The sequence below is a fragment of the Bos mutus genome, chromosome 23 (genome assembly GCF_027580195.1).
Source record: "Bos mutus isolate GX-2022 chromosome 23, NWIPB_WYAK_1.1, whole genome shotgun sequence".
Lineage (NCBI taxonomy): Eukaryota > Metazoa > Chordata > Mammalia > Artiodactyla > Bovidae > Bos > Bos mutus.
The window spans coordinates 39668364-39740217 of record NC_091639.1 but is presented as its reverse complement, the minus strand read 5'-3'; the positions used below and the strand labels follow the sequence as shown (position 1 = coordinate 39740217).

The following is a 71854-nucleotide window of genomic DNA, read 5'->3' as shown; positions in this document are numbered from 1 at the left end:
TTTTATCTCAGGTTCCTAACAGTCCAGGCAGGCTGCTCCTGTTCTGAGCTCATGTGGTCTGAATACAGGGGCTTAATTTGGAGATACAGTTAATGAGCTAGAAAGCAATCAGTTTCCTCATCTTTTCTAGAAACAAAACTCCAATGTTTCATCAAACAGCTGAACAAAGCAACAATTAGATAGCCAATAATCCAACGTGATGATTTAAAAAATAAACTCTTAGGTTTAAGTGATAATTAGGTTTCTTAAGAAATACATGTTCCTGCTCTTTTCTCACTTATCCTGAATTATTTTTAAGCATAGCCTAATCTCCTCCTAGGCTTGGTCCTCCGAGTAGAATGGACCATTCTTCTTTTTAAAAAAATTAATTTACTTTTGGTTGCACTGGGTCTTTGTTACTGTGCTCAGGCTTTTTTCTAGCTGCGTGGAGCGGGGGCTGCTCTTCGTGGCGGTGCACAGGCTTCTCGTTGCAGTGGCTTCTCCTGTGCAGCACACAGGCTCCAGGCTTCCTCAGTTGCAGCACACGGGCTCAGTAGTTGTGGCTCTCGGGCTCTGGCATGCAGGCCCAGTACTTGCGGCACGCAGGCTTTAGTTGCTCTGCATCACGTGGAACCCTCCCGGACCAGGGATCGAACCTGCGTCCCTCGCATTGACAGGTGGATTCTTATCTGCTGCACCACCAGGGAAGTCCAGAATAGGCCATTTTAATTGGAATCCAAATTCAAAAGTCCTCACAGGGCTGATGTAAGGACCTATCTGGCTTCCTAGACCATCAACCTGTTATACTGGCTGTGGAGGCTACTTAACTTTCAGCCTTGGTCTCAGACTCCCTTACCTACCTCTCCCAGCCCCCACAGGTAGAGACCAGGTAGAGACCAGGTTGAGACCACTCTGGGCCCCCAGATAAGCAGCAAGAGGGGCCGGACAGACTATCATCTGTCTCCTCCTGAGGGAAGGACAGTCCTGGGCGTTGAGAAAGGAACACAATACTAGCAGAGACGGGAAAAGGATGTTCAAAGGGATGTGAGGGGCTTACCTCCCAATTTGGCTAGACATCAGATGTCTGCATCATCGAAAAACCACAGGAGTACCTGAGCAATGAATTAGCAAACCTTTGCCCAATTAAAGGGCTAATCACAACTCAATGTAGTAAATTTCACTTTAATTCTTTGAATCTTGTTTCCCATTCTGTACATCAGGATTTAAAAACTCTCTTAGTACTTTGCTATAAAAACCAAATGAGGTGCTAATGTAAGGATCTCTGAAAACAGATTAAGAAATTATTATTGACTTTGTTTTTATTAATGACGTACATCTGACATCTTTATTGCCCTTGATAGCTTACAGCAGGTCTTCTCAAACACTAATGTGCATCTGAATCACTTGGGAGTCTTGTTAAAAGCAGACCTTAGATTCAGTAGGTCTGCAGTATGAACCGCTGCTGCTTGTTCACACACCACACTTTGAGTAACAAGAGCTGGTAGCAATTTGCAAACATGAAATTTTCTAACTGGCAATTCCTGTCAGACTTCAAATCATCAGTTGGACAGTTGTTAGTGTATCCCACATGTCATACAATCAAAACTCGAGGTCTGAACTGATTGTTGGAATAGACACCCACAGTGGCCAAGTAAGTGTTATCTCAGGTTTGACAAACTATCCCTGGAAGATGGAAATCTCAGGAAAAGTCCAAGGATAATGGGTCTTTCCTTGTAACCACAGGTAGAGTTAGGGCCCAGAGCTTTGTCTGATAATTATTTAAACTAAGCTAGGCTGAGGAAGTGGTGATTATTGTAGGTTTATAAAAAGGACAGAAATGGTAGGGACCTAACAGAAGCAGAAGATATTAAGAAGATGTGGCAAGAATACACAGACGAACTGTACAAAAAAGATCTTCACGACCCAGATAATCACGATGGTGTGATCACTCACCCATAGCCACACATCCTGGAATGTGAAGTCAAGTGGGCCTTAGGAAGCATCACTAAAAACAAAGTTAGTGGAGGTGATGGAATTCCAGTGGAGCTATTTCAAATCCTGAAAGATGATGCTGTGAAAGTGTTGCACTCAATATGTCAGCAAATTTGGAAAACTCAGCAGTGGCCACAGGACTGGAAAAGGTCAATTTTCATTCCAATCCCAAAGAAAGGCAATGCCAAAGAATGCTCAAACTACCACACAATTGTACTCATCTCACACGCTAGTAAAGTGATGCTTAAAATTCTGCAAGCCAGGCTTCAGCAATACATGAACCCTGAACTTCCTGATGTTCAAGCTGGTTTTAGAAAAGGCAGAGAAACCAGAGATCAAATTGCCAACATCCACTGGATTATTGAAAAAGCAGGAGAGTTCCAGAAAAGCATCTATTTCTGCTTTATTGATTCTGCCAAAGCCTTTGACTGTGTGGATCACAATAAACTGTGGAAAATTCTGAAAGAGATGGGAATACCAGACCACCTGACCTGCCTCTGTATGCAGGTCAGGAAGCAACAGTTAGAACTGGACATGGAACAACAGACTGGTTCCAAATAGGAAAAGGAGTACATCAAGGCTGTATATTGTCACCCTGCTTATTTAACTTATATGCAGAGTACATCATGAGAAATGCTGGGCTGGAGGAAGCACAAGCTCGAATCAAGATTGCTGGGAAAAGTATCTAACCTCAGATATGCAGATGACACCACCCTTATGGCAGAAAGTGAAGAAGAACTAAAGAGCCTCTTGATGAAAGTGAAAGAGGAGAGTGAAAAAGTTGGCTTAAAGCTCAACATTCAGAAAACTAAGATCATGGCATCTGGTCCCATCACTTCGTGGCAAATGGATGGGGAAACAGCAGAAACAGTGGCTGACCTTATTTTTCTGGGCTCCAAAACCACTGCAGATGGTGATTGCAGCCATGAAATTAAAAGATGCTTACTCCTTGGAAGGAAAGTTATGACCAACCTAGACAGCATATTAAAAAGCAGAGACATTACTTTGTCAACAAAGGTCCATCTAGTCAAGGCTATGGTTTTTCCAGTGGTCATGTATGGATGTTAGAGTTGGACTATAAAGAAAGCTAAGCACAGAAGAATTGATGCTTTTGAACTGTGGTGCTGGAGAAGACTCTTGAGAGTCCCTTGGAGTGCAAGGAGATCCAACCAGTTCATCCTAAAGGAGATCAGTCCTGGGTGTTCATTGGAAGGACTGATGTGAAGCTGAAACTGCAATACTTGGGCCACCTTATGCGAAGAGCTGACTCATTTGAAAAGACCCTGATGCTGGGAAAGATTGAGGACAGGAGGAGAAGGGGACGACAGAGGATGAGATGGCTGGATGGCATCACTGACTCAATGGACGTGAGTCTGAGTGAACTCCAGGAGTTGGTGATGGACAGGGAGGCCTGGCGTGCTGCGGTTCATGGAGTCGCAAAGAGTCGAACATGACTGAGCGACTGAACTGAACTGAACAGCTTAGTGGGTTATCTATACCCTGGTGCTGGGGGATCCCTCCCTCTAAAACCATTGTCTCCTGAAAAATGTTAAAAAGTATATTTTTAAAAAACTTTTGAAAAGATGATGTAAAATATCAGTCAGGACTATTTTGAGAAAGGAAGATCCCCACAATACCATCGCACAATGGTTTATACTGTTACAGTTTCGTTCCAGATGACATGTTTTTATATACTGTGTTTCCTTGATCCTAAAATATCATTGATTTTAAAAGTCAGTATTAATTTAGTAAATGCTTTTTAGGGGCAGGAAATCCCATCCCAAGAATCTGTTAGGAATGCCCACTGATTGAGATGTATTCCAATATCAGAAACTTTAAAATGTGAGTTAGAGTTGTGCCTTAGGACTTCCTTGGTGGTACAGTGGATAAGAATCTGCCTGCTAATGCAGGGAACACACATTCGATCCTTGATCCGGGAAGATTCCACATGCCGTGGAGCAACGAAGCCTGTGCTCCACAACTACTGAGCCCTCACACCCTAGAGCCTGTGCTCCACAACAAGAGAATCCACTTGTGATTCTCTCACAGCAGTCTCAAGAGGCTGCAGTGGGAAGCCTGCCCCCCACCACTAGAGAGTAGCCCCCCACTTGCTGCAACTAGAGAAAGCCCATGTGCGGGAATGACGACCCAGCGCAGACAAAAATAAATAAATGAAACAGTTTAAAAAAGCTTTGTGCCTTAGCGTTGAGGAATATAGGAGAAAAAAAAAATGTATTGATCTGTTTTACTTTGCTATGTACCAGAAAGTGGTTTTTTCGTTTGTTTGGCTGCCTCAGGTCCTGGTTGTATAATAGCAGGTGGGATCTTTATTGAATCAGGCAGGATTTTTCGTAGCAGCGCTTGCATTCTCTGTAGTTGGGGCATGTGGGCTCCAGAGCACATGGGCTCAGTAGTTGCTGTGTGCGGGCATGTGGAACGTTAGTTCCCCGGCCAGGGATCGAACCCATGTCCCCTGCATTGCAAGGTGGATTTTTTTTTTTTTTTTTTGCAAGGTGGATTCTTAACTACTGGGCCACCAGGCAACTCCCCCAGAAAGTATTTTAAATTAGTTGATTTTTTTGAATCAGAAGCACATTCAGCTTCAGCATTCAGAGGGCACATAATTTGTCAGTGGCTTGTTCCCAGCAGTCCACCTCTCCGTCCCCTTCCTAGAGGCTCAGGTGTTTTCAGTCACTTGGTTTGTTGGTCAGAAGTATTTTGTGCTTACAGTTAGAAGATAAGTCTTACAATCTTTGCCTCCATTTTCACACAAATGGCATATCGTATTCCTTTTCTGGAATCTTGCTTTTTCACTTAACAAAATATCAAGATCACCACATCACTCCCAGACCATTTCGATTTCTTTTGTTTTTCTAAGATTACACCACAAGCATTTCTCTATCTTTCTATACAATCGCTAAAATCATCCTTCTCAATGAATCTTTGGTTTTGTGGGGTGACTGGGTCATGATTTAATAACAACTTGTTGTTGGGCATTCAGGTTGCTTCCAGTGTTTGGTTATGTCAGGGAGCACGTGTTGACCATTTACTCATTCAATAGATATTTATTTGACAACCGTGAATTACCAGCCTCCGAGGTACCAAAGTGCCCTCCCCTACGAGGCAGAGAGTCACGCAGTGGGAGCAGCCAGAGAAATAAATAAGAGCACAGAAGCGTCCCCATTTCCCCAAGGGGCCTCTGAGTAGAGTCTGGGCTCTCCCATGGGGAAAAGAGTAAAGATTAAGGTGATGACGGATCCTCCTACAAGCACTGGCCTGTGTGAATGAATGAGTTGGTTACGGCTTATTCGTCAGGTTTGTGAGCTTGGTTAACACGCATCCACCTCAGATACAGACCCAACCCCCCAACATGCTGACTGTCACTGCCCTGGGTGCCAGCTACAGTGAAATTTACAGAGGTGGTAAATGAGGAATTACAAAGGTTAATACTTCGTAAGCACATAAGCCAGGCACCCTCTAGGAGGTGACTGTTATTTTCCCATTTTATATATAAGAAAACTAAGGCACTGAGATGTTAAGTAACTTGGAATTGACACAGCAGTGATTTGAACCCAGAGAGCCCGGGTCCCTGCCCAGCTACACTGCACTGCCTTGAGGAAGGTCGTTGGACTTGACCCTGGGGTACATTTTATCTTTGTTCTGTGGATGCTGACCCAATCCCTTTCCCTTCTCATATCTCAGCAAGGGTAAACTTGGGGTGCCTTTAATTCCCACTGACTGGGTAAGAATTTTTCTAGGTTGAGCCTAGTTTTTCCTCATCTCCATAGGATTGCCTGCCCGTGCCTTTGAGGTGGGGGCTCTCCTCCTCCTTTGTGGGAGGGATGCAGAGCCTTTTCCTACTCTGCAGCTGGGGAACTCAGAGCCTTCGGTGGCCCAGGCTGCGACTCAGACGGCTTCTCCTAAGGCTGCAGGGACCTGGGCAAGTCCAACTGCCTACAACCTTCGTCCCCTTCCATCTGTATCCCCCCACCTCACGCCCATCCCACAGACAACCTGTCATTGCCTAAGACTCCCAAACACTGCCCCTTGGTTCCCGGACAACTCCCCTTCCCCCAGACAAAGGCAAGCCTGGATCTCATTAACCAGCACGTGTCTGTGAGCACTGCCCTTTATGTCTTCAGACCCAGCTGCAGAAAGAACACATGTAATCAAACTGTCCCAATGATGCCCAGCCTCCTGCCCCATTTCTAATAATTCAATTTCTTCTCAGCTATTGGAACAAAAGGCCCTCTTCACCTCAGAATATTCCAAATGCCAAAACAAATAGCAGCTTACAGCAAATGGCACCACCTACAGCAATTCTTCTTTGTTTACCGTAATGCAAGTAACAATGAAAACAGAAAAGACTGGCAATGAAAAATGGGTTTCCCTCCCACCCTCAAACCCTTGTCCCCCTCCTCAGAAGTAGCCACCCTCAGTAGTTTTGTATCTGAAATTTTCTGTGCGCACACACAGAGAATCTTTTTTTTCCCCCTTTTTGACGTAAATGGTAGCATATTATATTTATTCTTTGGATCCTTTTTCTTTTTTTCTAATGCTCTCTATTTACCAATATGTCTTGGAGAACTTTCCATATGAGTATATCCAGATCTCCCTTATTCTTTTCTATGGCTGCAGATAATTACATTATGTGACATATGAATACTGACTATAATTAATTTAACTAGCTTTCCACTGATAGATACTTAGGTTATTTTCTATATTTTCGCTATTACAATTGGTGCTCTATTTAACTGCCCTGTGCATATACTGAGGAGGTGGAGGGGATCTTATCAGTATTTCTGCAGGATAAATCCCTGCAAGCATTTATTGGTTGGTCAAAATATTCATTCATTTCTCTCCGTAAGTTGGCTGTAGTAGCGCTTAGTTGTCTTTAACTTGATTCAAAGCAGTTTTGTTAGATTGTATTGTGACAGCTATCATTATCAGCGTGCATTTTTAAAAAATTATCAAAATTGGTGAATTTTGTGTAGCCATTTTAATATTGAAGATAGAAGGAAAAAAGCAACATTTTCAGCATAGTTTGCTTTATATGAGAAAAGTAAAAACGCAACTAAAACGCAAGAAAATGTTTGTGCGGTGTATGGAGAAGGTGCTGTGACTGATGAAATGTGTCAAAGCGGTTTGAGAAGTTTTATGCTGGAGATTTCTCACTGGACCATGCTCCACAGACAGGTATACCAGTTGAAGTAGATAGCAAGCAAATTGAAACATTAATTGAGAACAATCAGTGTTATTACCATATGAGAGATAGCTGACATGCTCAAAATATCCAAATCAAGCACTGAAAATCATTTGCACCAGCTTGGTTATGTTCATCACTTTGATGTTTGAGTTTCACATAAGAGATAAAAACCTTCCTGATCTTATTTCCACATGCAATTCTCTACTTAAACATAATGAAAATGTTCCATTTTTAAAACAAATTGTGATGGGCAATGAAAAGTGGATATTGTACAATGATGTGGAACAGAAGAGACTGTGGGACAAGCAAAATGAACCACCACCAACCACACCAAAGGCCAGTCTTCATCCGAAGAAGAGGATGATGTATATGTGGGATAGAAAGGGGGCTCTATTATGAGCTCCTTCTGGAAAACCAAATGATTTCTTCCAACAAGTACTTCTTCCAGTTGGATAAGGAAATGGCAGCCCACTTCAGTATTCTTGCCTGGAGAATCCCATGGACAGAGGAGCCTGGCAGGCTACAGTCCATGGGGTCACAAGAGTCAGACACGACCTAGCAACTCAACCACCACCACCACCACTGCTTCCAATTAGACCAACTAAAGATAGCACTTCATGAAAAGCTTCTGGAATTAGTCAACAGAAAACGCATTATCTCCCACAAGGATAATGCAAGACTGCATGTTTCTCTGATAACTAGTTAAAAACTGTTAATAGCTTGCTGGAAAGTTCTGATTCATCTGCCATATTCAGCAGACATTGCACATTCACATGTCCATTTATTTCAGTCTTTATGCAATTTTCTTAATGGAAAATATTTCAATTTCTGTAAGACTTTAAAAGGTACCTGGAACAATTCTTCGCTTAAAGAAGATAAAACATTTTGGGAAGATGGAATTTTTATGAAGCTGTCTGAAAAATGGCACGAGGTAGTGGAATAAAACAGTGAACACATTGTTCAATAAAGTTCTTGGTGAAAAGGAAAAGTATGTCTTTTATTTTTACTTAAAAAACTGAAGGAACTTTTTGGCCAAGCCAATATTTTAAAACTCGTGGTGACAAACCAGAAGGCAGTTTTTCAAGGGAGATTAAATGAATAGCTTAGGCTTGATACGTAAATCATTTAAAATAACCAAGACCCTATTTAATACGAGAGGGCATCTTTATGACTTAAAGATACAAACACTTAAGCCATAAAGGGAAAGAATGATACATTTTACTACATTAAAATTTTAAAATTTGGTACCATAGAGACATCATAAAAAAGTCAAAAGACAGGTCACAAACTGGGAAAGGATATTTACAATGCATTTAGTGGAGCTAATATTAGCATCCGTGACTACACATTATTAACTGCTCTCACCCCAGTGGGGAAAGGCTAAGAATAAGTAATTCAGAGAAGAGGAATCTGGAAGGACACGAAATATGAGATGATGCCTAGCCTCATAAATAATCAGGAAACTATCAGTGGAACAACAGTGAGTTCACACCCTTCAGACTGTCGTTGCTCAGTCGTTCAGTCGTGTCCGATTCTTTGAGGCCTCATGGACTGAAGCCCGCCAGGCTTCTCTGCCCGTGGAATTTTCCAGGCAAGAATACTGGAGTTGGGTGTCATTTCCTACTCCAGGGACCAAACCCATTTCTCTTGTGTCTCCTGCATTGGCAGATGGATTCTTTACCCCTGAGCCGCCTGGGAGGCCCACCCTTCACATTGGCAACATTTACAAACTCTAGTGATACCAAGAGAAGGGAAGCTATTAGATCTCTTATAAAATAGTACAGCCACTCCAGAGAGCAATTTGGCAACAACTGGTCAAATTGAAGAAGTGCCCTATTTTCCTATTGTGTGTATATATATTAGTATATAAGTTGAGAGTCCTTTGGACTGCAAGGAGATCAAACCAGTCAATCCTAAAGGAAATCAACCCTGAATATTCATTGGAAGGACTGATGCTGAAGCTCCAATACTTTGGAGCTTGCTGTCTCCAATACTTTGGCCACGTGATACAAAGAACCGACTCATCGGAAAAGACCCTGATGCTGGGAAAGATTGAACGCAAAAGGAGAAGGGAGTGGCAGAGGATGAGATGGTTAGATAGCATCACTGACTCAATGGACATGAATTTGGGCAAACTCTGGGAGATGGTGGAGGACAGGGAAGCCTGCAGTCCATGGGGTCACAAAGAGTCGGACACAATTTAGTGACTGAACAACAACATATACGTATGTATGTGTATATATATATATATACACACACACACACACATAATTGGGGGGGGGCATGTGGGATCTTAGTTTCCTGACCAGGGATCAAACCCACGCCCGGCAATAGAAGGGCAGAGTCTTAACCACTAGACTGCCGGGGAGTCCCCTTGTATGTATTCATGATGCTCTGGCATTCGTGACCTTCCTACTGAGGAGAGACCACTCCTCCTAGGGTAGGCCAATTCTTCGTGATAGCAAAGGGCTCAAAGCACACCTTTCATAGCACAGTAACCAATCCAGAGCCCTTACTCTGAACCACCTCCTCCATCTGGCTGTTATACTTCAGGAAGCAATACTCCTCTCCCCCAATCACCTAGGGCTACGTTCCAGACACCTTGAGACCACCTCTATAGGCCAGAGCCTGCTGACACTATTTAAATCAGTCAATCCTAAGTTCTTTCTCTAACCTGCCTTGCCTTTCTTGCAGAAAATACAATCAAGCTTCTGTGTCATGCCTCCCCCTCATCCCATCTGTCTCCTGACCAAACCTGGTGCCTCTCCATGAGGCCATGCATGGCATGGCAAGCCTTCTTGAATCCAGGATGTAAGTAATAAAAATTTTATTTCATTGGCATTAGCTTTTCCATGTCACCACTCAGTCACCTCCATAAATTAAAATCCCACGGGTACTGATAAACCCACATTATGATCTGAGAAATTCCCATATCGTGTAAAGCGAAATGTACAATAAAGAGTTCTCACTGCAGCATAAAACACTGGAAACAACCTGAATGCCCATCAATAAGAGAATAATGAATACACTGCCCATGGTCATAAAATAGGTTACCAAAAGCAGTGACTAGAGCCAGGTATCCCAACGCTGAATGAAAGCAGCAAATCGCAGAATAAGTCAATGTGTTTGCTTATATGAAATTTAAAATATTTGTAAAACAATACTATATATTGTTTACAAAACATATTCATGTAATAAAAATATGCAAACGTGGAAGAGAAAGACTTTCCAATCTGGGACATGGTTTCCCACGGGAGGAAGAGTAGGAGCAAAATCAGGAAAGAGTGGAAAGGAAGTTTCACTTCTATCTGTAATATTTCATTTCTTTAAAACCAAGCAAATATTTGTCCAAGATGTGATAAAATGTTAAGATCAGTTCGATCCGTCTGGTAGGTACATGGTTGTTTGCTGTTCTATTTTCAGCACTTTACTGTATGTTTGAGCTGTTTCATAATGAGAAGAAGGTGTAATTTCGTTTGCATGAATGATCTCAAGGTCATACGAAAGAACAACATGACAGGGTTATGTCATAACCTAGCAAGCTCTGTCCCGTCTCAAGGGTGTCAAGTTTCTCCTCTCACCTTAAGGCTTTTACTATCATTATTACAGACTTTTCATAAAAGGTGTAAACACTTTCACCCCACAGAGGATATACATATATGTTGATCAAGTGTATAAAAACCAAGTCACACAGCTCCAAAGTCAAGTGCTATGTTAGAGGACTATCCAGTTAATTAGTAGGACACCACTTGTGTTTTAGGGGAAATGAGGAAGAAAAAAATATTCTATTTCTTCTAACTAGAGTAATAGTTGATAAACAATTTCCAAAAGGTATAATAAAATTCATCTGAAATTTTCAGATTGAATATTTTAGAATTTTTAGGAATCAGATTTCAGCTATAATAACTATCTATACCTTAAAGTATTTCCTCTGAAAGCACAGGACTAGTTTTTATCTTTTCTTCTCAAGACCATTTCTATGTCTTACTAGAAGTATTGACTAGTCCTTGCATTAGCCCTGAGGTTTTCAGCAGCAAATGTCAAATGCACAGTGGCTTCAACAATAAAGGCATTCAATTATCTGATATAAAAGGAAACGTACAAATGGTTTGGGGGTTGGGACAGTCACTCAACGATCTTCTCAAAGACCCAGGCTCTTTCTGTCTTTCTCTTCTGCTGTCCTCAGTGAAGTAGCCAGCCTCCTTTGTGCCTAAGAATTCCCACCTTCTGGTCTCACAGACCAGCCCTGGTAAAATGTGGGAGGGGTGTGAATATAGCAAAAGGAATGCTATCACTTCTGAGAATCTTGTAGAAAGACGATGGCTCCCATCGGGGGGTTCACACTCTCTGTCTCCTACTCTCTCTCACTCCCCTGCACCTCTCACTCTGGCAGAAGAAAGCTGTCATCTTGTGCAGTGAAGAGGCCCAGGTGGTGAAGCTTCCTCTCAATAGCCAGCCAAGATCTGGTGCCTACTAACAACCATGAGAGTGCATTTGAAAGTGGATTCTTCCATCCTCACGACCCTTGAGATGATTGCAACCCTGGCTATCAGCTTGACTACGACCTCATGAGAGACCATTACCAGGTTCCTAAAGCTTGGAAACTGCGTAAGTTCATAGATGTTATTTGAAGGAATTAAATTTTGAAGTAATTTGTGACAAGGCCATAGATAACTAATACACTAGTATGTCTGCCCGTTTCCCCTGATGGGTACAAGACGGCTGCCATAGCTCCAGTAGATTTCCCCTTACATCTCATTGACCAGAACTGTCTCTTATGTCAGTCTCTAGCTGCAGGGGAGGCTGGGAAATCAAGTATCTGCCCTTTTAACTGCTTACGGGGAGGGAGCAGGGAGCAGCAGGCTGGGAACGGCTGCTGTGTAGCAGTGCTATCTACCAGACCTTCCCCCGCTTTTGTTTTCACATGGTGTCATTTAACTTGTTCCTTCGTACTCTGTAGGCTTCCCCACGTGGTTCAGTGGTAAAGAATCTGCCTGCCAATGCAGGAGACACAGGAGACTTGAGTTTGATCCTGGGGTCGGGACGATCCCCTGGAGAAGGAAATGGCAACCCACTCCAGTATTCTTGCCTGGAGAATCCCACGGACAGAGAAGACTGGCGGGCTATAGTCCATGGGGTTGCAAAGAGTCAGACACGACTGAGCAAGAGGCTTCCCTTCATACTCTGTGTTCACTGTAACTAGAAGCTAGGCCTTCATTCGATTCAGGTTAATTGTCATTGGCAAGGACAATGCTATGATGTTCATATTCTTTCATGTCCAGAAACAACCAGGTTCTTCACTAAATAAACATTTTTATAAGATTTAAGTAAAGGGTGGTATACCATCAACGAGAAGCTAACCCAGAACCTCAATGCCGTCTTTCTCCCCGAGAGCGGTGTCTTGGGTGGTTTCACATATTTTATATTTATGGAAACCCCAGGTTCTTCTATAAATTCCTTTGGGTTGTCTTGTTGGAATCATGTGTGATAAGCAGTCTCAGTTTCTTCCATGTGATTTCCTCAGAAGCTGATGAGTCATAAGAGCAGTTAACTTGGAGTAAAACGCCCGAGAGGATTATGAGCTGACTTTAAAATCAAACACAGGTGTCAGAAGGCGATCCTTTGCCGACAGTGTCCACTTGGAGTTCTCGGGGCTTTGAGCTCAACGCCAGGAACAATGGGAAATGAGATGAGGGGCAGGGTGGGGGAACCCTGTGGCCCCAAAGCCCAAGTCAGGTGTACAGAGCTCTCTGCCGGGGCCAGCGTGCGGGAACATGTTGACAGCTCCCATGGGCCTTCCCAATGAGTTTCTAGTTTGCTTGTTTGCATAGAACCTGGCAGGCTACAGTCCACTGGGTTGCAAAGTGTTGTACAAGACTGAAGCAACTTAGCACACACGCACAGACGCTGTGCTGTACCTGCTGTGGTCTCCACCATCCCCCTGGAACTGAAGAATGTCTTTCTTCAGTGAGGACAGTGGCTTAATCCAACAGCCAGGCCCAAGGAGCAAGGTGCCAGGAACAGAGGCAGGACTCAACACTGTCTTTGCTTTCTTTTTTTTTTTTTTTTATTTTTGGCCACATCGCATGGCACGTGGGATCTTAGTTCCCTGACCAGGGATCGAACCTGCGCCCCCTGCAGTGGAGGTGCAGAGTCTGAACCACTGGACGGCCAGGGAAGTCCCACAGTGCTATCTTTGAAAGGGTGGTGGGGTCCCAGCCTTCTGGAGCCCCGCAGTCCATGTACAACAGGTGGCCCTGCCTCCTCTTTCACTGTGAAGAGCAGATGATCAGGAAGAATACTTGTCCAAGGTTGTCTTCCTTCCACATGACACCATGCCCACCTCCAGCTGCTCAGCCTTCTCTGCTGCTCAACGGCAGGGGTCTTTCTCCCCCTCTCTGAAGCCTTCCCTGCCCCTCCGCCAAAGTTCCAATGTCCTGCTGTCATCTCAGACATGTCCTAAACTCACCCTCCACCCAGTCTCCCCAGCTCTGTCCTAGTTTTCCCAAAGGCAACCCCACCCCTCCCAGCACCCAGGCTGAAAACGGGCATCAGCCATGACTCATTCTGCCTGTCCAACCGGTCCCCAGGTCCTCTGAATCTCTGATGCAGTGGCATCATTAACTTATCTTTCTTCAGCCGCCTCTGTAACCTGGCTGCCAACATCCATAGGAGGATGTAGCTCTATCCTCCTTCCTCATCCTCCAGCCTGTCACTCTGCCTTTCCAAGACTCTCCCCTTCAAGAATTCTTCTAGGTCCTCCTACACGTTGCAAGTGCATCCCACCTTCTTCTGTTGACCCCATCTTTCTATTCCACCTTGGCTCCCAGCTCCACCCGTTCTAGAAGCCTTGGCCCTTATTGCCCTTTGATAATAAGAGACACACCATGTGCCAGGCATTTTATAAACATATCTTATGTTTTAACAGTTCCTGTACAGGATATGCATTATTGTCCCCATTTTACAGATGAGGAAAACCGAGGCCTGGAGAGGTTACCACATGTCACACTGCTTATACATAGTAGAACTGGGCTTCAACCCACTTCTGTCTAATCCTTCATCCTGTGTAACTGCTTGCCATCACACCCCTTCACCCTCTGTAAGGACTGCACACTGCTTCTTGCCATAGTACCCTCCCTCCTCCTGCTAGCTTCTTTAAACCCCCCAACCCACAACTCTATCACATAGCTTCTCTGAAGGTTCCAGCCCATGCTGCCCACTCTCATCTCTGAACTTTTCTGGCAGGAGTCTCAGCCCTGCACAATTTGGTACCTAATTATAGACTGCCTTGTACGGTTCTCTGGTTATTTCTCATTTGTCTGTCTTGTTCCCAAGTGTAGGTGTCAGTGTTAGGGGATGGGGCTTCCACTCCCTACCATCTCCCGGAGGCAGGGTCCCAATGTGCCAAAAGCTGATTGGACTCCACCCAGTCTCACCCTACTCTTCACCCCAGCCTGTCTGTGGCCTCAGATCTGTGTGTGTGTGTGTGTGTGTGAGTCTGCACACATACACACAAGCGCAGACACAGATGCGCACACGTTTTCTCTGTTGCAGACACATTTAGTCAGGAGTTCCCTTCTCAAATAGCTGGAACTACCTATCCAAGACAGAAAACCCCTTCCTGAGCGAACACTGGACACTGCTCCCCAGTGTGAAGTTCCACTAGATCAGTAAGGTAAGCAGAGTTGGCGGGAGGTCCCCTGGTGGGTTTTGGGCTTCCCCGGTGGCTCAAATGGTAAAGAATCCACCTGGGGTGTGGGAGACCTGGGTTCGATCCCTGGGTTGGGAAGATGCCCTGGAGAAGGGAACAGCTACCCACTCCAGGATTCTGGCCTAGAGAATTCCATGGACAGAGGAGCCAGGTAGGCTACAGTCCATGAAGTCGCAAAGAGTCGGACACGACTGAGCGAATTTCACTTCATTTCACTTCACTTCCTTTGGTGGGTTCAGTGTGGCTATCACATCCTAGCAGAGTATGGAGCTGGACTGAGCGTTGGGCAGGAGACTTTGTGTCTCCATTCCAATTCTGACTCAGCTTCTGTGTGCCCTGGGGGGACAGAGAAGGGGGACACCTGCCACTTCGCTGTCTTGCAACATCCTTGGGCAGTGACATTTGCTGGTAGTGAGGAAGACTCTCCTTGCCAGGGCCATGTTGCACTGCTCCAGACTGGCATGACCAGGGCTCCCTGGAGCTACCCTTGGTCCCCCCACCACCTGCCTTTCCCTTTAGGCTCCAAATCATCTCTCTGCTCTGACCCAGATGCCCCCACACCTGGGGTCCCAAGCTGTTCATCCTTGGGATTACTGACATCTCAAACATGTGACTTCATGACATGAGATGTCATGAATACTGACATTTCAAATGTCTCATTTCAAAGTGAGCATACAGTATGATGCCCTAACACAGAATGATGGAGATTTCAGATTGACTTCTTACGGGACACTTAGGATACAGCGCAGAGATTCAGGGTTTGGACAGAGAGTGCTAAGAGTTGGTGTGTTGGTGAAGGGCGGAGGAGAGAAGGTGAGAGCTGGAGAGGCGGTGGGTGGGGGCCCTGGAGCCCAAACTCTTTTCCTTTACAATTTTGGGTGGCCAGTCCTAACATGTGAATAAACAGATGAGTAAGCAAAGGGGCACTTATGCAAGAACAAATAAAAATAATTGTGTCACACCTCACACACGCCACCCGGAGCCTGGAGCAGGATCCCAGGGAGGGGCGTCGCGGTGGGGGCATGGGTGCTGTGAGCCGAGTCTCCCTCAGAAACCAGAGCCAACTTGGCAGCCCTGTCGCTGTGGGAAAGGAATACCCTTTCCTGGAGGGAGGCCAGCGTTTACTCCCTTTACAGCTGCAGCGTGCGGGGAGGGAGGTGCCATCCCATACCCATCCGTGGAGGTTTTGCAACCCGATGAGTGAACCCTTTGGGACTCAGGGCTGAGCAGCACCTCTTCCTGGGCCAGACCCTGCGTGGTGGCCACCTGCGATCCAAGGGGTACCAGGCAAGTGCAGAGGAGGGCACTCACAGGGCCAGGACGCTGCCCGCCGGGGCCTTTACCAGGCTTTGGGGCTGCCTCCTGACCGAGCTCAACAGGCCCAGGCAGCTGCTGTCTGAGCCACCGTGGGTGTCCCAGCCGCCCGGGGAGCGACAGCCACATTCCAGGCTCCGGGCTGGCAGGGAAGTTTGGCCACAAGTTTCGACAGGAGAGTGGCTGACGTTCAGGCACATCGGCGCTGAGAGGTTCCTCCCTTCCCCGGGAGGTCCCAGGTTGAGGAGATGGAAGAACAGGTGTTCAAGGGGGACCCTGACACCCCTCATTCCATCTCCTTCTCGGGCAGTGGGTTCCTCTCCTTCTACCAGGCCGGGGCGGTGGATGCCCTTCGGGACCTGGCCCCCCGGATGCTGGAAACAGCCCATCGCTTCGCTGGGACATCGGCAGGTGCGGTGGTGGCAGCCTTGGTCATCTGTGGGATCGAAATGGGTAAGGCTTTTGTTCTGGGTTCCCTGGGGAGCTTCTGGAGGGGTTCCACAAAGCAGAGTCTGAGGGTGGCTTGAGGATACTTTGGGGAACAAAGCTAAGTCTTCTGGGTGGTGGGAAGGGAAGATGTAGGTTGAGTGGGATAGCATTTGTGGTCAGGGTTTGCTGGGTCCCAGTCTCTGACCCACTGGCTGAGCTTGGCAATCTGTTTCCCTCTCCCTTAGCACCCTGACCTGTGACACTGTCTCCCAGGGTCTGGGAGAGGGAAAGGTGGTATCTCTCTGAAACATCCTGTCTTGGGAGTTACACCATAACAGAGCCATACACTGGGTGAAGAGCTGCTCCATCCTGGCCTCATTTAAAAATACAAATATCCTTGGGAAGGACAAATTGACATCTTCATCATCTTGGTGGGCGTGGATTCGTCAGACCAGCTTCCAAGTGGCTGGAAGTGAAAGCCCTGGGCTTGGAGGGATGGACAGAGGGGTTGGCGGAGGGAAACTGGGAAGGAATATGGGAGGCCTCACTTTGCCTGCTGCCCCACTCGTCCAGGGGGCCCGGAGGGAAGGATGGGGTGACCCACGGAGAGGCAGGAGCGCCATCCCGTGAAAGGGGAGTGGACTGTTTCGAGCAGCCCACACGGCAGGCCCAGGCCCCATCCCGGGGCGGGCAGGGGGAGCATTTATTCATTTGCTGCACTACCATTCTGTGCGAGCCTGTATTCTGGGCACTGGAGACAAAGTCCCTGCCCTCACGGAACAGAAATTCTAGAGAGAGTGGAGACACATGATAAGCCTCCAAACAAGTAGTCTCGTAACGTCAGATCAGGAAGTGATAAGAACTATGAATAAAATCACAGCAGGAAAGGGTCAGAGAATAAAGTGAGGACTGTTTGAGAAAGTGTGGTCAGGAGGCCCTTTTGGAGGAGGTGACATTCAAGCAGAAATCCGAGTGAAGCGAGAGAGCAAGCCATTTGATGATTGGGAAAAAAAGACTGTTCTGGGTGCAGGACCAGCCGGTGAGCCCGTGGCGTTGGGGAGTGAGGAGGGGGGTGGGGGGTGAGGCTGGAGGGGCAGGTAGGGGCCAGGTCACGTGGACCTCGTAGCGGGGAGAACCAATTTCACTCCTGGGGAGTGGGGAGGAAGGAGGGAGGCAAAGTGGACAGGTGGCCGAGAGTGGGGGCTGGAGCCCAGTCCTCAGGGGTTGGGTCCCCGTGCGGGCGCTTCACGGCACTGGCCTGCGGCACGCAGCTGGATGCTCTGTGCCACAGTTTCTACTCTGTCCAGCTGAGATTCCATTCGCGTCTCATTCTCAGGTTACGTTAGAGGGTTAATGGCCTGAGTGAGTGAACTGGTTGGTATGTGTCAACTGCCCGGCTATGCGGAGTGAGACGGAGAGGAGAGGGCAGAAACAAGGAGAGCAACGCTGGGGGAGGTGGGGGGCGGGTGAGATGAAGGGGAGAGTAGCGTGGAGCCATATACACTAATGCATGTAAATAGACAGCCCGGTGGGAATTTGCTGTAGGACTCAGTTCAGTTCAGTTCAGTCGCTCAGTCGTGTCCGACTCTTCGCGACCCCATGGACCACAGCACGCCAGGCCTCCCTGTCCATCACCAACTCCCGGAGTTTACCCAAACTCATCTCCATTGAGTCGGTGTTGCCACCCAACCATCTCATCCTCTGTCGTCCCCTTCTCCTCCAGCCTTCAATCTTTCCCAGCATTAGGGTCTTTTCCAATGAGTCAGCTCTTCACAACAGGTGGCTGAAGTATTGCAGCTTCAGTTTCAGTATCAGTCCTTCCAATGAATATTCAGGACTGATTTCCTTTAGGATGGACTGGTTGGATCTCCTTGCAGTCCAAGGGACTCTGATTCAGGGAACTCAAACTGGGGCTCTGTAACAACCCAAAGGGGTGGGAATGGGTGGGAGAAAGGAGGGAGATTCAAGAGGGAGGGGGCGTATGTACACTGATGGTTAATTCATGTAGATATATGACACAGATCAAACCAATATTGTAAAGCAATCATCAATTAAAAATAGATAAAAATAAAAAATAATAAAGTTGACAATTAAAAATAAATTAATATAAAAATAAAGTTGACAAAAATAAATAAATATAAAAATAGAGTTGAATGAGCAATAAAAAAGCGGGGAGAGGAAAGAAACAGGGAGAGCAGTAGAGACTGTGCTCTGAAGCAAGGGGTGAACAGGGCAGGTGGCCGGGCGGTGAGAGCAGTGAGGGCGTCAGCTTTCGGGTGCACGTTGGAGGAAGGGCCAGGGATGAGGGGCCCACTGCAGAGTGAGGAGGGAAGCCAGCAGGGCCCCTTCCTGCCTGTGGATTTGTGCTGGGTGAGATGTCTTTCTCTCTGTTTTAAATAATAATTGTAATACCCATTCCCTGAGTACCCCTTCCATGCAAGACAAATTTTTTTTTTCTCATAATTCACAAGTAATCACTTCTTTCTCGATTCAAACAATGCAGAAGTATTTAGAGTATAAAGGGCAAAAGAAGCCTTCACTCACGTCCCCCCTTGTCCTCAATCCCACTTCTCCTCCTGGAGCCCGTGGAAGGACTCTGCTGGGATCCTTCTAGATCTTTTTTTTAATGACAAGTCCTCTGTGAATGTAGCAGTTCATCCTTCAGTCACCCAGTGGACCCTAGGACAGGCCTTCAGAAAGGGGCTGGGGTGAGCATCGCCTACTCCCCGGTCTTGGAGTCACAGCCTCCCTCCCCTTGGAGACACCCCCTTTTCTGGGATTTCTCTTTCTTTCCAGGTACTTGAGTCACTCGCCTGCTCCCCTGCCCCCATTTCCTCATGTCTTTAGTTCAACTTCTTAAAACGCACCAGCCAGAAGGGTCAGTGGTGTCTCTGTCTTTGGGCATTTGAGAACTTTCAGAATTAATCCAGTTCAATCAATAAACACTGCCCAGATGGTTGGATGGCGTCACCAACTCAATGGACATGAGTTTGAGTTGGTGATGGACAGGGAGGCCTGGCGTGCTGCAGTCCACGGGGTCGCAGAGTCGAACATGACCCAACTGAACTGAACTGAAAACTGACTTGGCCAGGCTGTGGATGCCAGGGGACAGGGACTCAGACCCACGAGAAGGGCCCCTGACGGCGGTGTGACCGAGGGCTGGTCTGCGTGCCAGCCACATGCCTGTGACTGGGAGGGAAGTTCAGGGAAGGGTGAGGGGTGTGGTCTTTTCATTCAGCAGCATGTTTATGAGATTGAGCCACCATCACTCAAGCGTACTTCATTCATTTTAAGTGCCATGCAATTTACTACTAACCAGCCCTCCCCCGAATCAGGCACTGTTCTCTTTGGTGTATTAACTCATTCAGTCCTCACAGCAACCCTCTGAGGTGAAAACTATTATCTCCATTTTACAGAGGAGGAAACTGAGTCACAGAAAGCTTAAATCAATTACCTAAGGTCATGCAAACAGTAATTGGTAAAGCTGGTGTTTTAACCTAGCCTGACCTTTAAGCCACTTTACTGCTGCTGCTTTTTTTTTTTTTTAATTAAATATCTATTTACTTGACTGCACCAAGGCCTTAGTTGTGGCATTCAGGATCTTCGCTGTGGCATGAGGGATAGTTAGTCGTGGGATCTAGTTCCCTGACCAGGAATCGAACCCGGGCCGCCTGCATTGGGAGCTCAGAGTCTTAGTCACTGGACCCCTAGGGAAATCCCGGCACTCTGCTTCTTGACAAAGCAGTGTCAGGGGGCATGGATGCTGGTTGTATGGACACCAGGGTCAGGGAAACCTCTCTGAGTAAGTGGAATTTGCACAGAGACCTGAAGGAGTGGAGGGAGTGAGCCACGAGAACATCTGGGGACAGCATTCAGCGAAGAGGGACACGTGACTTGTCCCATCCTATCATCAGTTAGAAGCAGAGCAAGAACCAGGACTCGGTCTCCTGATTTTCTTTAATCCTCTTTACCTCTTTTCAGATCTATTCCATTAAAACTGTATTGTGGTTCATTTAGCCATTCTGTTGATGGACATGGCCAAGTTTTTATTGTTATAAACAATGCACATCCCTGTTTGGGTCTCTCAGGTCCACATGGAATGTTTCCCTAGGATACATATCAAATGAACTTTAGCAGACTTCGCTAAATTATTTGCCAAAGTGGTTGTACCAATTTAACCACTCAGTTCAGTTCAGTTCAGTTCAGTTGCTTGGTCATGTCCGACTCTTTGTGACCCCGTGAACCACAGCACGCCAGGCCTCCCTGACCATCACCAACTCCCAGAGTTTACCCAAACTCATGTCCATTGAGTTGGTGATGCCATCCAACCATCTCATCCTCTGTCGTCCCCTTTTCCTCCTGCCCTTAATCTTTCCCAACATCAGGGTCTTTTCAAATGAATCAGCTCTTCACATCAGGTGGCCAAAGTATTGGAGCTTCAGCTTCAACATCAGTCCTTCCAATGAACACCCAGGACTGATTTCCTTTAGGATGGACTGGTTGGATCTTCTTGCAGTCCAAGGGACTCTCAAGGGTCTTCTCCAACACCACAGTTCAAAAGCATCAATTCTGAGCTCAGCTCTCTTTATAGTCCAACTCTCACATCCATATATTTAACCACTAGCAGTTCCCGATTTCCCCACAAAGTCATCATCAACCTTTGGGACTATCAGACTGTAGAGTTTTTTATTTTTTTGGCCATGCCAGGTGGCTGGCAGGATCTCAGTTCCCTGATTAGGGATTAAACCTGGGCCATGGCAGTGGAAGTACAGAATCCTAACCAGTAGGCTACCAGTGAACTCCCAAGACTGAAGAGTTTTAAGTCAATCTGATGAATGTGAAGTTATATCTCATTTTATTTTGCTTATTTAATCTGCACCCCCTGATTACTAGTGCTGTTAAGCATCTCAATGTATTTATCAACCACTTGTGTTTTCTCTTAAAAAAAAACAAACAAAACATTTTACTTGGCTGTGTTGGGTCTTAGTTCACGGGAGATCTTTAGTTGCAGCGTATGGGATCTAGTTGACTGCCCAGGGATCGAACCCAGGACCCCGAATTGGGAGCACAGAATCTTAGCCACTGGACCACCAGGGAAGTCCCCACTTGTGTTTCCTCTTCTGTAACTTACCTGCTCATGACCCTTTCCTGGTAATCTTTTTCTCTTCAACGTGTGGGTGTTCTTTATATAGGCTGTACATGAATCATTTGTCAGTTATGCACATTGTAGCTAACTTATCCCATTCCATAGCTTGCCTTTTTATCTGACAATGTCTTTTGTTACTCAGAAAATTCCAATTTTGATGCAGTCAGGGATATCAAATCTTTTCCTCCTACAATTTGTGTTTTTTAATATCTTTACTTTGTTACAATGATTACTTCTGTATTTTCTTTCGAGAGTTTGGAAATTTTGCTCTTTCATATTTAAGTTCATCCATCTGAAATTTATTTTGTAGCTCTTTTGAGGTAGAAATAGAAGATTTTGATTGTGGTAACCAAATACCCCACACTATTTATAGGCAACTCTTTCCACTCTTTTCATACTGTTCATACTGTTCACGGGGTTCTCAAGGCAAGAATACTGAAGTGGTTTGCCATTCCCTTCTCCAGTGGACCACATTCTGTCAGACCTCTCCACCATGACCCGCCCGTCTTGGTTGGCCCCACGGGCATGGCTTAGTTTCATTGAATTAGACAAGTCTGTGGTCCTAGTGTGATTAGATTGACTAGTTTCCTGTGAGTATGGTTTCAGTGTGTCTGCCCTCTGATGCCCTCTTGCAACACCTACTGTCTTACTTGGGTTTCTCTTACCTTGGGTGTGGGGTATCTCTTCACGTCTGCTCCAGCAAAGCGCAGCCGCTGCTCCTTACCTTGGACAAGGGGTATCTCTTCACTGCCGCCTCCTGACCTTCAATGTGGGATAGCTCCTCTAGGCCCTCCTGTGTCTGCGCAGCCACCGCTCCTTGGACGTGGGGTTGGTCCTCCCAGCCGCTGCCCCTGGCCCCGGGTGTGGGGTAACTCCTCCCGGCGGCCACCCCTGGCCTCGGATGGTGGGTAGCTCCTCTCGGCTGCCGCCCCTGACCTCAGGCTTGAGTAGCTCTTCTTGGCCATTCCTGCACCATCGCAGCCTGGCACTCTCGGCTGCTGCCCCTGACCTCGGACGTGGGGTAACTCCTCTTGGCCGCCGCCCTTCGGGCATGAGGTCCTCCCAGCTTCTGCCCCTGACCTCGGACGTGGGGTAGCTCCTCTCCGCCGCGCTTAAGTGCGCCGGTCGCAGCCGCCCACACTTAAGTATGAACAGTATGAAAGGCAAAATGATAGGATACTGAAAGAGGAACTCCCCAGGTCAGTAGGTGCCCGATATACTACTGGAGATCAGTGGAGAAATAACTCCAGAAAGAATGAAGGGATGGAGCCAAAGCAAAAACAATACCCAGCTGTGGTTGTGACTGGTTATAAAAGCAAAGTCCGATGCTGTAAAGAGCAATATTGCATAGAAACCTGGAATGTCAGGTCCATGAATCAAGGTAAATTGGAAGTGGTCAAACAAGAAATGGCAAGAGTGAATGTCAACATTCTAGGAATCAGCGAACTCAAATGGACTGCAATGGGTGAATTTAACTCAGATGACCATTATATCTACTACTGCGGGCAGGAATCCCTCAGAAGAAATGGAGTAGCCATCATGGTCAACAAAAGAGTTCGAAATGCAGTACTTGGATGCAATCTCAAAAACGACAGAATGATCTCTATTCATTTCCAAGGCAAACCATTCAATATCACAGTAATCCAAGTCTATGCCCCAACCAGTAACGCTGAAGAAGCTGAAGTTGAACGGTTCTATGAAGACCTACAAGACCTTTTAGAACTAACACCCCAAAAAGATGTCCTTTTCATTATAGGGGACTGGAATGCAAAAGTAGGAAGTCAAGAAACACCTGGAGTAACAGGCAAATTTGGCCTTGGAATACGGAATGAAGCAGGGCAAAGACTAATAGAGTTTTGCCAAGAAAATGCACTGGTCATACCAAACACCCTCTTCCAACAATACAAGAGAAGACTCTACACGTGAACATCACCAGATGGTCAACACCAAAATCAGATTAATTATGTTCTTTGCAGCCAAAGATGGAGAAGCTCTATACAGTCAACAAAAACAAGACCAGGAGCTGACTGTGGCTCAGATCATGAACTCCTTATTGCCAAATTCAGACTTAAATTGAAGAAAGGGAAAACCACTAGACCATTCAGGTATGACCTAAATCAAATCCCTTATGATTATACAGTGGAGGTGAGAAATAGATTTAAGGGCCTAGATGTGATCGATAGAGTGCCTGATGAACTATGGACTGTGTTCATGACACTGTACAGGAGACAGGGATCAAGATCATCCCCATGGAAAAGAAATGCAAAAAAGCAAAATGGCTGTCTGGGGAGGCCTTACAAATAGCTGTGAAAAGAAGAGAAGCGAAAAGCAAAGGAGAAAAGGAAAGATAGAAGCATCTGAATGCAGAGTTCCAAAGAATAACAAGAATAGATAAGAAAGCCTTCCTCAGCGATCAATGCAAAGAAATAGAGGAAAACAACAGAATGAGAAAGACTAGAGATCTCTTCAAGAAAATTAGAGATACCAAGGGAACATTTCATGCAAAGATGGGCTCGATAAAGTTCAGAAATGGTATGGACCTAACAGAAGCAGAAGATATTAAGAAGAGGTGGCAAGAATACACAGAAGAACTGTACAAAAAAGATATTCATGACCCAGATAATCACGATGATGTGATCACTGACCTAGAGCCAGACATCCTGGAATGTGAAGTCAAGTGGGCATTAGGAAGCATCACTAAAAACAAAGCTAGTGGAGGGTGATGGAATTCCAGTTGAGCTATTTCAAATCCTGAAAGATGATGCTGTGAAAGTGCTGCCCTCAATATGCCAGCAAATTTGGAAAACTCAGCAGTGGCCACAGGACTGGAAAAGGTCAGTTTCCATTCCAATCCCAAAGAAAGGCAATGCCAAAGAATGCTCAAACTACCGCACAATTGCACTCATCTCACACACTAGTAAAGTAATGCTCAAAATTCTCCAAGCCAGGCTTCAGCAATACGTGAACCATGAACTTCCAGATGTTCAAGCTGGTTTTAGAAAAGGCAGAGGAACCAGAGATCAAATTGCCAACATCCGCTGGATCATGGAAAAAGCAAGAGAGTTCCAGAAAAACATCTATTTCTGCTTTATTGACTATGCCAAAGCCTTTGACTGTGTGGATCACAATAAACTGTGGAAAACTCTGAAAGAGATGGGAATACCAGACCACCTGACCTGCCTCTTGAGAAACCTATATGCAGGTCAGGAAGCAACAGTTAGAACTGGACATGGAACAACAGACTGGTTCCAAATAGGAAAAGGAGTACGTCAAGGCCGTATATTATCACCCTGCTTATTTAACTTATATGCAGAGTACATCGTGAGAAACGCTGGGCTGGATAAAGCACAAGCTGGAATCAAGATTGCTGGGAGAAATATCAATAACCTCAGATATGCAGATGACACCACCCTTATGGCAGAAAGTGAAGAGGAACTCAAAAGCCTCTTGATGAAAGTGAAAGTGGAGAGTGAAAAAGTTGGCTTAAAGCTCAACATTCAGAAAATGAAGATCATGGCTTCCGGTCCCATCACTTCACGGGAAATAGATGGGGAAACAGTGGAAACAGTGTCAGACTTTATTTTTTTGGGCTCCAAAATCACTGCAGATGGTGACTGCAGCCATGAAATTAAAAGACACTTACTCCTTGGAAGGAAAGTTATGACCAACCTAGATAGCATATTCAAGAGCAGAGACATTACTTTGCCAACAAAGGTTCGTCTTGTCAAGGCTATGGTTTTTACAGTGGTCATGTATGGATGTGAGAGTTGGACTGTGAAGAAGGCTGAGTGCTGAAGAATTGATGCTTTTGAACTGTGGTGTTGGAGAAGACTCTTGAGAGTCCCTTGGACTGCAAGGAGATCCAACCAGTCCATTCTGAAGGAAATCAGCCCTGGGATTTCTTTGGAAGGAATGATGCTAAAGCTGAAACTCCAGTACTTTGGCCACCTCATGCGAAGAGCCGACTCATTGGAAAAGACTCTGATGCTGGGAGGGATTGGGGGCAGGAGGAGAAGGGGACGACAGAGGATGAGATGGCTGGATGGCATCACTGACTCGATGGACGTGAGTCTGAGTGAACTCTGGGAGTTGGTGATGGACAGGGAGGCCTGGTGTGCTGCAGTTCATGGAGTCGCAAAAAGTCAGACACGACTGAGCGACTGAACTGAACTGAACTGAACTTTCCACACTTGTTTGAGATGCTGCCTCTAGCTTATTCAAGTTCCTGGAATCCCTGGAGTCTCTCTTCTCTTCTATTGGTGAATTTGTCTGTTTCTGCACTATATCACAGTATTTTGATCATGATAGTCTTATAATAAGGGGTATAGCATATATGGCAGCCTTCTCCTTTTTAAAATTTCTTCTTCAAATATTGACTCTCACTCTTTGTGCCTGTTTTTGTGGTTGTTGCACTAGGTCTTTGCTTTCCCTCTAGTGCGGTGAGCAGGGGCTACTCTCCAGTTGCGGTCTGCAGACTTCTCATTGCGGTGGCTTCTCTTGTGGAACGTGGGCTCCAGGCGTCCGGGCTTCAGTAGGTGCAGTGCTCCGGCTCGGTAACTGTGGTGCACGGGCTTAGTTGCTCCGTGGCACGTGGAATCTTCCTAGACCAGGGATCAAAACCGTGTCCCCTGCATTGGCAGACAGACTCTTATCCACTGTACCGCCAGGGAAATCCCTTGACTCTTATTCTTGACCCCCTTTTCCCTCATGTGAAAGAGCTCTATTAGGATTTTGATTGAAATTATCGCTTCTCATTTATAATATATTAATAGCCTACCCATCTCTCTATTTCTTCTGACCTTTTTGTCCTTCAGTAAAGTTTTTTGTGTCTTTTATGAGATTTCATAGCTTTTGTTGCTAGAGGAAACAAGATCTTTTTTCTACGGCGTTTTCTAATCTAATTGATTATTGCTGATATAAAGTAATGTTGATGGCTTTTGTTTGTTGATATTGTCTTGGGCAACCTCATGAACATCCTCAAATATTTCTAAAAGTTCCTTGGTAGATTATCCTATACTTTATGTGTAACTAATCGTACTATCTGCATACAAACAACAGGCTTGTCTCTTAAAAAGACTACTTCAACACACGCCCCCAGCCTCTCTCCTGCAGGCCGAGCCCTGTCCTCTTGTTCGGAGCCTGGGCTTTTCCGTCCTCAGATGGTGTTCTCTTCATTGGAAGCGGAGGTAGCTGTGGGTCCATCTTCTGCTAACATGAGCCTAGTTCTGCATTAGGGGCAATTTGGGGGCACCTGAAAATGTTTGCAAAACACTTAACACAAGAGCCTGGTTTTCATTAGAATTGCATTAGAGAATGAATGTTCATTCATTCACCCATCTGAAGAGAGATGGTTTCCCTGACAACCAGCTGGGGGGATTCAGGATTTCCAACCTGAGGCTAGAAACTACTCCTCGACTTTTCTCTCCCTGTCAAATTTCAACTTACCTTTCAAGCACTAGCTCAAATACCAAAGTTATGCATTTTTTCTCTTATTAAAGAATGAGGATTTGCTGAAGTTAAAATCCCATCCCCACTTAAGCTGCTACTTGGTACCTTCCTCCCTATAAAAACTTCATGGCAAGCCAATTGTTCATTCGTTCATCCAATGATTGTGTATGGAGCATATAACTGGGCCCTGCAGAAGATACAGAGATATAACACAAGATGAAGCTCCACCCATGCCCTCAAGGAGCTCACGGTTTACTCAAACTCAAAGGCAGTAACCAACGAGTTGTCGTATAACAAGTTCCAACCATATATTAGAAAATTAAAAGGCAGAAGAGTGCAGAGGGAGAGAGCAAACAGATCCCATAGTGGAAGACCTCATGGAAGGGGCATTCAAGATAGGGCTTGAAAAGTAAAGTGAAGTCGCTCAGTCCTGTCCCATTCTTTTCGACCCCATGGACTGTAGCCTACCAGGCTCCTCTGTCCATGGGATTTTCCAGGCAAGAATACTGGAGAGGGTTGCCATTTCCTTCTCCAGGAGATCTTCCTGACCCAGGGATTGAACCCAGTCTCCCACATTGTAGGCGGACACTTTACCATCTGAGCCACCAGGGAAGTCCAGGGGCTTGAAAGATGAGTAGAAATCTGACATGTAGAGACAGGTTGGGCAGGAGCCTCAGCTTCTAGCCAGACTCTGCTTGACAGCAGGGCAAAGTCACGTGATTGGGACACATAATGCCTTCAGGGGGTGCTAAAGTCCTCAGTCCTCTGGTGTCAGGGTTTGATGTGACAGTTTCAGAAAGGCAGCTTTTGACTCAGCAAGAGCTGTCCAAGGTGGGAAAGGGCTATTTGGAAGCAGGGGAGCATCTGTCCTTGGAGAGGCCCACGCAGAGGCTGGGGGGCACCTGATTGCCGCTGGTGGGTCCCCTTCGTTTATCTCGGTGACTGACAGGACCCGTCAACCTGGGGTCTCCAAACCCCCAGGCTGAAAGTTACAGTAAGAAGTACTTTTCACATTGTGACCCAGTGTGAACATAAATCTAAAAGAGAAGTTTCATGACTAAATACTCACCATACTCCATGCCACATTTTTGCTATTTTTTCCTAGTCATTAAAAAATTCTTCACTTAGTCAATGATTCTCAATCTTGCACGTTCGAATCACCTGGGAGCTTTGAAAACATCCACTGCCCAGGCTTCTCCCCACACTAATTAAATGAGGATCTCTTGGGGCGGAAGCCGGCACCAGCGTTCATTCAACCCCCAGGTGATCCTGGTGTGCAGCCTCGGTTAAGCCCCAGTGCCCTTGGCAAAACTAAGACGTACTACCCCTTGCGAGTCTAAGATTGTACAACCGGGCAAAGAAAATGGGTCAGGCATTGAGGACTAACAAAATTCCATATTTATTAATGGGGCATGGATTTTTCCAGAATACAGAAAAACGGTGTTGCTCCAGAAGCTTCAGACTGGGCTAGGTTCTGTGAATTCCTCTGGCTGAGCCATAACTGAGGAAGACAGACCTTGTTTCAGGGGCTGGTCCATACCTCACCTTTTGCCCGAGCTCACATCGAAGCCTATGAAAACCCATGGCTGGGAGCCTCTACTGGCTCTCTTTTTCTATGGCTTTTTGTATATTTGCAGTTGTATCTCCAACATCACAATCAATCATACAACATTTTAATTACCTGTCAAAGAAACGCCAAACCCCTTAGCTATTACCTCTCAATTCCTCCATTCAGTTGCCTGGCAGCCACTAACCTACTTCTTATCTCTATAGATTTGCCTATTCTGGACATTTCATATAAATGGAGTCTATACAATACAATATTTGTCCTTTTGTGTCTGGCTTCTTTCACTTAGCATAGTGTTTTCTAAACTCATGCATTACAGCACATGTCAGTACTTCGCTCCTTTTTATCGTTGAATAATATTTCCTTGTGTGGATATAACACATTTTTAAAATCCATTTGTCGGGGAATGTTTGGGTTGTTTTTAGTTTGAGCTATTATAAATGATGTCGTTATGAACATTCATGTACGTTTCTTAAACTTTCAAATAACTTCTTGAAAGTTATTTTTAAATAACTTGTAAATCACTGACCCAGGGATTGAACCCAGTCTCCCGTATTGTAGGCAGACGCTTTACTGTCTGAGCCACCAGGGAAGTCCAGGGGCCTGAAAGATGAATAGAACTCTTACACTGCTTGGCATGTGGTTAGTTCCTCAACCAGGGATCAAACCCGTGCCCCTTGCATTGGGAGCGTGGAGTCTTAACCACTGAACTGCCAGGGAAATCCTTAAATAACTTTAAAAAAATCTTTCTTTATTCTTGGCTGTGCTGGGTCTTTGTTACTGCCTGGCTTTTCTCTAGTTGTGGCAAGCGGGGGCTACTCTCTAGCTGTGGTGCGTGGGCTTCTCATTGCGGTGGTTTCTCTTGTGGAGCACAGAGAACTACACTACTACTCAACCAACTAAACTAGCTCCTCAGCTGCTAAAGCTCAGAGTTTACTAGCTGCAGCACATGCGCTCAGTAGCCGTGGCTCCCAAGCTCTAGAGCACAGGCCCAATTGTGACACACAGGCTTGGTTGCTCAGTCGCACGTGAGATCCTCCTGGCCCGGGATCAAACCCGTGTCTTCTGCATTGGCAGGCAGATTCTTTACCACTGAGCCACCAGATCAGATCAGATCAGATCAGTCGCTCAGTCGTGTCTGACTCTTTGCGACCCCATGAATCGCAGCACGCCAGGCCTCCCTGTCCATCACCAACCCCCGGAGTTCACTCAGACTCACGTCCATCGAGTCAGTGATGCCATCCAGCCATCTCATCCTCTGTCGTCCCCTTCTCCTCCTGCCCCCAATCCCTCCCAGCATCAGAGTCTTTTCCAATGAGTCAACTCTTCACATGAAGTGGCCAAAGTACTGGAGTTTCAGCTTTAGCATCATTCCTTCCAAAGAAATCCCAGGGCTGATCTCCTTCAGAATGGACTGGTTGGATCTCCAGAAGCTCTTAAATAACCTTTTTAAGTGGAAAATTTTAAAGTGTCTGGGAGAGAATAATATAATGCACCCTCAAGAACCCACCCATCATCTAACTTCAACACTTATCAATATTTACCAATGGGGCTTCGTCTGCATATTCCCAACCCGGCTTTGTTCTGTTTCTTTTAATATCATTTTGAAACAATTTGGAATCTGCATAGAAGTTGCATGTAGCCTCCCTAGGCTTTGTTTTCTGCAGGAACATTTCACAACAGGTTATCTCTCCAGGTAAGGACTGAGTCTGAGAAGCCCAGGGGAAGTGAGGCTGGTTGGTCTCCTGGGAAAGAATGGTGCTGGGTACCAGCCTCAGTGGCTGTTCCCCTGCCGGGTGGGGGACAGGGGCAGGGGACTTTTAGCTGCCTTTTAGCTGAGCTCATCAGGTGACTTTGTTTCGTCCTCTAGAAGTAATTATTTTCCAAGATCGCTTCCACTGCCTTCTCACGGTGACACCCCACTAAACACCCAAAGCACTAAGTAAAATAGGAAAAGGAGGGAGCTGAGGCTGAGGGTTGGAATGAGAGCTCTCCTCTTCGAGTGCACAGCAGTCTCGGGCTGTGTCCTGCCTCTGTGCCTTTGCTCAAGCTGTCCCCTCTCCCATGGGTGCCGGCCCCTTTCTTTTCTCCCCGTGTCCCGTCTCCCCATCCTCCAAGTCCCACCGCAGACATCACCCCTGTGAGAGTCTCCTCGCTCCTGTCGGTCCCTTGGTGCTCCCGTGGCTGGCTCTCGGAGGGCGCTTGTCTCAGAGATGGGAATCCCGGTGGGAAAGAGCACTTGTCTAGGAAGCAGGCTGTCTGGATTCTGAGAACAAAAGCGTCTACAGTCACATTGTGAGTCTAGTTTGCCACTCACCTTATTTTCACACGGTTTTTCAGAACAGGGTTTAGGAAGCAGCGAGGTAGGCTTCAAACTAGAGCTAGTCTGAACCCAAAGTCCGAACTCTGTCCACCTTCCCTTTCCTCTGGTCCCAGCAATCCACTCAGCAAGTGACCTCGGCCAGGCCACCCTGAGACTCAGCTCAGCTACGGAGCAGTGGGAGGGAATATGCCTGCCGATCCCTCCCCACAGCTTGCTCCGGATCAGCAGTGGTCCTTGGGAATGAGCTCTGCAAACTCGGATTGACCCTGCAGTTGCACTGGTTGGAGGGGCAGAGCTTCAACAAAACACAAGAGCATTGCTCGCTCTTGTGGTCTTTGCACCCCAGCCCCCCAAGGCTGGTGTGGTGGCTCCAGGTTAGGACCTAGGTTCCTTCCACCGTGTTGCTCACAGTCCAAGAGGGCTCCTCACCACGTCTGCATTCCAGCTAGTTGCAGAGGGGAAAGGGGGACACACCTCTCCCCTCTGAGGGCAGGCCTTGAAGATGACACACATTGTGTCACCTCACATCCCACAGATCAGAAGTCCTTTTCATGACCACACCTGACTGCAAGGGAGCCTGGGAAATGTAGACTCTATTCTGGAATGCCATGTGTCCAGCTAAAAATTGAAGGCTCAACTACTAAGGAAGAAGGGGAGAATGGATATTGGGGACAACTAGCAGTCATTGTCATAGTAGTTATAGTTTGATGTATGAGATATATGATGATGATGATGGAAAAAGTCTGTCCTTCCTGGGACCAAGATCTGGATTTCATAAACACCAGGCCAAGTCCAGTGTGTTGGCTGAGGAGGGGCTCAGCACTGAACCATCAGCAGGCTGCCCTCCTGGCAGCGGGCATGTGAGTGCCCCCCAGTCCTTCTGTGTCCCCTGCCTAGACTTTCTGGTGTCCTATCCAGAGAAAACACCTCTTCCCAACACACCATCCCATTTTACCCCACTGGATCTCTTTCCAGGATCTCAAGTTCACTTGATGGTATCCTGTCTTAATTGTTTCAGACATTGTGTCTCATCCCGTCAACTAGATTGGTTGAGCAATCTGAGATCTTATGGGTCCCGTGGCTCCCACAAACTACTGGTCCAACAAGTACTGCTTGATAAACGCCTGACAATTGCCAGCCTTTGGCAGGCGTGACACTGAACGTGTCTGCAATTTCTACTTTGGCGTTTACCTAAGATGACTTATAATACTAGAACGCCATAGAAGGAAGGTCAGCAACTCCAACTCCTCAACTTTATGGATGATTGTATTTACACTTTGGATGTGGAAGTGACTGATTGAAGGTGGACCTCACTCAGGCTAGTGATTTCCAAACTGTGTTCTAAGGAACCCCAGGATTCTGGCGGGTGGGTGAGGTGGGGCTAGGAAGAAAAGAGCAGGGAGAGGATACACACTGAAGCCCCATGGCCTTCCCCCAGCTTCAGTGAGTACAACGCTGCTATTTTCCATTCTTCATAAAATTTCATTTAAACAAAGTGTTCCAATGATTTTTTCCCCTGTGCCTCCCCTGATCTCCAATTATTTTTTTTTGTTTTAAGTTTGAAAGTCACTGGTCTTGTCTAACCTGCTTAATGCGCAGACAAAAGAGTTGAGGACCAGTTTCTGGCTGAATGTACAATGATAAGACAGGCCATTTGCCCTGTTGCTCATCCTAGGTCCTAGGGATCCAGCCTCGAACAAAACAGCTCTCTGCCCTCATGAAGCTGGCTCTCCCTCCGTGAAATCAAGCCATAAATAACTCAACATAGAAAAACACCAACAGGCATGCTCAAAGGAGAAAATAAAGCCAGCAAAGGGTGTGGTGAGTGATCAGAGGGTGAGGTGTCAGGTAGGCTGGGCGGGGAGGCCTCTCGGAGGCGGAAGGAAGGGAGGGAGAACTTTGTTTTCTGAGAGAAGAGTCTTCCAGGCTGTGAGATATGCAGGTGCAACAGACGGGCTTGCATTGTCGGGAAGGAAGGCAAGCTGTCCTTCCGGACAGGATATGGGTTCCAAAAGGACCCTGCAGAGCCCCTGGGAGGCCCAGGGGAGTAGCTGGGGCCCCACCCCACACGCGTGGGCACAGCAGGACCCGGCTTGCCTCCTGCAGTGGAGACGGGCGTTTTGGTCTGCCTCCCGTGCCTGGTCGCTGCCGCCTCGGGCAGCCCCTGCCACCCCTCCTGAGGCCCTGGAGCCACGGGCGGCTGAAGCTGACCCACGTGTACTCCTGTTAGTGGACCCGCTGGGGCCTCGGGCCGGTGCTGAGAAGACAACAGTGCCTCTGTGAGAAGCTTGGCTCTGGCGACTTCTTTCCTCAGTCACCCTGTGCCTGTCTTTGTGGCTCAGTCAAGGGACAAGACTCGGCAGGGCTGATGGAGAACGCAGCTCCCAGGATTGAGGGGCTAGGCTGGGCTGGTCCTCAGTCCACCAGCGACCTGCTGCCTCCTTAGTTTTCCCATCTGGAACTTGGGGGGGAACACATCCCTAGGATGTTATGATGAGAGACAAAAGAAATCCTGAATGTGCTGGGCAAATAGTCATCACAAAATCAGTCTTTGATGAATGAATGCTGAATGAATGGATGAACAAAGGCAAAGAAAATGATCTTGAAATGGAAAAGCATAGGTCATGCGGCAGTTTTCAAACTTAACTAAAAGAACACCCTAGAGATGTTGTTAAATTTATTAAAACAGAGAACTGGACTCCAACCTGGTCTGGTTAATATTTTTTAATACTTCACTTGTGAACTCATCTGCACAAGGACTTGGTTTTTCTATGGGAATTCTGTGTGGCCTGGGCAGTGGAAGGACTGACTGTCTGAGCTGGTTTGCCTTGGTCCTGGCCAGGTGCCCAGGGTGATCAGCAACTCAGGACCAATGTTTATGGTGATTACCCTGTAGGTGGTGTCAATTCAAGCTCTAAGCCACAGATAATGCCGGCTTGGGGGCTTTGCATGTTTACGGGAGACTTTGTGTTGTTTCACTGAGAGCCCTACACAGAGGCAGGCCATTGCCATGTCTCATTGGCCCAGCAGCTGTTGGATGACCCTGGCTTTAAGCAGGGTCTTGGTTCAACTGACCCTCACACAGCAGAACCAAGGCCCTGTCGCTGCCAGTTTCTGGTCCAATAATCACAGCAACAGCTTTCTCTCACTCGGCACTGACTTTCAGTTCCTTTTTCATTTCTGTTTTCTTTCTTACTTGTGAAGTCAACCACAGTTCTGTTGTGGTCACTGATGATGAAGACAATGTTGTTACTAAAGCTGGAGAGTTTTCTTTTCAGCTCAGCGCTCTATTAGTGGAACTAGAAGCCTCTCCAAAGTTCTTTAAACCACTCTTGCCCCATCTTGCCAGCGAGCGTGAGTATGTGTGTGTTGTTGCCCAGATACAACCTGAAGTTCAGCCCTGGCTGCTGGGTGCACTTTTCAGAATCAAAATGTCCTCATCAAAAATCATCCCCAGAGTTCTTTATCTGCCTGAGATGGCAGTGTTTTCTGTAACACGAACTCTGCTCTGACTCACACTAATAATACTATTTATCAGGCCCTTGGAATGTGCCAGGTAGTATGCCTAAAGCTTTGCATAAATCATTTACTTTTATCCTCTCACCATCCTATATTTATACCCATTTTACAAAGTGGGAAACAGGTGTTCAGAGAGATTAGCTACCACAATGAGCCACGACTGGGACTCTCTTCATTCCTAAATTTCTTTATCTTCTCTAATGATTTCAGAAGTTGCTTTGCAAGCAACACATCAGCTCTCCTACCAAACTCCATGGGCCAAGCAATCGTTTGCACATTGGTTAAGGAAGTGAGATCAAATGACATGATGTATGCAAAAAAAAAAAATACCTTTTTATGAAATGTACAGAAATGACATCACTGGGTGGAGGTGGCTGTAACTCCCCCTGTTGGGCTGGAATCAGTATCTTTCAATTCACTGAATAGAAAGTAATTTGTATTTTACATGTTTAATCTCTCCAACCAAATAGACAAAAAATTATTTTCTCCAAACAAGCCTTTGGACTAAAGTAAAAGACAGTTGAATGGAAAATTGGGTAAAATTCTGAATGTGTTGATTATGCAGTGGAAACATCTATTTGGAAAGCAACTCATGCAGGTGACCTATATTAATTCAGTCCCCTCAATATTAGCAGGTGTTAACTGAGCCCCTGCTGGGCGGCAGGCACCGTGTGTCTAATAGTCTTGGGCAACCTTTGTTCGTTATTTTTTTTACTTTAATAATAATAAACTTGGTATTCTGAAATAATGATAGATATACAGAAAAGTTGCAAAGATGGTACAGATAGTTCTGTATATCCTTCACCCGTGTGTGCATGCCAAGTCGCTTCAGTCATGTCCGACACTCTGCCACCCTAGGGACTGCAGCCCACCAGGCTCCTCTGTCCATGGGATTCTCCAGTCAAGAATACTAGAGTGGGTTGCCATGCCCTACTCCAAGGGAGTTTCCCAACCCAGGGATCAAACCTGCATCTCCTATGTCTCCTGCATTGGCAGGCAGGGTCTTTACCACTAGTACCACCTGGGAGGCCCCCATCCCTCACCTATTGTTACCCTCTCATATAACCACAGTCCATTTGCCAACCCTCAGACATTAACGTTGATACGTTACCATCAACTATAGATTGAGCCAGTTTTTCTATTGATGTCCTTTTTCTGTTCCAGGATCCAATCCAGGATCCTACACTACATTTGGTGGATCCATTTTTAGACTGGCTCACTTAGTATTAAAATAGCCATGTTTTCTTTGCTTCTCTTTGGGATCAAATTTGGTTTGAGTTCTATTTCCAATTCTACAGGGAAAAAGAGGCAGACAAATGATAAACAAATACGTAGACTGGTTTGACTCACATTTGAATTGGGAATTGACTCATCAGTCCTGAGGGTAACCCACCTCTATCCTCCTGAGATCACCACGTAAAGAAGAATCTCCTCTTCAGTCACAGCTCAGGCTCCTGTGTCTATGGATGTAGGGGCAAGAGTTAGGACCAGGCTTGACAGAGCAAATTGCTCTGTGGTTTGCCCCTTCGAAACCCCAAGTCCAGCTGAGTCACTGAAGAATTCCACCTTCCTGACCAGCAGTCAGGAAGAGTCCCAACAGTCTAATAGAGAAGATACTCTTTGATCGCCTCCTTCAGTTCACTCATTCATTTCTCATCATTCATTATTTTTTTAATTGATTAATTTATGGCTTCCCTGGGTCTTCATTGCTGTGTGTCAGTTTTCTCTAGTTGCAGCGAGTGGGGCTGCCGTCTAGTTGCAGTACAAGGGCTTCTCATCGCGGGGGCTTCTCCTGTTGTGGAACACAGGCTCTAGGAGCAGGCTTCAGTGCTTGCAGCACACAAGTTCTATAAAGCTGGCTCAGTAGTTGTGGAGCACAGGCTTAGTTGCCCCACAGCACGTGGAATCTTCCTGGACCGGGGACCGAACCCACGTCCCCTGCATTGGCAGGCGGATTCTTATCCACCAGACCACCAGGGGAGTCCTTCACCATTCATTACTGATTTATTCCACATTTATTAAGTCCCCAGAGTGTGCCAGGTACTGAATTAAGTGCTGGGGCTATAAGGAGGAGCAAAACAGAAATAAGGGAACATTAAATAGGGCTTTCATTTCATTCTTGAATACCTACTAAGTGTTCTCACTGAGCTAGGCAATAATGGGGGAGGTGGGTGTTCTTGATACAGGTCCTGTCCTCAAGGAATGTGCTAGCCACAGACACAGGATGGGCTACTCAAGGCAGCCTGAGATAAATGGTGCAGACAGTAACGGGGGAGAGAGAGCTAACAGCGGGGGTGATCGGGAAGGGGCCCAGATCTTCAGCTGGGCTTTAGGGTGAAGTCTGCAGAGATAGTAAAAAGTCAGTAAATAAATAGAAGTCTGTGTATCGGGAAGAAAAGCAGGATTGTGCACTCTGTTTACTGATGAGAGAAGAGATGGGCTTGAGAAAGGACTCTGGGTTTGCAGACAGGGGAGCATATGTTTGAAGATGTGATCTGAGTTCTGTTGCTCTTCCTGTCTCCCAGGGATATCTGAGCCCTTAGGAGCTATGCCTAAACTAAACCCTAGCAAGGCAGATCCCAAGAGCCTCTGTGAAACCAGCCACCCCCACACACCACCCCCGCAACCTTCGCCTCACTGTAGGAACCGGAGGCTCTGGAGATGAAGATGCCCTTCATCTGGAAAGTGCTGGAAAGAACACTGGCTTTGGGCCCCTCAAGAATTCAAGGCCTAGCTCTGCTGTTTTCCAGCGTGTGACTTTAGCCAAGCTACTGGTTGAGCTTCTATTTCTTCATCTAAAGAGGAGATTAAAAATAATAATAATAAAATTTAAAAAAAAAAAGAGGAGATAACCATCGTACCTACCTCAAAGGGATGTCATGAAGATTAAATGAAACTACGAGCCCTCGGAGCCTGGCACAGGGTGTGGCACCAAGAGGTACCAAAGAGTGGTAGCCAGTTGTTTGGTCACTCAGTTGTGTCTGACTCTTTGCGACCCCATGGACTGCAGCACACCAGACTTCCCTGTCCTTCACTATTTACCTGAGTTTGCTCAAACTCATGTCCATTGAGTAAGTGATGCCATCCAACCATCTCATCCTCTGTCATCCCCTTCTCCTTCTGCCCTCAATCTTTCCCAGTATCAGGGTCTTTTCCAATGAGACAGCTCTTCTCATTGGGGGACCAAAGTATTGGAGCTTCGGCTTCAGTCCTTCCAATGAATATTCAGGGTTGATTTCCTTTAGGATTGACTGGTTTGATCTCCTTGCAGTCCAAGGAACTCTCAAGACTCTTCTCCAGCACCACAGTTAGAAAGCATCAATTCTTCGGCACTCAGCCTTTTTTATAGTTCAACTCTCACATCCATACATGACTACTGAAAAACCATAGCTTTGACTATACAGATGTTGGTTGGCTAAGAGATGGCTCTGCTTTTTAATATACTGTCTAGGTTTGTCATAGCTTTTCTTCCAAGAAGCAAGCATCTTTTAATTTCATGGCTGCAGTCACCGTCTGCAGTGAATTTGGAGCCCACGAAAATAAAATCTGTCACTGTTTCCATCTATTTGCCATGAAGTGATGGGACTGGCTGCCATGGTCTTTGTTTTTTGAACGCTGAGTTTTAAGTCAGCTTTTTTACTTTCCTCTTTCACTCTCATCAAGAGGCTATTTAGTTCCTCTTTGCCTTCTGCCATTAGAGTGGTATCATCTGAATATCTGAGGTTGTTGATATTTCTCCCAGAAATCTTGATTCCAGCCTGTGCTTCCTCCAGCCCAGTGTTTTGTACGATGCACTCTGCATATTAGTTAAATAAGCAGGGTGACAATATACAGCCTTGACGTACTCCTTTCCCAGTTTTGAACCAGTCCATTGTCCCATGTCCAGTTCTAACTGTTGCTTCTTGATCTGCGTACAGGTTTCTCAGGAGGCAGGTAAGGTGGTCTGGTATTCCCATCTCTTTAAGAATTTTCCAGTTTTTTGTGATCCCCACAAAGGCTTTGGCATGGTCAATGATACAGAAGTAGATGTTTTTCTGGAATCCCCTTGCTTTTTCTATGATCCAACGGATGTTGGCAATTTGATCTCTGGTTCCTCCATAAACAGCAGAGTGGGACTGAATGAACCCTGTAGTTTCATGAGAACTTCAAGACTCACGTAACATAATGGTGGTCTATGTAGGCAGGTCACAGACCCAACTAAGTGAAGTCTTGGACAGCTGGGGCAGTGAATACTGCCAGTCAGCAGAAATGAACTTCAATTATCATGGTTTTGAAAGAGGGAGGCATGGGCATTCCTCTGCAGTGGCGCCCTAATTTGGGCAAATCTCAAATGAGAAGATGCTCTGGGATGATTTTTTTCTCTTTATAGCAGAGGTTGACCCAGAAGTCCCCTGACCATACCCGCACAGGCAAAGACTGGAGGGTGACTAGTTCACAACTCTTGCATTATCCCAGTGTCCCCACAGTAGTGAAGGGAGAGTCTGTAAGGCAGGACGGGCCACAGCCTGGAAGGAGGGCAGTATTTGTTTCTACCTTGGAGCAGAATTCCAAATAGACTTCTGGGTCCACCAAAGAAAACAGAAAGAATAGAGCTGGGACACATTCTCTTTGCCTGTTCCATCCCAAGATAATCAGTAGATGCTTCAGTGGAAATTTGCGGAGATCATGCCTGCATTCTGGGCAAGAAGCACAGAGGGGCTGTGTGAGGCCCCAGGCCCCGGGAAAAAGCACCACAGGCAACTTGATAGGAATCCACGTGATGCTCCAGTGGCAGGCACTGCTGTTTCCATGGCAATCTGATATAGGATGATTTGAACTTCTTAATGCCAATTCTTTGGTAAACCCTTAGGGCCAGAAAAAAGGTCTGTGTGGAAAATTGTCATTATCCTTAAGAAGTATTGTTGTTGTTGTTGTTGTTTTGTAGGGGGGAGTTGTTTATTTAAGTGCTTACTAGGTCAGAGTTGTTTTGCTCTTGCCTAAAGCCAATAATGCATTCAGAACAGAGAAGGAAAATGTGAGTTTTTTCATAGATTCTAGTTCTAGTTTCTGCTAACATAGACAGTATGACCTAGGATATATCCATTCTTTATTCATCTCTCCATTTAGCCCGCCAGCCAGCCCACCATTCAGCCATGCATATTGAGCTCAACCTTTGTCCTCCTGGATTTCTTACCTGTGAAATGAGAGAATGAGTCTGGTTTAGCATTTTTGACTTAAGCTCCTAGATCCTTAGGAGTTTCAGGGTTGTGCTTTCAGGACCTTCCTTCCCAGGATGGGCTAGGGAGATTGGGCAGAGCCTGAGACCCCACTTGCCTTCAGCCCAGAGCAGCCCTGTTTTTAGTTGTTTTACATATTGAGATTTCTTTTCTTTTTTTTCTCATTATTTATTTTTAATTGGAGTATAGTTGCTTTACCATGTTGTGTTCATTTCTACTGTACAGCAAAGTGAACCAGCCATACATATTCATGTATCCCCTCTTTTGTGGGTTTCCTCCCCATATTCGTTTTGAACAAAGACTCCTTGACTGAAAAATCAGGGGGTCTCTACGGACCTTCCCGTGGTGACTCTGCAGCTTCAGGCCAATTGTTTTTCAATCAGTGCCCCTGCAGTGCAGGATACAGAAATAAGATGGAGAGGAAACCTGTCTCCCCCACATCCCCCGCCCGGGGGGGCCTGCTGTCTCTGTGAGGATAAACTGAGATTATAGTGTGAAAACTTGCCTGGGTAAACGACTGTTGTTAAGATAATGCAAATAATAATTATTACAGTGGAGTCGGGCAATCAAGATATACCCACAGGGAAATACAGCCTATAATTCAGCCTACAATTAGGGATCAGGTAAAAAGCAGTAGACTCCCAGGGTCTCCACTCAGGGACTCAGGGAACTGCATGGCTTTCCTGGGAACGCGAGCCTACTTGCCAATGCCTCCCAGAGCCGGGGTGGGGGGTGGTGGGGGGCCGGCTGCTGCGCCCCCTACTTCAACCCCCACCCCCACACCCTTGCCCACCGCTCCCGCAGCTGCAGGGAGCCTCACGGTGATTGGCTAAACTGGAAGTTGTTGCTAGGCTACCAGTCCGCGGGAGGCTGGGGCCTCTAGTCCCATCCTCCACCGCAAATTCATCCCGCACAGCCGAGTTAATTCGGGCACCCTGTGAATGGGATCCCCAGCAGTTTAAATTGTCAGCTGCCAAGTGCCCATCTTTCTAGGATTTAACACTCAGCATGAAGGCTATGTGAAGGAGGGGAAGAAAAGCCCTCTGTTTTTATACTCTGGGTCACCTTAAATAGCCGTTTCTTTGAGCCTCAGTGTCCTCCCTTGAATTCTGGGTTTACTCATATATTCATTATTCATGGATGCATCTGTGTTTATTAAGTGCCTACCATGTTCCATGCACTATGGGACAAAGGGATGAATGATGTGGAGACCATCGTTGCCCACATTAAGGGGGAAACATTAGGCACTTAAGCAAATAAGTAAGATAAACATGTATCTAATTCTTTCTTTCCTCTTCAGTGATTTTACTAAAACCCCCTTTCCCCTACTAAATCTGTAGGGTCCCCCAAGTTGACAGGGGAAGGAGTGCTACTGCCTACTGTGCCTAAGCTACATTGCACCTAACCCATCCCCTCACCGTGCCCTGAAACTGGGGTACATCCTCTCATCTCCATAGTGCTTGTACTTTGCTCTCTAGAACCCGTAAGTGAGCCTGAGTGCACCTTGATGAAGATGTGGGTTGGAATCATTGTCCCATGTTCAGGTGAGAAAGCTGAAAGCCAGAGACATCAAGAAACACTGTCCGTGTCCATATACTAGTAATGGAGAATTATTAGTATAACCAGTATTGAGCACTTACTATGAGCAGGCTCTTTAAAAACAAAACAAAACAAAACTGTCTTCCTAAAAAGAATGAAAAAAAAAAAAAAAGATCTTCCTCATAACAACCCAGTAAGGTATAATTATTATTATACCCATTTTATAGGTGGCAAAATTGAGGCTGGAAGAAGTTATTTGACTTGCCAAGGTGACCCAGGTAGTGTGTGGCAAAGCTGGAATTTGAACCACATCTCTCTGGCTCCAAAGCCTAACCTCTTTTTAAGAACTGGATCTGGTCACAGAAAAGAGTCTCTGAGTGGCTAAGTCTTGGAGTGGTTTCCAAATGCTCTTCAAAACCTCCCAGTTCCAGGATCTTATTTATTTTTCAACTGAAGTTTTTGGTACAATACACTCACAAAACCTGGTGAATTGGCCATACTTATCAATATGACTGACTCTGTTATCTATCCATCTGTGATGATCTTGCCTTCGAATTTTTATTGGGTAATTAAGTCAAGTAACTCTTCCCTGTAAGCATTTCCATTGCTTGCTCTGTTAGCTTTTTATTTTCCTTTGTTCATGTTCTGAACAAAACCGAGCACCCACCAAGTATTGTGGGAGGCTTGGTGGGTGTAGGTGAGTGTGGCCCATCCCTTCCTTGAGGAGTTCCCAACATAGAGCAAGTTTCTGAAGGGTCTTCCATGGGCAAAGTGCAGGGAGAGGTCATGGAGAGAGGAAGACCACAGAGACCTGCCCTCAGAGAATCTCCTTGATTTTGGAGACAGACCCACAGTTAGATTAAAGACAAAGGTGGGAAAGGAGGTGGGAAGGAACAGAAGCAGCGGTTGTGGCGGGTGTGGGCTGGGGGTGGGAGCAGCCCACCTTGAGTTTCCCACAGAGCTGCTTTTAAATCCTATCTTTCTGTGGTCCCTGTGGGACACTGTGTTTCAGAGCCCAGCAGCCTGCAGCTTGGAAGGAGGACTTTAAATGGGAGAAGGTGCTAGAAAGAACAGAGATGCATAAAGAAGCCAGCTAAATTTATCCCTCCTCACAGCACCCAGCAATTGCTATGCTTAACATTTGATTTTCTACCAATAGAGACTAGTTTAACCAGAAGATTAGGTGTTTTTCTCTGAGAAGACAGAGGGAGAAAGAGATGCAGAGAATGAGACCTGAAGAGAAGCAAGGCGAGACAGAGATAACTCCTCTGCACACTTTGGGATGCCATCCTAGTGAGCAGTAGGAAAAAATATTAAACTGGGCACTTGAGTGGGAGCAATCAGACAATCTCTTGCCCCCTTTCAACCTGGCCACCCTCCTAATTTCCAGATAGCATCATTTTTCATATGTAAGTATATAGGAGATATCCATGTTGTCTTGGCCACTGCCCTGTCCCTGTCACCCACCACCATCCCTATACAACTGAGAGTTGACTGTAAATGGATAATATACCAAAGCAATGATTTAAGTATTACAAGACTAATATGCATGCCTTTGACCTAGCATTCCCATGTACAGGAATTTATCCTGATGACAATAATTAAGGACATGGCAAAGAATTTAGCAAGAGATGATTCATCGCAGAATTGTTTAGAAAAAGCAAGGAAACTAAGTAGCCAACCCCTGTTGGGGACCTGCTCAGTAAATAATGATATATCTCTACAAATAGCTGTCCATGATGCTCATGAATTAGGTTATAAATGGGTTCTTACTGATGTGGAAAGACATGATTAGGTAAAAAAAGCAAGTTACAAAACAGTGTATGTAGTATGACTCTATGTAAGTATTCTTGTAAGAATAAGTATATAAAATAGTCTAGGAAGACACAAACCAAATGTTAACCTCTGGGTGGAGGAATTCCAAGCCATTAATTTTACTTTCTTTTTGCTCATCTGCGTTAAAAAAAAAAATTCTTTTTTCCACAATGAATATATATTTCCTGTGCAGTGAAAACAATTTCCTTCCAGCAGTCCTAGTGAGCACCTCCTGCTAGGAGTCCAGGAGTTGGGGGGCAAGCTGAGCCAGGTACTCCTGACTCTGAGGCTTGTGAGAAAGACCACCAACCCTGTGAGGCCACTTCAAGCTGCTCTTTAAGAATTGCCAAAAAGCGAGTCCCCACCCTAACTTGACTCTCCAACCTGATTGGTCTTATGGGCAAGAACTCAAGTGACCCAACAACACCTTGGTATCAAAATGCTCAGTTGTCTCATAACCTACTGGTGGGTTGGCTGCCGCCACTCCCTGACCCCAAGGGAAAACAGTCTGTACAAATTGGTACTTGGTAAAGGGTAACCTTGCTAAAATTGCAGAGCCTTTCCAGCTCACCAGGAGCATCCTCCCCTGTAAGGGGGTGATGGCTAAGATGCTGCGTTGATCAGGTCAGCCCCTACTACACCCAGGCAGCTGTGAGTCTGAATGCTGGAGAGAAATGGCCGTCACCATGGCAACCCAGGCTGGCTCAGCCTCTGGGATCAGTCCAACACCCAGAGAAAGGAGGTGGGGTCTGGAGTCAGAACAAACACTGCCTGGTTGTCTGACCTCAGGCAGTACTCTTCGCTTTTCTCTGCCTCAGTTTCTACATCTGTAAAGTGATACGGAAGCTCCTTATCTTACCTGCTTCCAGGATTAATGAGGAATAATCTGTGAATGGTAAAATATGAGAGGAGAGCACCCCTAGCTTTGGTTTGTCCCCAAATAGCTGTGTATGACCTTGGACAAATCACTTAACCTTTCTGTGCCTCAGACGCTCTGTTTGTAAATAGGATAGTAATGTCCCCTGTGATGGCTTCTCAGATTTACTGTCAGGCGGCCATGAGAGTCCCAGAAGTTGGAAGGAATCTTGGTCCTTACCACCCATGCAGGAATCCCTTTGATGAGTTCTTTGGCTGAGGTACTTGTCCTATCTCTGCTTGATGACCTAAAGTGCCAGAGAGCTTACGACTGCACAGCTTTCCAAGTAGCCATTGCTACATGATGCTAATTGTAAGAAAGTTCTTTTGTATAGGATGTTTTGGGTTTTGCTTTTAAAAAAACATTCAGTTAATTTCTTTATTTTTGGCTGTGCTGGGTCTCCATTGTGGTGTACGGGCTGGGCTGTTCGTTGCTACTCCCGGGCTTTCTCTAGTTGCTGCAGGTGGGGCTGCTCTCTGGCTGCAGTGTGCCGGCCCTAGGGCAGGCAGACTTCAGTAGGTGCTGCACACAAACTCAGAGTTGTGGCTCATGGACTTAGTTGCCCTGCGGCATATGGAACTTTAGTTCCTGGACCAGGGAGCGAATTCCTGTCCCCTACATTGGCAGGCAGATTCTTAACTACTGGGCCACCAGGGAAGTCCCAGTATAGGATGTTTTACAATTAAATGTTTGCTGTAAAAATTAGCAGTCCTTTTCAGATCTGTTTCCACTCCTGATTTTCCCAGAGGGTTTGCACAAGATAAAAATTAGCAGCAATTGGCAAGAAGCAGGTTCAGGCCCAGTTCTGAAAGCTTTTACCTTAATGTAGTGAAGGAGATGAGTTCCTGGGTCACACACTCTAGGTTAAAATCCCACTTTGTTCATTTACCAGATGGTTGCCCTTGGGCAACTTATATTAGCTCTCTGAGCCTCAGTCTCCTGATTGGTAAAATGAGGCCAGAACTACCTACCTCACAGTATTATTGCTGTGACAGCACTTATCCAGTGCACAATTCCCTGGTGGAATTCTGGGGGTGGTGGCGGGCAGGGTGGGTCACACCTTCCTCTGCCACCCCCTGGACAACACATCTGACCTCTGAGCCCCGCCCCCTGCCCCGTAATCTGGCACGTGTAGGCTCTTACGTGCCCAGGCTGTGCCCCTCTCAGAAGCAGGCAGAAGGTTCATCTCGCTCGCCCTCCTGGGAACCCCTGCAACACAGCCTTGTGTGTGCACTTCAGGGCCTTCTCCCTCTCAGGCCTATGCCAGGGGCCATAAAAGGAAGATGATGCAATGGCTTCAAGACAAAGCTTACCCTCCCTGTGATTCCCCTGCCTCAAGGTTAGCACCCCCTCCTGCCCACAGATGCAGCAGGCACTAAGCATGCGTCCCAGGGTGTCACTGGGTGAAGCCTTTCAACTATATCACTGTTTTAAGGGGACCCTCATAGAGGGCAAAAAGCCTATAAGACTCAAAAGAATGCAGTCTGGTGGTGGGGTAGAAACGTGGTCCTTTGCCCTCAATTGAAGGAGTCAGGACGCCTGACTAGCGGTGGGCTCTCGGGAGCCAGTGATTTCATTCCTCTGTGCCTCGCTTTCCTCACGTGCAGAATGACAGGTTGATGCCTGAGACCTCTCTTGTGTCAGAATTACAGGTTTTTCTATTTATTGGATGCAGGATGAGATGGCATAATCGCCCTTGACCTCTTTATGCCATAGGGGCTGCTGAGCACCCACTCCGCTCTGCTTCCTCCGCAGATGAATACCTTCGAGTCCTCAATGTGGGTGTGGCCGAGGTGAAGAAGTCCTTCTTGGGTCCCTTATCGCCGTCCTGTAAGATGGTGCAGATGATGAGGCAGTTTCTGTACCGGGTCCTGCCTGAGGACTCCTACAAGGTCACCACCGGGAAACTCCACGTGGCCCTCACCCGGTTCACGGATGGAGAGAGTGTGGTGGTTTCAGAGTATACGTCCAAGGAAGAGCTCATTGAGGTAAGGGGGCGGGACCTGGGTGTGAGGGCGGGGCCGGGAATCAGGGCGGGGCCTGGGTGGGACCTGGGTGTGAGGGCGGGGCCTGGTGGGCGGGGCCGGGAATCAGGGCGGGGCCTTGGGGGGGACCTGGGTGTGCAGGCGGGGCCCCGGCGGGCGGGGCCTGGGTGGGCGGGGCTGGTAATGAGAGCCGGCCGCGGAGCTGGGGCCGAAAAGGAGAGGCTGGTCTTGGTTTTTTGACAGGCCTCTGGGACGGTCCACCTGTCTGCCTCACTTCCTTCTGTTTTCTGCTTCCCAAGTTCTTCCCTCCCTTCGCCTTCCTGCCATCTGTCTTTCTGTGTTAGGCACGCTGTTAAACGAGATGGACACAGAGAGACGCCAAAAACAAATCAGACTTGGTCACCATCCTACGCTTCAGCGCTCAGAGTCCCGTCCGTTTTGCCTCTGCCTTGCCCTCTGCTTTGATCCTGCAGCTTCTCAGAGGTCCGTCTGTATTATCAACAGAGGTCCTGTGGCTCCTGTCGGCCTGGGCTGCAGTGTTTCCCCGCTGAATTACTCCCGGTTTGTGGGAACGGCCTCCCTTCGCCCTTTCTCTTCCTTTGGTCCTTGATAAAAAGGATTGCGTTATCACGAAATGGAAAGGGGGCTCTGATAGTGCACTTTTCTAAGCTCCTTAATATAATTTAAAAAATAATTTTATTTACTTATTTATTGGCTGCTTATTTATTGGTCTTTGTTGCTGCACGGGCTTTTCTCTAGTTGCAGAGAATGGGGGCTACTCTCTAGTTGAGGTGCGAGGGCTTCTGTTGTTGCTGAGCCCTGGCTCTAGGGTGGTCAGGCTTCAGTAGTTGCTGCTTCTGGGCTCTAAAGCACAGACTCAATAACTGTGGTGTGCGGGCTTAGTTGCTCCGAGGCATGTAGGACCTTTTTGGAAACCAGGTATCGAACTCATGTCTCCTATATTGGCAGGTGAATTCTTTACCACTGAGCCACCAGGGAAGCCCCCATTAATGTAAACTTTAGTTAAGAATTGTTAGTGTTGAAGAGTGCTGTGGATATGCCCAATTTTCTTTCAGGACAAAGGGGTTGAGCACATGCCCCTCCACCTTTATTTCCACTCCCCTTCCCTCCTCTGAATGCAAGGCCCTTGCCACCCATCCTCACTTCCCCACACTGGCATGGCTTTGATCCTGGTGAGGGGGAGGAATAGACAGTGGGTATGGACACTCCCTTGGGTTTATTAGCATCCAGTTCTTCAAGACTTTTGTCTCCCCAGTCCTCTTCCACCACTTCCCCCTCCTACCCATACCAGCCAGAGCAGGTCACACAAAACAGGCTTCTGTGCCTTTGCACCTGCTGTTCCTTCTGCCTGGGATGCCCTTCCCCACCCCACTTCACCTGCTCAATCAGACTCCAGTCACTCCTGCCAGGGAACGTCCCTTCACTACCTGCCGGCCTTGCACCCACTGGGTTGGGTGCTTCTTTGGGGCCACGTTGCCCATGCCCACCTCCATCACAGCATTGGTCACCACCCTCTGAAAATTCCCAAGGGTGGGCATATCCTTTGATTCCAAAGGATCAGATTCCAAAGGCCCAGGCCAGATACATAACAATGGTTGTTGAATCCCATTGGATTCATGGAAATTTGGTGCCAGAAGGAAGCCTGGAGATCACTAAGGCCACTCTCTCCCTTTAAAGCTGGGACACCCCACCCAGACCAACCAAGGAGGTTACCAAGGACCCAGCCAGTGTATCTGACTTGGGGCTCCACTTTCCTGGGCAAGGCCTCCACCTTGGTGTAAGGAGGGCCAGGCTGGTGGTGGCCCAGAGGCTGCAGGTGAGTCCTCCCCACTCAGCCCCCAGGCCTCAGGCGTCTCAGCCCTGTTCTCTCCCCACAGGCCCTGTACTGCAGCTGCTTCGTCCCTGTGTACTGCGGCCTTATTCCTCCAACTTACCGTGGCGTGGTACGTGCTTCAGTGTGGGAGGGGGCGAGCTGGGATCCAGGGGGGCCCCTGTGACCCACATCAGTGAGGGATGGTCTCAGAATTCAGTAGGAAGACCACAAGAATTGAAAAGGCCCTTGCGTTTTCCTACTCAGAATTCTTAATGTAGATGGATTTCTGGGGCTTTAAGATGGCCTTTCCCCCACTGGGTTGGGCTTCTCTCTGCACCCACCAACCCATTACTGAGTCTGGCAAGTCAAGGCTCCACAAGTTTGCCAGATTTTCTAACCAGCTTCAGCTGATGCAGATTCTGCTGGTCCACAGACCACACTCTGAGCAGGAGGATTTAACCTGCATCTCCTCCTCATTTTACATCTAGAGAAAATGAGATCCAGAGACTAGGAGTCAGCTAGCAGATAGACTCTTAATGCATGTTATCCATGTAATTCTCAGGCGCCCAGAGAGTTGGAGCCTCTGTGTCTGTGATCCTTTCTTCATAGTTGAGGGAACAGAAGCCCCAAGAGGGGAAGGGACTTCAGGGTGGACACTTGGTGGTGAGGAGGGTTCTGAAGGTTTGTGAGGGGAGGTCTGACCTCAACAGAGGAAGGCAACTGGGCCCTGCGGCAGCCTAGAGGGGGAATATCTCACAACCTGCTCAGACTCACCGCATGTACACCTTCTCATAAGGCCCAGGGGGCGGGTTCCATTCCCCAGCCCTGCCCTCAGCCATTGAGGGACTTCACAAACAGGGACTGTGCCAACTTTATCCAGAGTGTGGATGCCCCCGAACCTTGGTGTCAGAGCTTCTCCCGAGGGACCCATTTCCTTTGTTTTTTTGGCCTTACCACATGGCCTTTGAGATCTTAGTTCCCAGACTAGGGATCAAACCCATGCCCACGCCCCACACCCCTCCCCTCCCACTGGGACAGCAGAGTCTTATCCTCTGGACCATTAGTTAAGTCCCAAAACCCATTTCTTTGATGCCCTGAGTGGGGGAGAGGGCCTCTGACCCCAGATGAGCGTTTCTCACGGGCACCCCCACCCCACAGCGGTACATCGACGGGGGCTTCACCGGCATGCAACCCTGCTCCTTCTGGACCGACTCCATCACCATCTCCACCTTCACCGGGCAGCAGGACATCTGCCCGCGGGACTGTCCTGCCATCTTCCACGATTTCCGCATGTTCAACTGCTCCTTCCAGTTCTCCCTGGAGAACATTGCCAGGATGACCCATGCCCTGTTCCCCCCAGACCTGATGGTGAGAGACACGAGGGATCTGAGAGTGGGTGCAGGGAGAGCCAGGGAGGGTGGTGGGGTGGGGAGGAGGACTGGGTCGGGGGAGCCAGGGGGGCCCACTCAGTCCATCTGTGTTTTCCCCCTTCGCTGGTCCCTTAAACTTCCTCGTAAACCTGTAACCTGGCCTTGCTGCTACCCAGGAATGAACAAGTGCCCAAGGTGCTCCCAGCCTCAATTCTTTCCCCCTGACTATGTCAGAACTGCTGATAGGAATGTTGGCTGAACTCTCGCACTCTGACATGCAGTGTGGGGTCAGCAAACTATGGCTCAGGAGCCAAATCCAGCCCATCGCTTGTGAGCTAAGAATGGACTTTCTATTTTTAAGGCATTGTTAAAAATAAAAATAAAAAAAGAAATGACAGAGACTATGTGTGACCTGCAAAGCCCCAAATATTTACTATTTGGCCCTTTACAGAAAAGGTATTATGGGCAATATCTCGGGTAATCCGCCAGCATCCTCTGTAATACATACAGTTATTATTCCCATTTTACAAGTGAAGAAACTGAAGCTGTGAGAGGTCACGTTCAGACAGCCACCAAGCCGATAAGTGGCCGTGCTGGGATTTGAGCCCTGTCTCCTCGTTCTGCTCTTCCTACTGTTCAAATGCACCTTCTCGGGTTCTACTAGAGACCTCTCACACTCTGCGGCCCAGGGGACACTGATGATCAGCTGCGAATGGTTTAACACCTTCATGCAGCATCACTATGGACACATGGTCAGGAACTGCCCCCCACTTAGCAGATAGCAAGGGAGGAGCACATTTTGAAAAGCCCATCCAGGGAAGCTGAAGAGCAGTGAAAGCAGCTGCTTTGGGCCAGGGGGCTGCCAGGCTCTGCATTGCTGCACCCTTACTTACTTTCTGGTGCTCCACCTTGCAGATCCTCCACAATTATTACTACCGAGGGTACGAAGATGCCGTTTTGTACTTGAGAAGGCTGAGTGAGTACCATGTGGGGTCAAGAGGAAGTGGGGCGGGGGTGGGGGGCGGTAGGTGGGGCAAAGACAGAAAGTAGAAGAGCTGAGTAAAGGCGCGTTTCCCCCAGTTTGTGAACTGGAGGTGCCCTTCAGCCAGGAGAGCCGGAAATGGGTACAAGAACCCGACTGTCTTCATTGTCCAGGACAGGCCGATGTGCCAGAAACTATGGTCTCTGTGGAAAAGGGGGCTTACTGATTAGACTGTGTCTACAGTTTTTGAACAGATAAATTTTCTGGATTTAAAAACTATGTTTAGGTTGGGACTTCGCAGGCAGTCCACTTGTTAAAACTTCACCTTCCAAAGCAGGGGGTGTGGGTTAGATCCCTGGTCAGGGAGCTAAGACCCCACATGCCATGCCTCGTAACCAAAAAACCAAAACATAAAACAGAAGCGATATTGTAACAGATTCAACAAAGGCTTTAAAAATGGTCCACATCAAAAAGAATCTTTTAAAAAGCCAATATATTAAAAATAAATAAATAAAAGTAAAAGCTAGGAAATACATAGCTCGTGTCTCCTTGGAGAATTCCATTTTCACGTCATTACATGACGTGTATTTTATTGTATAAAATAAATGTATTTTATTCTTCTTGTATTTTATTCTCTTTCCAATGAAACAGTAGTGTTAATATAGAACTACATATGACTAGCTTATGTTTGTGTGAGACTTTGAGTGACATATTGATCAACAAATGAGAGAGAAGAGCCCTCACCCTATGTTGGTTTGAAAAGCATGGTCCCATCCCTGTGTATCCTCTGTGTATTTTCTGATTTCAATGGCATCTATTACACACTCTAACTCCATGCAAACTTCTTTGTTAAAATGAAAGAAAAATGCTTTTCTATATCTAGAATTAATTCCATGGGGCATATTTAAAAAAAAAAAATGATTCCTGGATCAAAGGATGTTTACCAAATGTTCACTTCAGTTCAGTTGTTCAGTTGTATCTGACTCTTTGAGACCCCAGGGACTGTAGCATGCCAGGCCTCCCTGTCCATCACCAACTCCCTGAACTTGCTCAGACTCATGTCTGTCAAGTCGATGATGCCATCCAACCATCTCATCCTCTGTCATCCCTTTCTCCTGCCTTCAATCTTTCCCAGCATCAGGGTCTTTTCCAAGGAGTCAGTTCTTCGCATCAGGTGGTCAAAATATTGGAGCTGCAGCTTCAGCATCAGTCCTTCTAATGAATATTTAAGACCGATTTCTTTAGGATGGACTGCTTAGATCTCCTTGGAATCCGAGGGAATCTCAAGAGTCTTCTCTAACGTCACAGTTCAAAAGCATCAATTCTTTGGACTCAACTTCCTTTATGGTCCAACTCTTACATCCATACGTGACTACTGGAAAAACCACAGCTTTGACTAGATGGACCTTTGCTGGCAAAGTAATGTCTCTGCTTTTTAATATGCTGTCTAGGTTGGTCATCGCTTTTCTTCCAAGGGACAAGCATCTTTTAATTTCATGGCTGCAGTCACCATCTACCGTGATTTTGGAGCCCCCCAAAATAAAGTCTGTCACTGTTTCCTCATCTATTTGCCATGACGTGATGGGACCGGATGCCATGATTTTAGTTTTTTGAATGTTGAGTTTTAAGCCAACTTTTTCATTCTCCTCTTTCACTTTCATCAAGAGGCTCTTTAGTTCTTCGCTTTCTGCCATAAGTGTGGTGTCATCTGCATATCTGAGGTTATTGATATTTCTCCCGGCAATCTGGATTCCAGCTTGTGCTTCATCCAGCCCAGCATTCACATGATGTACTCTGCATATAAGTTAAATAAGCAGGGTGATAATATACAGCCTTGACGTACTCCTTTTCCAATTTGGAACTAGTCTGTTGTTCCATGTCTGGTTCTAACTGTTGCTTCTTGACCTGCATACAGATTTCTCACGAGGCAGTTAAGGTCTGATATTCCCATCTTTTTAAGAATTTCCCACAGGTTGCTGTGATCCACACAGTCAAAGGCTTTAGTGTAAGTCAATGAAGAAGAAATAGATGTTTTTCTGGAACTCTCTTGCTTTTTCTATGATCCAACTGATGTTGGCAATTTGATCTCTGGTTCCTCTGCCTTTTCTAAATCCAGCTTGAACATCTGGAAGTTCTCAATTCACGTACCGTTGAAGCCTAGGTTGCAGAATTTTGAGCATTACTTTGCTAGCATGTGAGATGAGTGTAATTGTATGGTAGTTTGAACATTCTTTGGCATTGCCTTTGGGATTGAAATGAAAACTGACCTTTTCCAGTCCTGTGGCCACTGCTGAATTTTCCAAATTTGCTGGCATATTGAGTGCAGCACTTTCACAGCCTCATCTTTTAGGATTTGAAATAGCTCAGCTGGAATTTCATCACCTCCAGTAACTTTGTTCGTAGTGATGCTTCCTAAGACCACTTGACTTCACACTCCAGAATGTCTGGCTCTAGGTGAATGATCACACCACCATGGTATTCTGGGTCATTAAGACCTTTTCTGTATAGTTCTTCTATGTATTCTTGCTACCTCTTCTTAATATCTTCTGCTTTTGTTAGGTCCATACCATTTGTGTCCTTTATTGTGCCCATCTTTGCATGAAATTTTCCTTTGGTAGCTCTAATTTTTTTGAAGAGATCTCTAGTCTTTCCCATTCTATTGTTTTCCTCTATTTCTTTGCACTGATCACTGAGGAAGGCTTTCTTATCTCTCCTTGCTATTCTCTGGAACTCTGCATTCAGATGGATATATCTTTCCTTCTCTCCTTTGCCTTTCACTTCTCTTCTTTTCTCAGCTATTTGTAAGGTCTCCTCAGACAACCATTTTGCCTTTTTGCATTTCTTTTTCTTGGGGATGGTCTTGATCACTGCCTCCTGTACAGTGTAGATGAACCTCTGTCCATAGTCCTTCAGGCACTCTGTCTATCCAGTCTAGGCCCTTGAATCTATTTCTCACTCCCACTGTATAATCCTAAGGGGTTTGATTTAGGTCATACCTGAAAGGTCCAGTGCTTTTCCCTATTTTCTTCAATTTAAGTCTGAATTTTGCAGTAAGGAGTTCATGGTCTGAGCCACAGTCAGCTCCTGGTCTTGTCTTTGCTGACTGTATAGAGCTTCTCCATCTTTGGCTGCAAAGAATAGAATCAATCTGATCTCAGTGTTGACCATCTGGTGATATCCACGTATACAGTCATCTCTTGTGTTGCTGGAACAGGGTGTTTGCTATGACCAGTGAGTTCTCTGAGCAAAACTCTATTAGCCTTTGCCCTGCTTCATTTTGTGCTTCAAGGCCAAACTTGCCTGTTACTCCAGGTATCTCTTGACTTCCTACTTTTGCATTCCAGTCCCCTATGATGAAAAGGATATCTTTTTTTAGTGTTAGTTCTAGGAGGTCTTGTAGGTCTTCATAGAACCGTTCAACTTCAGCTTCTTCGGCAAGGCAAACCATTCAAGTCTATGCCCCAACCATTAATGCCAAAGAAGCTGAAGCTGAATGGTTCTGCAGATATCTGCAGAATTACTCAAAGATATTTTTGTGTGTATCCTTTGATGGGAAACATGACCTTGCCCCTAGGCTGCTCTTGGCTATTTCTCCTTGGTCTCCCATTCCCTCCCTTCCCTAATTAACAACTGCTTGAACCTGCCCATTTGAACTCAGGGAAGGTTGAGGAGGCTGAATGAAGGCTATTTCCTATAATCAAAGAAATAGGGGACACAGCAAGACTTTGTGCCTAGGAGCCTGTAGGGCCCTGTGGAATCATGGTGAACTTTTTCTGTATGTAGTTTAAAAAAATATGTGTTTTAGGAGTGAGATTAAAAGATTGAATGTGGTTTTTCTTCCCCCTAGAATATATGCATTAAAAATTTTTTTCCTCCAAAATTGCCTCCTGCTTTCCCAAGCTTCCCTTGTCCCGAATCTACTTTCTCCTGGGCCCTTTCTCCCAGCTAGGAGGATGGGGAGCAGGATGGAGGGAATGTGGACTCTGGAAGTGAGCGGCCCTGGGCCAGGACCCCCATCCCCCAAGCTGCGCAAGCTCCAGGAAATCACTCCACCTCTCTGAGTCTTGGTTCCTAATCTGTACGAAGGGTTTATTTAGATCCTGGTTCTCGACACACCAACTGTGTGACCTTGAGTAAGTAATTCACCTCCTGGGGCCTGTTTCTCATCTGTACAAGGCGGCTGGTGGTGAACCACATCTCCACTCCTAGCCACGGTCAGTCCTGTCCACCGCCTGCTCTGACCTCAGAGAAGGCCCCTCCTCTCACCTCTCTGCAGACAGACACCTCCTAGTCCTGACTGTCCTCTGACAACTCCTCCATCCTCTGCATTTGCACAGGGGACAGCTGGGAAGCTGAACCGCAAGTATCCAAAAGGAGGACCACCTGAAGGGTGTGTGGTGGTGGAGATGAGGGCTCACCTCCAGAGCCCCAGGAATAGGAGGGTCTGGCTAGGGCCTGGGCTCCTTCCCACCACCAGCTGGGGAGTCCCTCTATTCTTTCCTCAGTGATGGTGTATACTGAGGACTTGGGGTTTGGGAATCCCCTGTTTGGTTCTTGGATCTTGGAGCAGGCACCAATTCCCTGCTGCAGGAAATCCCTCTACAGCTCAGATTACAGCTACTGGGCTGCCTCCATACCTGTCTTTCCCTTAGAATTTTCCTTTATCTCCCTCTCAGGGCAAGCCCCAGGGAGAGATACAAAATGGATTTTGAAGCATCTCTCGTCTCCCCTGTTTCTCAGGAGCCCCATATTTCACCCTCTGGAGGAACCCAGTGACTTCTCACCCTCCCCCCTTCCACCCTTAGCTGGTTGGGACATTCTTACAGGTGTGAATGGTGGTCTTAAACCCAAAGATGAAACTCTAATAGCATTGCAGCCATCCACTCCTGAATTGGGGACAGTATATGGAGGATGGCAGATTTTCCCCAATGGCCCTGGAATCACTCCAAGTAGGAACAGACACAACTCATAAGGGAGAAAGTGTCTCATGCTGGCTGCCAGCTGTTTTTGCTTCCTCTTCCAATTTGCCAGTGTGTGCGTGGCTTTCTCAGTGCAAGCTTCAGCTCCAGCACCTCAACCCTCTTGAGTTTGATGGGACTGGAGTTTTCTCCTGGCACCAGATGCAGGCAGGAAATACTGACATATCCTGAGAAACTGTGGCTGGTGCCCAGAGCTACACTCTTTTAATCCCCACCTACCATCTGGGAGCAGAAATCGGAAGTCTGCTCCAGCCTCCTGCCTGTTTTCTGAAAGGGGGTCAGCTCCGGCAGGAAGCCACACCTGCAAGGTGTCACCCTCAACTCCTCAGCTCACATCCTGGCATCTTCAGTCTTCCCCCCCTCCTAAAGGCTCACATTGACTTAGTTACTTCTGCCAGCAGCTGAGCCTCCCTCTCCACCCTTGGTCTCCCCTGGCAGTTGCCTTCTGCCAAAACAAAGGGCACTGCTTGCTGGCATCCTTGAAAATCCGCCTTCCCTACACAGATGCGTGGACATGGGTGCTGAGTGAGACTGGAGCTCAGAAGTTGCCACGTTTGAAATATCCGTCCCACATCCAGGCATGCCTGGCCAGACCGATCTTCCTGCCTCCCTTCCTCCTGCTCACAATTGGATAGGTTTTCACACAGACACACAGACAGACAGACAGACAGACACACACACACACACACACACACACACCTGTGAAACCAGCACCACAATCAAGATTGGGAACAATCCATCAAGCCCCAAGTTTCCTCATGCCCTTTTGGGATCTCTCCAACCTTCCCTCATTCCCCCACCCTCAAGCAAACCTTGATGTTTCTCTGTCATTATACATCAATTTTCATTTTTAGATTTTTTTTTGATAGACGGAGTCTTATAGTATGAATTCTTTTTTGTCTGCTTTTTTTCACTCAGCATGACTATTCTGAGATTCATCTGTGTCATTGCTTGGTATAAATATTTCATTCCCATTTGCATTCCAATCAACTGTGTGAATATACCACAGTTCATTTATCCATTCACCCTTTAATGGCCATAGAGGTTGTACCCAAATTGGGGCTGTTATGAATAAAGTTGTTATGTACATTTCCTGGGTTTCCCAGGAGGCGCTAGTGGTAAAGAACCTGCCTGCCAATACAGGAGAATGTAAGAGACATGGGATTGATCCCTGGGTCAGGAAGATCCCTTGGAGGAGGACATGGCAACCCACTCCAGTATTCTTGCCTAGAGAATCCCATGGACATAGAAGCCTGGCAGGCTATGGTCCATAGGGTTGCAAAGAGTCGGACATGACTGAAGCGACTTAGCATGCATGCATGTACATTTCACGCTTGAGTTTCTGTATGGACAAAAGCTTTTATTTCTCTTGGGTAAATACACAGGAGTGGAATGGCCAGATAGTATGGTGGATGTATGTTTGATACATAATATATGTATGCAAATGTATGTATAATATATACTATTTTAATATAAAATATAATTATATAGTAGTTGTAAAACACACATAAAATTTATCATCTTAACGGGTATAAATGTACAATTCAGTAGTGTTAAACATACATTGTTGTGCAACCAATCTCCTGAACTTTTCCATCTTGAAAAACTAAAAGTCTATCCCGATTAACCAACTCCCCATTTCCCCCTTCCCCTAGGCCCTGACAACCACCATTCTGTTTCTATGAATTTGAATACTTTGGATAACTCATGTCAGTGGAATCATAACAGTATTTGTCTTTTTGTGTCTGGTTTATTTCATGTATAATGTCCTCAAGATTCAGGCATGTTGTAGCATGTGACAGGATTTCCTTCCTTAAGGCTGGATAATATAGACCGTGAATATAGACCAAGTTTTCTTTATCTATTTATCTATCAATGGACATTTGGGTTGCTTCCACCCCTCGACTATTGTGAATAATATACTGCAAGGAACATGGGTGTGCAGGTATCTCTTCGAGATCCTGTTTTCAATTCTTAGATATGTATAGACTAAGACACATACCCAGAATGTATGTTTGACTTTTTAAGAAGTTGCCAAATTATCTTCCAAAGTGATTGTATCGTTTTACATTCCCAACAGTGTATGAGGATTCCAGTTTCTCCACATTCTCACCAACACTTGGTATGGTCAATCTCTTTTAGCTTTTGTGTTTTTTTAAAAAAATATTTATTTGGCTGCACTGGATCTTAGTTGCAGCATGTAGAATCTCTTAGTTGTGGCATCTGAACTCAGCTGTGGTATGTGGGCTCTAGCTCCCTGACCACAGGTTGAACCTGGGCCCCCTGCATTGGGAGTGTGGAATCTGAGCCACTGGATTCCCAGCCACGGCAAGTTCCCTGGTCAGTCTTTTTAATATTAACCATTCTAATAGGTGTGTTTGTGGAATCTTATTGTGATTTTAATCTGCATTTCCTTAATGACTAATAATGTTGAACATCTTTTCATTTGCTAATTAGTCATTCAAGTATATTTTTTGGTGAAGTGTCCGTTCCACTGTTTGGCCCAATTCCCCTCTAGACCTTTATTTGTTAAGCTTTATTTTTTTGAATTGTTTTAGATTTACAGGGAAAATGTGAAAACAGTACAGAGAGTTTCCATATACCCCACATCTAGTTTCCCTCTTATTTTATGTCTCACACTTGTTAGATACTATAGCACAGTACTTAGTACATACTATGGTGTATTGTTTATAATTAATGAACCAACACTGATAAATTGTTACTAACTGAAGCCCATTCTTTATTCAGATTTCCTCAGTTTTTACCCAATGTCCTTTTTCTGCCCCAGTATCCCATCCAGGATCCCATGTCACATCTAGTTGTACTGACTCCTCAAGCTCCTCCTGTCTGTCACAGTTGCTCAGACTCTCCTTGTTTTTAATGACCTGTGTACTTTGGCCACCTGATGCAAAGAACTGGCTCATTTGAAAAGACCCTGATGCTGGGAAAAATTGAAGGCAGGAGGATAAAGGGATGACAGAAGATGGGACGGTTGGATGGCATCACCGACTCAGTGGACATGGTTTGAGTAAACTCCGGGAGTTGGTGATGGACAGGGAGGCCTGGCGTGCTGCGTCCATGGGGTCGCAGAGTCGGACTCGACTGAGCGACTGAACTGAATTGTGCTGTACTTAGTTGCTCAGTCACGTCTGACACTTTGCAACCCCACGGACTGTAGCCCACCAGGCTCCTCCATCCATGGGGATTCTCCACACAAGAATACTGGTGTGGGTTGCCATACCTTCCTCCAGGGGATCTTCCCAACCCAGGGTTCGAAACCAGGTCTCCCTCGTGGCAGGTGGCTTCTTTACTGTCTGAGCCACCAGGGAAGCCCAAGAATACTGAAGTGAGTAGCTATCCCTTCTCCAGCGGATCTTCCTGACCCAGAAATTGAATCGGGGTCTCCTGCATTGCAGGCAGATTCTTTATCAGCTGAGCTACCAGGGAAGCCCTTTTAATGAACTACTGGCCAGATATTTTGGAGGATGTGGCTCAGTTGAGGTTTGCTTGATGTTTTTTCTCATGGTTAGACTGGGGTTGTGGATTTGGGGGAGGAAGACAACTGATGCACAGTGCCGTTCTCATGACATTGTATCGAGGACACGTGCTGCCTACATGACGTATCACTGATGACATTGACCCTGGTCTCCTGGCTGAGGACGGATTTCTGGTGTCTCCACTCTAAAGTTACTCTTTCTCCTTTCCATACTGTGCTCTTCAGAAGGAAGTCACTATGCAAAGCCCACATGGAAGGAGTAGAGTATTTTCCACTTCTTTAAGGGCTGAAGTATCCACTGAAAGTATTGGGAAATCTGCATGAGAGGTTTGTCTCTTTCTTCCCCATTGACTTACCTATTCAATCATCTGTTTATATCACTATGAACCCCCGAGTACTTATTTTTTACTGTGAGTTATTATTCAGTCCTACTTTATTTATTTTGTTAGTCAAATTGTTCCAGTTTTGACCACTGGGAGCTCTTTCAATTGGCTCTTTGCCCATTTACAAAATGGAATTGGTTGTTTTCTTATTAAGAGCTTTTATGTGTTCTCTATAAATGCCCTTTTTCAGAAATACTATTTGCAAATACTTTCTCCCAGTCCATGATTTCTCTACCCAACTCCTTAAGAGTGTCATCTGAAAAGGAGAATTTTTTATTTCAGTAGGTCCATATTAACTTTTATCCTTTGTGCATCATGCTTTTGGTGTCTTTATCTAAGAAATCTTTGCTTCAGTCAAGATTACAAAAAATATTTTTCCTTTGTTTTCTTCTAGAGGATTTTTAATGTTTTAAAATACAAAGGTTTTATTATAAAAATCAAATAACTGAGTCATGGTGAACTCAGTTCAATTATTTTAGGCAATTACAGTATACAAGGAGATTAACATTTACCAGCAAGAAAAACAGGTATAGGCAATTAATTTCCTAGAGACATTAGTGATTGGAAAGAGTCTGGGGAAAAGGAAATGTTCAGTCTATAAAACAAACAAACAAAAAATGACCCCCAAATTAAATAGAGCTATTTTTGCAATTTTATTAAAAATTCAGTGTTTTAATAATTAGGTGAAAAAGGATATGTGCCCTCCAAAGAGTCACTCCACTTGCACCAAAAGACTTGGTTCTTTTTTTCCTAGTAGAGCAATATTTCTTTTTATTTTTTAATTGAAATATAATTAGAGATATAACTGACACAGAGCATTATAATAGTGTCAGGTGTAAAAGTGAAAGTGAAGTCGCTCAGTCGTGTCCGACTCTTTGCGACCCTGTGGACTGTAGCCTACCAGGCTCCTCAGTCCATGGAATTTTTCAGGCAAGAATACTGGAGTGGGCTGCCATTTCCTTCTCCAGAGGATCTTCCCAACCCAGGGATTGAACCTGGGTCCCCCGCATTGCAGGCAGACACTTTACCGTCTGAGCCACCAGGGTGTACAGATGATGATTAAAAATTTGTGTATGTTGCAAAACAACCCTCACAAAAAGTCTGCTGCTGCTGCTAAGTCGATTCAGTCGTGTCCGACTCTGTGCAACCCCATAGACGGCAGCCCACCAGGCTCCCGATTCTCCAGGCAATAACACTGGAGTGGGTTGCCATTTCCTTCTCCGATGCATGAAAGTGAAAAGTGAAAGTGAAGTCGCTCAGTCGTTTCCGACTCTTAGTGACCCCATGGACTGCAGCCTACCAGGCTCCTCCTCCCATGGGATTTTCCAGGCAAGAGTACTGGAGTGGGGTGCCATTGCCTTCTCCGCACAAAAGTCTAGTTACTTCCATCACTACACAGAGTTATAAAAAACTTTTTTTTTTCTTGTGATGGGAACTTTTAAGATCTACTCTCTTAGCAAATTTCAAATATTCGATAGAGTATTGTTAATACTAACTCTAGTCACCAGGCTGTACAGTCCATCCTGTGACTTACTTATTTTATAACTGGAAGTTTTTACCTTTTGACCCCTTCCCCCATTTCTCTCACTCCCCACCATTCTTCCAGAGGCTTTTTCTTTTTTTAGGATTTCATTTATGTCTGTGATCTATCTTGAGTTAATTTTGTATAAGGTACAAGATATAAATCTAAGTTCTTTATAAAAAATGGATATCATGTTATGCCAGTGTTGTCTGTCGAAAAGACTTTGCTTTCTCCATTGAAATAACTTTGCATCTTGGACTAAAATCAGTTGTCTATGTATGTCATGGGCCTATTCCTGGACCTTCTGTTTGTTCCACTGACAGATTGACCCACCTTTATGTCAGGACCATCCTGTCTTGATCACTGTAGCTTTACAATAAATCTTGAAACCTGGTAGTCTTAGTTCTCCAGCTTTTGTTCCATTTTCAAAGTTGTTTTTGTTATTCTAAGTCCTTCATATTTTCATATGAATTTTTAAAATGGCTTGTGAATTTCTACACTGAAAGCAATCACATTATATTTTTATTGTCAACTTACTTTCTCACCGTCTGCAATTACCACCTCAAACCTTCTGCTCCTGACCTCCAGTCTTCTACTCTACCTGGCTTCCTACTTCACAGAGAAAACCAAAGCCATCCGAGGGGAGTTCTCTCGACTTTGCGCCACCAAATATACAGACTCACCTTCCCCTGACCCTTCTTCGCCTGTGTCTAGAGCTCACCCACCCACCTGGGCTCAGACCCCATTCCTGTCTCAGAATTCTCCAATTTTTCATCATTCCCCCTCTCTCTCTGACCTCCATCTCTCAACTGGATCCTTACCAGCAACGTTTAAATCTACCCCAGCCTTCTATCAAAACACAGTCATTCAATATAAATTCAAGTAAGTAAAGAAAGGCTATTGAAAAGCACTAATCCAGGAATTCCCTGGTAGCCCAGGGCTAGAATTCTGCGCTTTCTCCACCAAGGCTGGGTTCAGTCCTTGGTCAGGGAACTGAGATCCCTCTGGACACACGGCAAGAGCAAAACAAAAACAGTGACCAGCACTCATCCTGTTCATGAAAATAATCTGGGAAACCATTTTTTGCAAACATCATGCTCAGGTCAGGGGTTAGAAATGCCACCTGTGACCCCATGCTGTTGTTTTTCCTAGATGCTGCTTATCTTAATTCTCCTTCCAAGAGAGTGATTTTCCCCAGGGTAGAAGTGTACTGCCAGATAGAACTCGCCCTTGGCAACCAGTGTCCTGAACGCTGTCAACCGAGCCTCCAAAGACAGCTGGCCAGTCCAGAAGAATCCAGACAACTTCACACACAGCGGGCTCCCAAAGAGGATGGAAGGGGTGGCCGCTGTCCACCTCTGTCCCCACCCATGCCGGCACCCGAATCCACATGTGACTGGCCTGTGGAGTCGCCTGTTTTATCACCTGCATCGCCACCAGCCTCATCACCGTCACGTTCTCCGACTGACTTGCCACCTGCGTCACTCCCAGCCGTGCCCTTACTCCCCAGCTCAACACCTGGGCTGTCACCTGTACCACCATCACAGCAGATACAACCGACTGGATCACCGCCCAAGTCCCCGCCCCCCCAGGCAACTGCATCACCCAGGCCACCCCTGGGGCCTTGCGGTGTGGGGGCACCTCCAGCGTTTCCCCGATATTCTTCTTCAGCATCACCTGCACAGCCACCTGTGGAGGAACTGGGCCCAGAACAGCCCCAAGGTATGGACCCCTCTGGCCTGTCTCAGCTGCCTCACATCCGGAGCCCACTGGCAAGTGTGTAATGATGTGGTAGCTATAGCCATCGCTTTAGAGGGGTGCACTGGTGAAGTTAGTTAGCCCTTAGCTTTAGTGGCTCTACTGGCCTTCCCTGGTGGCTCAGACAGTAAAGTGTCTGCCTACAATGCAGGAGACCCGGGTTCGATCCCTGGGTCGGGAAGATCCCCTGGAGAAGGAAATGGCAACCCACTCCAGTATTCTTGCCTGGAAAATCCCATGGACGGAGGAGCTTGGTTGGCTACTGTCCATGGGGTCTCAAAGAGTCGGACACGACTGAGCGACTTCACTATGGCTATGAGGAGAGGCCACCATGAGAGGGCAGTGTACTTGACTTTTTGTCTTTTCCTTTAGTTTGTGTATGCGTCGCTTCCTTTGTGTCCGACTCTTTGCGACCCTATGGACCATAACCTGCCAGGCTCCTCTGTCCATGGGATTCTCCAGGCAAGAATATTGGAACGGGTTGCCATTCCCTCCTCTAGGGTATCTTCCCGACCTAGGGATCAAACCCGTGTCTCTTATATCTCCTGCATTGGCAGGCAGGTTCTTTACCACTGGTTCCTGTCCAGTGATTCTCAAAGTGTGGTCCCCAACCAGCGGCAACAGCATCACCTGAGACCATGTTAGAAATAAAAATTCTCAGGTCCTACCACATACCTACTAAATCAACAATTCTGGGGGTGGGATCCAGCTGTCTGCATTTTTTACAAGCCTTCCAAGTTCTTTTGCCCTCTCACGTTTGAGAACTGCAATTCTAGTAGATTTTTATTGTGAAAGCCACTGTGCCGGGGCAGTGGTACTCAAAGAGTGGTCTGTGGACCAGTGCCAGCCTCTGAATTGTCTGTTACTTGTGCACAATGAGATGAGTGCAGAAAGTGAGAGCAAGCATTTTGAAATGTTTATAGCAATAAGATAGAGCCGTGACATCCGAGAGTTTCATCATTTTCCTACTAGTTCATTTGTAATACATTTTACCAAAGTACTAGTCCATTATGGATTGTAAGTATGATTTTTAGAAATTGGTTCTTCAGTACAGATAGTTTGAGAAGACCCTCTCTGGGGGCTTCAAAGGTGAACTGTTCTCAATTCCTCACTCTCGGGAAATCTCCCTTCCGACAGAGGGAATGACATGGATGCTAACTTCAAAAATACAAGAAGAAATTCTTAGGTACTGTGTAACCAACAAAAACAGTGTTGAGGGTACTTACAGAGAATAAGATCACCTCTCTCTGGGGGGAAATAAGGAAGGCTTCTCGGAGGTGAGGGGTAATTTGAGAGGGGCAGGATTTTGACAACTGTGGTTTGTGGGATCTGACCGAGTAGAAAGAACATTTCAGATTTTGTTTATTCTAGAGGTCCGGGTGCAGAGAAGGAAGGTATAAGGCACCTTCAGTGTAAAGGGGACACCTGATTGGCCACTGTAGGTGGTCTGGGTGGGGACCAACGGAGAGAGGTCCAAGTGATGGAATGAGGCCAGGCTGTAGGGCCTTCATGGTCGGGCTTTCGTAGTTATTATGATAAATAGTAGCACAGGTTAGCAAGGCTTCCTTATTTGTGATTCTGCCCCAGGTCAGGTGTGACCCCCTCCTTTTTCTGGAGTGAGTTCATTTTGGCTTTTCTGTTTTTCTTTTCTTTCCTTTTTTTCTTTCTCTCTTTGGGAATAGGTTCACTTTGCCTTTTATTTTGTTTTCGTTTTTCTTTTCTTGTCTTCCTTTCTTCCCTTTTTTTTTTTTTTTAAATAGGTTCACTTTGATTCTTTCAATCACAAGACAAAAATACCAGAACATTAGGAGTCAGAAAGTTGGTCAAAGTGTTTCACTTGCTTTCTTATTCCCAGTTAAATGAAATGCATTTATTTTATGTTATCACACCAGTGCTTAAAGCCAGCCATCTTCAGGGGCCTGAACAATCATGAGTCTGGAGTTGGCATTCCTCACTTGTATCGGGGGTGGGCAGAGGGCACAGATAGCCCAGTGATTTTCCATTAGAGGCAATATTACCCCAGGAGACATTTGGCAGCATCTGGGGACATTTTTGGTTGTCACCTGGTGGGGAACGTAGTCGGGAGAAGCCAGGGATGCTGCTAAACATCCTACAGTGCTCAACCCTTACACCAAAGACTTGCCTGGCCGGTGGCGTCAGGAGTCCTCAGGTCGAGAAGCCCTGCTGGGTCTCAGCAGTGACATCTGAGGCCATCAGGGGGAGTTGGACAGAGTGCCGCTCCCAGGGGTTCATGTTATTTGTTGTTTTGCCATGTTATTGTTGGGGGTGGGAGTGTTGCAGAAAGTCCTGGGGAAAATCCATAAACAAAGGAACCACAAATAGATCTGGGCAAGTGAGGGACAGCCAGCAGGTCCCCAGATGAAAGGTCTCCAAGTTCCTCAGATGGATGAATGTGCTAATTTATTCCATATTATTATCATTTACATGTGTTACATAATTACACCTTAATATCCATGTATTATATATCCCCATACTCGTCGGAAACATGCAGAGAGCGTACTTAAGAATAGTGGCCATGATGGGACTTCCCTGGTGGTCTAGTGGTTAAGACTCCACGCCTCCGATGCATGGGGAGTGGATTTGATCCCTGGTCAAGGGAACTAAGATCCCACATGGCCGCAGCATGGCCAAAAAATTTTGAAAAGAATACTGGTCATGAAATGATTTCTATTTCCTATTCCAGTAAAGAAGACAAAAAAAGCATTACAGAAAGCAGATGATGGAAGGTTCAGGCCCCTGTGGGGGATTTTCTTGAAAACTTTCCCTAACACAACTGGCTGCTTTTCAGGACAGAATTGTTGATAATATTATGTCAAGGGTTAGCTTCAGGCCTTCCCGCAGATGCTGTTGCCCTGGATCTCAGTCAAGTCCCCAAATATGATTCTGGTCCCAAATACGAGAATTTAAGAAAAAGAGTTTCTAAACATTCTCACTTTCTTCTTATTGTTATTTCAGAAATGACTAAGTACTCCTCCTCGCCGTCCCCATCTCACTCACATCTTCTATATTTTTATTTTTGGCTGTAGCTCCCTTTGCCTCTTCAAATTTGAAAAGCACCGTGCCTCTGGCTAATGTGAAGGAAACCGCCAGCAAACCTCACACAGTGTGAGTATCTCCTTGACTGGGGACAGTTTCTTTCCTTTGGTCGGGGAGGGGGCCCAGCTAAATGATACTTTCCATCTCTTTAGCTGCCTGGGGATCCTCTTTGGATGTGATTACAGACCACTGCCTCCCTTCTCTCTCCTTCAGTGGGGGGACACGGGGACACGAGTCTGTTCCTCCCGACAGTGTCAGTCCCAGTCGCCGCTGTGCGCACTGGGAGTGTTCCTCCTCTGGATGCGGTGGGGGAGTGTGCACGCTTCCTCATACCTGACTCTCGGGGATGTCTCAGGTCAAGAGAGCTGGCAGGCCTGCTGCACCCTAGCCTTGGGTGGTTCCTGCACAGTATAAATTAAGGGAATTCTACCCCAAATCTCCCTTAATCCAAATTATTTTCTAACAGCATAAGAAGGGGGCTAATACTGCTATGTTGCAGATTGTCTCCAGAAAATCTTCTTTCATAATGCACCTCAACCATCTGGGTTGTGTAACATGTGCTCTGTTGTTACCCTTGCAGCTATTACGAGACGGCTGGGGAAGGATTTTTTTCTTTTTAACCTCTCTGGGAATCACAATACCCAGGCTCCCTTGCTGACTGAATGCCAGTGGGGTTGGCCGGTGGAAGGCACCAGCAGGAGATCAGAGAGTAAATCAGGGTGTTGTTATTCACCAACCTCATCCCTCCCCTCCTTGGGGTAGCTCTGGCAGTGGCTGAGTTTTCCTATGGCCACCATCAGAGAAAAGGGCCCAAGGCACTTGTCACTTGGTATCATATCCAGGATATTAAAACATACCTGCTTCTCACATTAAGTATAGTTTTAATTATAAAATTTTTGGAAAAAGTTTACATACATAATTTTGTGCTTGGACATAAATTATGCATTTTATTCACATGATAGCTTACTTTATTGCATTGATGTGTAACTGTATAAAAGTTTGAGTTTCATTTGACTAGTGGCTATGATGTTCCTTAGGTAAACATTCATTGATTACAAAGTGAAAGTTCACTGGGGAACTCTGATGTTCAGCTGGGGTTGAGAATCATAACACTGTGTGTCTGTCTACCTTCTGAGCTGGAGTGGAGCCCTGTCATTAAGCAACCATGACTTCATCTCTTTGTCCAGGGAGAGGCCTGCTGAAGAGTCCAACTGGGTGAGCAAGGTATTCAAGAAGAACAAACAAAAGACAAGTGGCACCAGAAAAGGCTGCTTAAGACATCCACGAAGCAAGAAAACAGGCAGCAAAGTGCTGTGAGCATGATTAATGTCTCTAATTCCACAGAAAGGGAACGGCTGCAGGAAGATTATAGGGGTAGTGAGGGGGGTCAGTAAGGATCAGGATGAGGAGCTGGGCTTCGGAGTTGGATGCACCCAACATAACATTCCTGTTCAGCCAGTCTCACCCAGGGAGCGTGCTTAGGACTCTTGGTCTTTCTGAGCCTCTATCTCCTAGTAAAATAGGGCTAATACCAACTTGTAAGGCTGTTGTGAGGGTTTAACTAGGTCAACTGTGTAACTTGCTTCGCAGAGTGCAAGATGTGTAATAGTAGTCAATAATTAGTAGATATTATGGTTATAACTCCTAGAAGTTAACTAGCTACGTCTTAGCTTCTGAATAGAACTCTACTTAAAGAATATTAAAGTTGTCCACTAGTCCAATCTGCTATCTTCTGGAATAAAGTCGTCCACTAGACCACTAGTCCATCTGATATCTTCTGGAATAAAGTTGCTATTTATTCCTTGCCCCATGCTAAAGTCACTTCAGTCGTGTTTGACTCTTTGTGATCCTATGGACTCTAGCCTGCCAGACTCCTCTGTCCATGGAGTTCTCTAGGCAAGAATACTGGAGTGGGTTGCCATGCCCTTCTCCAGGGGATGCTCCCAAGCCAAGAATCAAACCTATGTCTCTTCTGTCTCTTACTTTGGCAGACAGGTTCTTTACCACTAGCACCACCTAGGAAGCCCATTCCTTATCCCAGAGCGGGGAAAAAAAGAACTGTTCTTAAAAACCCAAGCTATGGGTGCTCATGTGACTCACCATGTAGAGTTCCTAACTCTTGCCAACCTACAGCTAAAAGTCCTGACCAATGTAGGCCTGCTTCTAATTGCTTCTGACTCTATTAGATTGTTTTGGCTTAATTAGTCAAACATTATCGAGCACCTACCAAATGCCATGGGGTCACAAAGGGTCAGACACAACTGAGCTACTAAGCACAGCACAAATGCCAAGCACTCTTCCACGTTCTGGGGATATCAAAGACGAACTCAGGGACTTCCTTGGTAGTCTAGTGGTTAAGACTCCACGGTCCCAAAGCAGGGGCCATGGGTTCAATCCCTTGTCAGGGAAGTTCTGCATGCTGCAGGGCATAGCCAAAAAAAAAGATATGGGCTGATACAGCCAATAATGTTTTCCATGGCCGTATAAGGGGCTTCCCTGGTGGTCCAGTGGTAACTCTGTGCTCTCAATGCAGGAGGCACAGGTTCAATCCCTGGTCAGGGAACTAAGCTCCTGCATGCCTCATGGTGTGGCCGAAAAAAAGCAAGATAAATTCAACTTGATCCCCAACTTTGAAGATTTACCCTAAAGTTTGATTTACATGGGTTTGATCCTTGGGTTGGGAAGATCCCCTGGAGAAGGAAATGGCGACCCACTCCAGTTATTCTTGCCTGGAAAATTCCATGGACAGAGGAGCCTGGTGGGTTACAGTCCATGAGACTGCAAAAGAGTTGGACGTGACTGAGCAACTGAGTGCACAGCAAGGGTGTAGGACTCAGGGCAGTCGCTGGTTTCTGGAACGTATGGGTGGGATCAGTGCAGCCTGGAATTAGTCACTCTGTTCCTTGGTCTCCAGCCTCAACACTTCCCTGACCTTTGAGTCTGTCTCCAGGAGCTCAGGGTCAGGTGCGGTCATGAGGGTGTAGGAAGGTCTGCCTTGGATGTGGGGAGCTTCCCTGCAGCTGGGGTGCTCTCTGGGAGCCAGGTCCAGACTTGGCTCTTTGACTCCAGAGCCATACCTCTTTCCATGCTCAGAAGAGTGGGAACCGTGCGCTTCAGCCAAAGCTTCCTTGGTTGATAAACTTCTAGGAATCAAGGTGTTGTACAAAGAAGCAGGATGTGATAAAAACAAACAAAACGATTTTCACAAGCTGTGGGAAACCTTGTTGTTGATGAGTCACACATCTTGTGTGCCGTGTTCCTTTATAGAACAAGTTGATGAAACTACTGGAGGCAATATACCAATTGATCTTAAGCAATTCCTTGCAGATTTATTGCTATGAGTTTCAAAGACAAGGTTAGGGGGGGGGGGGAAAATATATATATATATATATATATATATATATATATATATATATAAAATATATATATATATATAAAGGCATAGAAAAACAGAAGTGATCCAGCAAGAGGAAAGACCTGTTCCGAAACTACAGTCACAGGAGACGCTGCCACATCCACTGGCTAGTCCTGGGGAAACTCCTGGTCTCCTGGCAGAGGAAAGAGTCTAGAATAAAAGCTCAGGATAGATGTTATGGGTGTGTCTGTGTCTGTTTTAAATCAAATGTTCAATCTATACTCTGGCATGGGTTGTATTAGTCAGTTCTTGCTGTTTTGATAATGCTGTATAACAAACAGCACTCTTTCCCACACTGCCCCGGCCAAGATCTCAGTGGAATACAAAACAAACATTTGACTTTTCTCTTTCCTAGGTCTGTGAATTGGCTACGATAGCTCTGCCTAGGCTTACAGCTTGGGGTCAAGTCTGTCCCTGTCCCTTTTATTCAGGACCAGCAGTAATGCCAGATATGCTCTTCTCCTGGAGCATGGCTAGATAGATGTATCAGCCTGGCTGTCCTCTGCTGGCCTTATCTCTCCTCTAGTAAAAGTTCAGTGGTCATCTGACTCAGGATGTGTAACTGGCCTCAAAGTAGAAAGACAAGTAGAAAGAGAAACTGAAATACTGCCTGCAGGCTACAGATGGAAAAGAAGGAGATCCGTCTTGCTGATTGCTACTCACATCCTTTTTTTTTTTATGTTTATTTATTTTTGGCTATACTGGGTCTTTGTTGCTGTGTGTGGGCTTTCTCTACTTGCAGCAAGCGGAGGCAACTCTCTAGTTGCAGGGCACGGGCTTCTCACTGTGGTAGCTTCTGTTGTGGAGCATGGGCTCAAGGCACTCAGACTTCAGTTGTCGCAGCTCACGAGCTCTAGATCTTGGGCTCGGTTCTTGCAGCGCACCAACTTCATTGCTCCGCAGCATGTGGGATCTTCCCAGACCAGGGATCAAAACCTGTGTCCCCTGCATAGGCAAGCAGGTTCTTAACCACAGACCAAGTGTCAGATTCCCCAAATTTCCACTATTAGAGAACCTTTCCTTTGAGTTACTATGGAACCTCCCCCTATTCAAAGATAAATTTATACAACCTTGGAAATCAACTATAATCCAAAGAAAAATTTTTAATCGGTGAATTTAATAATAGCTAAAAGTTACATAGTAGTTATTATATTCCAAGCCCTGTGGCACAGACAGGCTAAGTAACAAGCCCAAAGTTACACAGTTGGTAGATGGCAGAGCCAGCATCTGGATCAGGAACATCTGTCATCAGGATTTTGATGTTGACCATTAAGTGGTCCAGCCTCCAGGGTAGAAGGAGCGCTGGAGTGAGGGTCAGAAGTCACAGGGTCTAGTGTAGCCCCTCCATTTGGGCAGGGAGAGGCCTGGAGAGGCGCTCGGATGCATGGCAAGGGGCAGGTCAGTCTGGCTTGGATGCCATGCTAAAGAACTTTGTCTGTGTTGCTGGGGAGTCATGAGAGGATTTAAACAACAGAATGACACAGTCAGATTTGAAAATTATCCACAAATACCCCAAATCCACATCCCAGCATTTCCCCAGGATGAGTTCTGCAGGTGTCTCCCTGCCATTTTCCAGAGAGGGTAAGTGACTGGCTCAGGGTCACACAGCAGGCGGAGGAGGGCTTGGAAATCAGGATTCCCAGTTCCCCCTTCTGGTCTCATTTCCCCTCACGTGTGCTTCCTTGGCTTTTCACATCCAGGTCTGCCCCCTGCCCACTTGACTTCTCCCTGACCTCCACCTCTGAGACAGTTTGGGTCGCCTATAAGCCTCATCCCAGCCGCATCCAGGAATACAGCTGCCCCGAGGTGTGGAACTCCCCAGGGTGTCCCTGGGGCCAGACACTGCCGGTCCTGTGCCAGGATGCTGTGGTGACCTCTGAGCCCCGTCAGCCCATCTTTCTTTCTGCCCCCACCTGCCTCTTCCTGGTCAAGGGTCAAGGCCAGCACTAGCCTGTAGAATGCCTTGTGCACCAAGAAAAGAGCACCCTCTCCTTGAGAACTTGACTGCCACCTGCTGGAAAGTTGCCGTAATGTGCCGATTTTTTTTGAACAATTGGTTACCGACTGCTTGAACACTGTATGAATGACATGCAGCATCAGTATGTCTGTGAGTGCCTGCCCTTTTGTACCGGCAGTGTATCCTTGTTCAGTGTGCAGTCCACACAACTGTACTCAGCATACTGGAGACCCCTCCACCTCTTCCTGAAAAACCAAATATCAACCAGACTTTTGTAAGTCAAAAAATATGGCAAACATGCTTTCACCAACTCCTGCTTTGCAAATAGAACTCTGCTTTTGCAGAAGACCACTTGTATGACAAAGTAAACCCTCGAACTGGCTTTTGATACAAATTGAGATTTCCTATTTCCACATATCAATGTGGCTATTTGCTCAGGATGCCCAAAGCATATGAAGCTGTGAGCAGTGGTCTCAGTGGATATGAGGGGAGGGGAGTACTAGATTTGGGACTTGGAGATGATGAATTTGTGTCCTTTTTCTAGGAAACTGTGAGCCGAGAGAGGAAACTTGAGCTGAAACGGGAGAGAACCTGATGCCCGCGAGGCTGAACCTTCTCCTCCTCACTGTTCTCAGACGCCCTCTTTTCACCCCAGGCCTTGCAAGGACCGGGGTCCCACCCACCACCAAGGCTGTTGGGGTAGAGGGTCCTGCTTCCCCCAGGCAAGAGCCTCCTTGTCTAAACATCCTCCCAGCTTCCCTTGGGTCCTTCCACTACTCTGCTCTGGACAGACAGATGGACGTCAGAACAGACAGTAAGAGTGGGCAGCACAGCCTCCTCCCAGGGAGCTGGGCTCTGAGTCCTCCTCCCAACCCGGCCTGAGTTTGCTTCTTTGAGATCCTCGTCCTCCCCCAGGAGTTCATCCACGGGGCAAAACTGTCGGGGGTCAGGCAGAGCTGAGCCATGGACACCCTTTCCTGTTTCCTGCGGTGTCAA

At 46.4% G+C, this 71854-nt stretch overlaps 1 protein-coding gene across 1 annotated transcript; it reads left to right on the top strand.

Annotated features, from left to right (window-relative positions):
• Window positions 1-16450: 16450 nt before the first annotated feature.
• Window positions 16451-70988, top strand: PNPLA1 (patatin like phospholipase domain containing 1). The gene is made up of 9 exons (XM_070360786.1): window positions 16451-16655; window positions 45876-46108; window positions 48004-48069; window positions 49098-49307; window positions 50225-50285; window positions 61824-62393; window positions 65477-65555; window positions 66674-66799; window positions 70602-70988. The coding sequence occupies exons 1-9, from the start codon at window positions 16451-16453 to the stop codon at window positions 70849-70851; spliced, it is 1800 nt and encodes a 599-aa protein (XP_070216887.1). The 3' UTR covers window positions 70852-70988.
• The last annotated feature ends 866 nt before the right edge of the window (window positions 70989-71854 follow it).

Bases quoted from the DNA above. Each gene is read 5' to 3' on its own strand.
- PNPLA1 (XM_070360786.1), top strand. From the start codon at position 16,451: ATGGAAGAACAGGTGTTCAAGGGGGACCCTGACACCCCTCATTCCATC. The intron at 49,308-50,224 runs GTGAGAGACACG...TCCACCTTGCAG, and splicing joins TGTTCCCCCCAGACCTGATG to ATCCTCCACAATTATTACTA. The intron at 66,800-70,601 runs GTGAGCATGATT...TTTCACATCCAG, and splicing joins AAAACAGGCAGCAAAGTGCT to GTCTGCCCCCTGCCCACTTG.